At 42.3% G+C, this 60,203-nt stretch overlaps 3 protein-coding genes across 5 annotated transcripts in view; all 3 read right to left on the bottom strand.

Annotated features, from left to right (window-relative positions):
• LOC148003272 (disks large homolog 5-like) overlaps nucleotides 1–7,974 on the bottom strand; it is a 9,364-nt gene extending 1,390 nt beyond the window's left edge. The window contains exons 1-4 of one of the 2 annotated variants that reach the window (XM_087568241.1): nucleotides 7,895–7,974; nucleotides 5,179–5,338; nucleotides 3,734–3,865; nucleotides 2,891–3,074 (exon numbers count right to left, since the gene is read on the bottom strand). In XM_087568241.1, coding sequence (XP_087424367.1) covers nucleotides 2,891–3,074; nucleotides 3,734–3,865; nucleotides 5,179–5,338; nucleotides 7,895–7,958 — 540 coding nt within the window. In that variant the 5' untranslated portion in view covers nucleotides 7,959–7,974. Of the gene's footprint in view, nucleotides 1–2,890; nucleotides 3,075–3,733; nucleotides 3,866–5,178; nucleotides 5,339–6,056; nucleotides 6,258–7,894 lie in introns of those variants that run through there. The other variant, XM_087568240.1, reaches the window with a different exon arrangement.
• A 20,679-nt stretch (nucleotides 7,975–28,653) lies between these two features.
• LOC148003271 (disks large homolog 5-like) lies at nucleotides 28,654–37,324 on the bottom strand. Its single transcript, XM_087568238.1, has 5 exons — nucleotides 37,138–37,324; nucleotides 36,260–36,419; nucleotides 34,805–34,936; nucleotides 33,949–34,132; nucleotides 28,654–29,442 (listed from the first exon to the last, which is right to left on the bottom strand). The coding sequence occupies exons 1-5, from the start codon at nucleotides 37,265–37,267 to the stop codon at nucleotides 29,437–29,439; spliced, it is 612 nt and encodes a 203-aa protein (XP_087424364.1). The 5' UTR covers nucleotides 37,268–37,324; the 3' UTR covers nucleotides 28,654–29,436.
• Nucleotides 37,325–45,186: 7,862 nt separating this feature from the next.
• On the bottom strand, nucleotides 45,187–54,691 carry LOC148003270 (disks large homolog 5-like). Of its 2 annotated transcripts, XM_087568248.1 has the most exons (5): nucleotides 52,780–52,989; nucleotides 51,903–52,062; nucleotides 50,450–50,581; nucleotides 49,605–49,788; nucleotides 45,187–45,969 (listed from the first exon to the last, which is right to left on the bottom strand). In XM_087568248.1, exons 1-5 carry the CDS (start codon nucleotides 52,907–52,909, stop codon nucleotides 45,964–45,966), a joined length of 612 nt encoding a protein of 203 aa, XP_087424374.1. In that variant the 5' UTR covers nucleotides 52,910–52,989; the 3' UTR covers nucleotides 45,187–45,963. The 2 variants fall into 2 exon arrangements, 1 of the variants encoding a protein (XP_087424374.1); XR_015629304.1 differs by lacking the exons at nucleotides 45,187–45,969; nucleotides 49,605–49,788; nucleotides 50,450–50,581; nucleotides 52,780–52,989 and adding an exon at nucleotides 54,604–54,691 and having other exon boundaries at nucleotides 51,974–52,062.
• Nucleotides 54,692–60,203: the final 5,512 nt, after the last annotated feature.

Genomic DNA, 60,203 nt, shown 5'->3' with positions numbered 1-60,203 from the left:
ACGACAGAAGAGAAAATGTCCTCAGATCTTATCAGAGAGTTAACAGGAAGAAAGAAGTACAAAATACAAAGAAATCCTGAGGATTATACATATTGTGTCATGGACAAAATTCACATAAACTGTACCAGAACAATACTCTGGGTAGTTCTTTAGGTGACTGATGGGGAAAACCTTGTCAGTGGTCAGCCATCCAAAAAGGATAGTTATATAGGGATAGGAAATCCAATTGGCTTCTGCAAGTGTGTGTTCCTGCCTGATCTCAAAAATATCAGAATGCTTCTACAATGTTCCTCCCAAGCCTTTCCTGGTTGATCGGTTCTTTCTGCTTCAGAATGTCCTGCATTCTTTCCTCTAATCCTTCCTTATTCTGGTCATTAGGTGAGTGTACTGTCAATGGAAGCATGCATGCATGTGTGCACACAAAAATGCACACACATACACACAGACACACTAATACGAACTCGCAAACACACAAGTCATTTGTGTTTACACAATATAAACATAGTACATTGCAGTGTTTACTTTCCCTTTTAATGCTTAATATAATGATTCCCCAGGATATTCTGCAGGCATAAAAACAAATGTTGAGTCGGATATGTACATAGTGGTCATACCTATAGACAGCTCAGTCAGTGATGTGCTGCCCTCCCATTTACTGACATAGAGTCAGGGTTCTTTCCCTATTACCAATCTGGCTTAGCAACTTCCCAAGGCTGAGTAGAGCAGTCTTGTTTCCCAGCAAAGGATCATATGTTGGTGGTGGACTAGACTCTTGTTCTTGTTCACTGTTTCAGACTTTCCCCATAGTGTGCAGCTTCTTCTAATAGGAGCTCTCTTTACCATAGCCTGAGTGACTTCATGTCCAAAGCTATGCCCCCAGAATCATAGGAAATCTCCACAACCAGGATCCATATGAACAATTTTTCTACCTATTATGTGATTGTGTCACAGACATTTGGAGTAAATAAATAAATGCTTACATGGATTATCTCACACTGAGTCATAATCCATTGAAGGGCTCCAACCTCTCATACAGTTTCCCTCCTTGGACCACTACAACCCAGATGTGCTCTAGTTGCTCTAGTTGGACACCTATTCTTTTCTCTGCGATCTCCGGGTCAACTAAAACTTTTGTTCCACTTAAAGAACATGGCTTCTCACAGGCCTTTCTGATCGTCCACTAACAGACCCGTCTGAATTTCAGCATTTCTCCTGACTCCATTGAGGCTGAAATTAACTGAGAGAAAATGATGTTGATTGACAGCACTTGCAGAATGCTACACAGATAACATAGGGGAGCGCTTTAGATTATCTGTGCACCTAAAGGGGCTCCTGAAACTGCCCTGTTCTTGCACCACAGCATAGCTATGGAACTTTTGCTGGATGACAATACAACTCCAGCAACTCAAATTCTCAATGAATAAAATCCAAGCCAAACTCCCAGGGGAAGTTGTAGTGTGCCAAGGTAGCTGGAAAGAAATGGTAGCAGGCAATGTGGAAAGCAACCTTGGAGAAGACACAGTATGTGACACAACCTTCCAGTGGGCTTTCACAATTTACAAAGAACAGAGAAGCAGCATAAACTCATGGATTTTATAGAGAAGCCTTGTCCTTACCTCCATGTACTCCATTCCTTTGATGTGTTCCAAAGGATTTTGATGCAGTCCAGTCATTTTTCCCTAATCACTTGAAAATCTAACTTTACAAGTGTTTTGGGTTCTTTCCTGTACAAGTGATTGGGGTGCTATATTTGATATTCATGGAGGCAAAGTGAACTCTTAGATTCTTTTTCTCATGAAACATGGCAATAGAGAATCACCTCTGCAATTATGCACAGGGAAACACACACACAGAGACACACACAGACACACACACAGAGACACACTGGCACACACAGAGTCACATATACACACACTCACTAACACACACTCACACACACACTCACACACACATACACACAGAAACACACACATACTCTATGACACACACATACAGACACACACACAAACAAGCACAAACAGACACACACACACACACACACACACACACACACACACACACACACCAAAATCGAAAGTGGGCAGAAAACAATGAAGATCCCATCATGCTGGAGGAACAACATAATATAGACTATTCAAAACAAGTATTTTAAGAGAGAATCACTACTCAGCCATTTTTCCCGAGAGGAATAAAAAGGCCTAGATAGCACTCTTCTTGATGAGAATGGGGGTAGATAACTCTGTTCGTGGAGTCTCAAATCTCTCATGCCAATTGTCAGGTATTGAGAACCCCTTCCACATCCCTGCTTTTCCAAGCATCTCCAGCAACACTCGAACAAAACAGGACTGACATGCTGCTACTCATTCTCTGTCAGGTACCCATGATTCGAGAAGCATGAAGAGATGGTCTTGATATACAGGAAAAATGGGGGAGAAAGAACAAATCCACCAAAAGGTGACAAGGAGAACCATTTCTTTGGCATTTCCACCAGGCTCTCCTCCTTCTAAACTACTTGTTCCTGGAATCTCACATGACCCTGTAAAGAAAATGGGCTCTGGGCTTTTGCTTCATCCCTCAAAGCCCTGCTCTAGTCTAAGGAGGGGCTTGCACATAGCACCCTCCACACATAATGGCATGTAGTGCTGTGATGTGTGATCAACCTATCTCCCTTAATAAACTGCACAATCTAGAAGAGCAGGACCATTTGCTTTGAAAACATGCAGTTTCCTGAGAGAGGCTATCTCCACAGAAAGCCTTGTAAACCATCACATGAATGAACACTTGGATGAGACCTAGGTCAGGACATGGATCAGTCAATAGACAGTTACATTGGTTTGTCTATGGTTATGGTAAGACATGAGGAGACCCTGACCCTGAGGCCTAACCCTACCTGCTGTTGCTTGGCTCTGGGGTCACAGATGTTCATTCCGGCCTCTTCACAGAACCTCTTTGCCTCCACAGAGGATGCTGGCAGTTCAGTCTGCTCCACCAGCAGTTCTCTCTTCTCATTCAGCAAAATCTGTATATTGTTCTCCAATTGAGTTTGTTCACGCAGGAGCTGGGAGTGCCTGATGCTGAAGCACAAACAAAAAATGGTAAATCCCAGCCAGCTTCTATTTGCCTGTCACTCCTGCAAGTCCAATCATCCCTTCATGGGTCCTCATCGCCAGACATCCCCAGAATAGAGCCACACTATACAAGTTAGCACCAATTAGAAGAGGTCAAATCCAGAATCCTCATTCCACATGAATCAAAGTACTTCTGAAAATCCTGACACAAAGACAGTTTATATAAATCAAGGAAGAAGAAATGGTCCATAAGGGAGCTCATATGTCCATAGTATGCTGAAATCATCTGCAAGTAGGGGTCAAATGCCCTCTGAGGGAGGATAGAAGATCCAATAGCTGTACAATCTTTCCATGTGTTTCTCATGGATCATAGACATCCTGTCAGTCCGAGAGATTCAGAGTTGATTGATATTCCCATCATGGTGCAAACCTTTTCTATCTAGAGGATCTTTAATGGGGAAAATAACAATTGGAGGGTCTTCTACATCCTTCACATGTAGGACAACTGAGTCCAAGAGCTACAAATCTAAGACCCTTGCCACGAGGCGGGCTTCTTGTTAAGAGTCAGACACCATGGAACCAGAGCCCTGACTTTGGTTCAAAGTCATACAGGACAGAAGCATTCCCTGCCTAGTGCTGGGCTCTCATCTCTGTCAGCGACTCACCAGTAGGAACTGTTCACTTGTATGAGCTCCTTGTACCTCTCCATGGCATCACTTATTGAATTGGTCATCATTTGCATAGCCATCATTCTCCTCTCATGTTCAGATTGAAGTATTGGCAATTCGACATCCAGCCTGGGTTAGGTCATGGCCAAAGGAGCAAATAACGTTTTGAACTCATGATTTCAGAATTAGGTGAAATGTAAATAAAAAATATATAATAAAAAAGTTCAAATTCAAGGAATGGTGAAAGGGAAGAAAGTGTCAAACTCAAAAACCAGACCAAAACCCAACAGTGAGACTCAATCCACAGAAAATATTTCCATGTAAATAAGCAAACATTTGGAATCCTGGGGAGATATTGTTCTGCAAAGACTCAGTATATAGGAGTGGGCAGAGCCCGAGAGCTGCCTGTTTGGGAATAACAATGGTCAAGACCACAGTGACCATTTCTAGGTCACAATAAACAATCCCTGAATAGTTAAAAAAAATAAAAAAGTAAAGATCAAAGCAGGTGAAACAAATTAGGTGAAATCAGACTGTTCTCTCGATTATTTAAACTCAGTATGTACCACATACTTGCTCCTTCAAAGTATTTGTACTGGTTAAGTTTATTATCCTGTGCACAGGACAACAGAGCCACGGTACTAATTGGAGGGACCTGACCTTCAAGAGCTGGCCAGGTGAGCATGATGGAATTGACTAGTTCAGGAAGAAGATTCCTCCAGTCTGTGCCACAGCTTTGGGCCCAAGAGAAAGCTGTGATGACATTTCTCTTGTTTTAAAAGCAGGTATACTCAATCCTTGGTTTCTATGGTTACATGAATTCTCAGAGGGCATAACTCAGTTTGACAGGGAAGAGAATTTATAGCACCTCCTCCCCTCAGGAGAGTCCTGTGTGCCACCAAGGTATACAGAAGGAGCAAAGTGCTCTGTTGATCAATGTGGACCTCCACATACTCATCACTATCATGACCTGCAAACTGTTGATCAAACAAATCCTCAGACCCCATCGAAGGTCCCAGATGTCCTGATCCTGAGTAAAACACCAACAAATACATCCACATATATACATACCAACCCATATCCAAACACATTTAGAATGCCAACTACATGCACGAGGTGCCATAGAATCAGTGTATAATGAACAAATTCAGAGGAAAAGAGTGATGACCTGCAGGCATTTCATTCACACACACAGTTGCAGCAAGTGTGACCAGGTCCTTCCAGCTGCTGACAGAACCAATGCCTCTCCAACCACCTCAGGCTAAACTACAAAAAAGTTTAACCCTAAACACACAGCACCTAGCTTATCTCACAAGCCAATGCATGCCAAGTCTCCTTAAAATCCAGGATGAGAGGTGAAACTCTCTCGTGCTATGAGGAAATCTTGGGTTAGCAGAGAGAGAGCACAAGACAGTGAACAGGTTACTGGGCATAATGATTACCTGTGGTCCCAATCATCATAGATATAAAGGTCCAGGATTTGATAAAGTTCATCCCTCTCGAATTGACACTTCTGGATTTCAAATTTGAGTTCCTCCAGTTCCTTTAGACACTCCTCTTGCTGACTGATGACAGTTTGGGATGATGCCTTCCTACCAAAACCTGTAGATAGATAAACCCAAGTGAATTTGCATATTTGATGGCCCATGGGAGGAAAAGACCATTCTGAATCCCAAAAGGCACTTGAGGAAGAGGAAATGTTAGAGACTGGGTGAATCCCTGAAAGAGCAGAAAAGGTATTTTCAAGCTGGACTTTGAGCTATGACCCTCTTCCTATCCTCTAATGCCATACATGTGCCACAATCACTGTTATAGGACCCCTGGCACTGAAAATTATAACCTGACTGAGACATAAAGATATGGGACATTGTTATCTCATATCAGCTGTGGTGCAGATAATCCTGGAGTTCATAATGCTTAGCACCATCAAGCTCTAATCATGTGTGTTGCAGCCCAAAGTGTCTGAGAACTCAATTCATGAGTAGGGGTGCATCCTTCCTTGTTCTCGCCATCAGACACTTATGTAACCTACAGTAATCTAGAGGATGAAGTGCTTCAACTCCCAACCATGGATGGTCACATTGTTAATCTCACAGTGCCTCCTCCTGCCATTCATTGACACTCACATTTAAAAAGCTTCAAGAAAAGAACCTGAAGGCTTACCACTTTATGGCTTTCTCTCAAATTAAAGATTAGGAACTCCTGACTCTTAGTTTGCCTTTGAGAAATCCCAAGGTTCCTGCTTGTACGGCCTAGTCTTAGAAGGTACATCTCAAACCTACCTCCTTGAGGATGTTCCCCAACTCTGCCCAGGACTCACCAAGCCTTCCCCAGAATGATTTCCTCCTTCCTGTTCCATTAGAGAGGGGGTCAGCTTCCCTCTGACCTGGTGTGGTCTCTCCTTGATCTCCCCTTTCCTTCCGAAATAGCCTAATCAGCTGGCGAAACATGCCTGTTTGTGAACCCAAAGGGAACTGAAGGAATATCCCAAAGGCAGTTGGTGTCACCACAACACTGGTGACATCACAGAAGATTCTAGGGATCTCTTAGATACAATAGATTGTCCAGTGAAGGGCTTACCGATGATGTCACTGGAAAGTTCTATGGCCTACCTACTAACCAGCTCTCCCCAAACTGATGATTTTCTGTGGGAGCCCTTTCCTCTAGTCTCTCATGTGTCACTGGGAATACCATTTGGCAACCTCTATTTCAAAGCTAGATATTTCTCTCTGCTTCATTAGAAGTCAACAATGCTTTTGCTGGGGAGAGTTGCTTACAACCCTGAATTGGAGAACAGATTTTTCTTAGCACCCAAATCTCTAGGGACCAAGGAGGAGGGAGACTTTTCTTAAAAGTAAATCTACTACTCGAGACAATGCATGGGACACACATTTCGATTCCTAACGTTTTCCCTTTTTCTGAAGGGCAATATATTTCTTCTATACCTCTGAGTGTATAAAACCTGGAAATATTTGCTTACTGTGCAGTCCTTGACAGCCGACATTGTTTCCATTTACATATCCATGTATTTCACAAAATCAATGGTCTATAATCCTATTTTTTGCAATAAAAACTGCTTTTCCTTGGGGGCATAGGGATCAACTACAGGGCATATATAAAATAATAAATTTCTGTCCGTTTTATATATTAAGTAGGACATCCTCCCTTTCTCAAATATAACAAGACAATTAAATTGGACATCAGTGAGCAAATGTCAACGTGGACCTTGTGTTACTACATTTTAACCACATTCTCCATTATCATTCTTCCTGTATAGTCATGTCTAGGCATGAGAATATTGGGGACTGCACCATGATCTTTTCCTTCTAGCAAACATAAGAATCAGGAGAATGGGAAGGGAGTGGAATGGCCTGAGGTCAGGTTGAAGCTCAATTTTAATGGGTCCATACGTTCAGGAGGGAGTCTATTTGGCATTGTGATATATGGATTCTGTCTTCTTATCCTAGGTGTTATAATTCCACCTGAATGTGAGCTATACTGCCACCCTACCTCACAGATGTAAGGGTGAAAATCATGTTTGACGTTTCTGGGAAGAGCTCTGCCTTTTACTCCCATCTGGAGTTATACAACATCACTATACAAAGCTCAGAAGAGAGGGGTGCAGATGTGCACGCCTTAGAAGTTGAGGATCTTTTCTTCTGATTAAGGCACTTATTTGTCCTATGTAATTATTCAATTGCTCTTTTACTAATGGTGGCTGACTTCTTTCCTGGCCTGAGGTAAACTGGAGTCCAATCTTTTGGATTACTGAACCTTCTATTTTTGAGATGACAGTCCCACCAAGGGTCCTACTGCATACAGAAGGTATGAATAAGTATCATGGGCTGGAGTAAGTTAAAAACGTCTGTGACAACAAAGAACTGATTAAGAAAACAAGAGCCCAGCTGCTCATCAAGCTCACAGTTGTATGATAGTAAGAAAATGTGAATAGGGCATCAGGTGAAAAGATAAATTAATTAGGAGGTCATAGGCCTAGAAGGGGTAGCCTTTGCTCTCAGTGGAGCTGCCATTCTTTCTGCCATTGCTCGCCCTCTGCCACAGAACCAGAGACTTCCCCAAACAACTGGCTGGCCTTGCCAAAGACCTGGCAGGGCTTCTCCCTGTAGAATAGGACATGTAGAGTCCATGAGGACTCACCAAGAGGTCTCCTCCACACAGGTTCCTTGTTGTCAAAGGGAAATTTCCTGCAGAATCCTGCCATGGCTGCAGGAATTTCAATCTGGCTGCTCTTGGTCCAGCTCACTGGGTGCAGTCCTGAGGCCCCGGGGTATCTGGGGAAAGAAGCAGCAGACACTACCTCACAGCTCTCTCTTTGTTGGATGCAACTGCTAGGACTGTGATGGGATTTTTGTTTCTTTGTGTGTTTATTAGAAATACCTACAAAGCTGATTAATGTTGTAACATGCCTTCACACCCAGCATGCAGAATGTTTTTAAATCGTTGTTGTGCCTGTTTTATGTTTGGATTTTGTTTTTTTAATCCCCTCAGGAAATTTCCCTGTGCTTAGACTGTTAAGCACATGCTCGGGAGGGATCAATTATTCAAGTTAGGCAAACTTTCGTTCTCACCATCCACTCCACAGATTACTTACTTACTTTCAAATAAGAAAACAGTCATAGAGAAGTAAATTAACCTGTAAGCTATCACACAAGAAACACATCATGATTATGGAATGGCACCCCAGTATTTTGTATTTCCTAAATTATTTTTATTTTAAACTTTTTTATTGGATTTTTTGGGTACATTTCATTTTTTTTAAATCCTTAAAGGTATCTTTTATTCCTCTCCTCCCATTTACAAGGTGGAATTTCACCTGTGATTGTTAGTCCAGATAGTTTGGTCAATGGCTTAGACATCACCCTGGCCTAGTTTCCTTGGCATAAGCTGAGTTAGAAGCAGGCTCAAAGGTTCAGGACTCAACAAATAATAAATTCCACTACATCTGGATACCTAGCCTCACACCCAGGAAGGGACTGGATTTCCATTCACTATTTAAAATAAAAAGATGCAGTTCAGTAACATGTAAAAAAATTTCTCACGTATATTAAAGTGTTTACCATGGTCATACAGTTTTTCAAATACCTGGCATTCATCTTTTTCCAAGTCCTAAAATTTCTTTCTTATTCACATTTTCTTTTTTTGATTATTTCTTAGTATTATTATCATTTTTTAAAATTTTAGTTTTTTTAATAGATATATATTTTTTTCATTCAAACGTTATTCCCTTTCCCAGCTTTTGGTCCATAAGCCATCCTGCCGTGCCCTCTCCCATATGTATGGTCCCCCAATCCATGCCACTTAGAAACCCCTTCCTGGACATTCCCCTGCACTGAGTGTCCAACCTTGTTAAGAACAAGGGCTACCCCTTCCACAGGTGCCCCAAAACGGCTATTCTCTCCTACATATGCAGTTGGACCCCTGGATCAGTCCATGTATAGTCTTTAGCTAGTGGTTTATTTGGTTGGCATTGCTGTTCTTATGGGGTTGCAAGTCCTTCAGCTCTTTGAATCTTTCCTCTAATTCCCATAAAGGGCGTCCTGTTCTCAGTTCAGTAGTTTGCTGCCAGCACTGACCTCTTTATTTGACATGCTCTGGATGTGTCTCTCAGGGGAGATCTATATCCAGTCCCTTTCAGTAAACACTTTTTAGCTTCATCAATCTTACCTAGTTTTGGTGGTTGTATATATATGGGCCACATGTGGGGCAAGGCTCTGAATGGCTGTTCCTTCAGTCTCTGCTTTAGATTTGGCCTCCATATCCCCTCCTATGGATATTTTTGTTCCCCATTTTAAGAAGGAGTGGGAGCATCTGCACTTTGGTCATCCTTCTTCTTGAGTTACCTGAGATCTGTAGATTGCATCTTGGGTAATTCGAGGTTTTGATCAATATCCACTTATCAATGAGTGCATACTGTCAATGAGGGGTGCTGAGAATCTGGAAGAAAATGGGGGACAAGAGAGGTGAAGAAGGACTCCACGACAAGAGTCTGATCAAGGCGACAATTTTATTTTTTCCCCAAGGCTGAATTTGTACCATAAAATGGGTAACAGAGAGAGGAGAGAAGTAAGAAATATTTACCCACGCCAAGGACACAATATTCATGTGGTCAGGGAATCGGCTGATGTTGACAGGTTGACAGAAAGGTCACAGGTTTGTCATATCTATTAGTCAGCAGGATGTTGGTTTTTCAGAAAGGTTACAGGTCATGACATTGGGTATCTTAACGTCAGACGTTATCATATGATTATTCATCTTGACCACCACATTTGTATTAGTCTTCTGCAGCTGACTGGGGATTTTCCATGAACCCAGTCATACTTAATGTTAACCATAATAATAACATCAATAATGGAGGGCTTCAAGCCCTCGCTCCCAACAGCATACCAAGTGTGTTTTTTTGTGATTGGATTACCTCACTGTGTATGATATTTTCTAGTTCTTTCCATTTGCCTATGAATTGAACTTAGTCATTGTTTTTGATAGCTGAGTGGTACGCCATTGTGTAGATGTACCACATTTTTCGAATCCATTCCTCTTTTGAAGGGCATCTAGGTTCATTCCAGCTTCTGGCTATTATGAATAAGGCTGCTATGAACTTAGTGGAGCATGTGTGTTGTTGTATGTTGGAGTATCTTTTGGGTATATGCCCAGGACAGGTATAGCTTGGTCCTCAGGTAGTGGAATATTCAATTTTCTGAGGATCCTTCAGACTGATTTCCAGAGTGCTTGTACCAGTTTGCCATCCCAGCAACAATGGACGAGTGTTCCTCTTTCTCTACATCCTTGCCAGCATCTGCTGTCACCCGAGTTTTTGATCTTAGCCATCCTGACTGGTGTGAGGTGGATTCTTAGGGTTGTTTTGATTTGCATTTCTCTGATGACTAAGGATATTGAGCATTTCTTTAGGTGCTTTTCAGCTATTCTATATTCCTCAGCTGAGAATGTTTTCTTTAGCTGTGAACCCCATTTATTAACAGGGTTGTTTGGCCCACTGTAATCTAACTTCTTGTGTTTTGTGTATACTTTGGATATTAGCCCTCCATCAGATGCAGGAATGGTAAAGATTCTTTCCCAATCTGTTGGTTGCCTTTTTGTCTGAATGACACTGTCCTTTGCCTTACAGAAGCTTTTCAGTTTTATGAGGTTCCCCCATTTGTCGATTCTTGATCTTAAAGCATAAGCCATTGGTATTTTGTTTAGGAAATTTTCCTTAGTCCTCATGTCTTCGAGACTCTTCCCTACATTTTTTCTATTAATTTTAGTGTATCTGGTTTGATGTGGAGGTCCTTGATCCACTTGGACTTAAGCTTTGTCCAGGGTAATAAGAATGGGTCAACTTGCATGCTTCTACCTGTTGACCTCCAGTTGAACTATTTGTTAAAACTGCTATCTTTCTTCCATTGGATGTTTTAACTCCTTTGTCAAAGATCAAATGACCATAGGGGTTGGTGTTCATTTCTGTGTCTTCAATTATGTTCCCCTGATCTGCCTGTCTGTATGCTAATACCATACACACTATTGCTCTGTAATACTGCTTGAGGTCAGAGATGGTGATTCCCCCAGAAGGTCTTTTATTGTTGAGTATAGTTTTGCTATCCTGTGTTTTATGTTATACCAAATGACGGCAAATTGCACTTTCTACCTTTATAAAGAATTGAGTAGGAATACTGATGGTGGTGGCATTGAATCTGTAGATTGCTTTTTGCAAAATGGCCATTTTTTACCATATTCATCCTGCCAATCTATGAACATGGGAGATCTTTCCATCTTCTGAGATCTTCTTCAATTTCTTCAGAGATTTGAAGTTCTTGTCATACAGTTTTTTTACTTGCTTGGTTCAAGTAACAGCAAGTTATTTTATATTATTTGGGACTGTTGTGAAGGGTGTCATTTCCTTAATTTCTTTCTCAGCCTGTTTACCCTTTGAGTAGAGGAAGGCTACTGAATTGTTTGGGTTAATTTTATACTCGTCTAGTTTGCTGAAGTTGTTGATCAGGTTAAGTAGTTCTCTGGTGGAATTTTGGTGTTGCTTAAGTAGACTATCATATCATCTTCCAATATTACTATTTTGACTTCAACCCTTCTAATTTTTATCCCTTTGACCTACTTTCATTGTTTGATTGCTATGGCTAGGACCTTAAGGACCATATTGAAAAAGTAGGGAAAGAGTGGGAAGCCTTGTCTAGTCCCTGATTTTAGTGGGATTCCTTCAATTTTCTCAGTTTAGTTTGATGTTAGCTACTGGTTTGATGTATTTTGCATTTTCTTATATTTAGATATGGGCCTTGAATTCCTGATATTTCCAGGACTTTATTAATGAAAGGGTATTGAATTTTGTCAAATGATTTCTCAGCATCTAATGAAGTGATCATGTTTTTTTTTCCTTTGAGTTTGTTTATATGGTGAATTTCGTTGATGGATTTCTGTATATTAAACCATCCCTGCATCCTTGCCATGAATCCTACTTGATCATGATGGATGATTGTTTGGATGTGTTCTTGGATTCAGTTTGCAAGAATTTTATTGAACATTTTTGCATCAATATTCATAAATCAAATAGGTCTGAATTACTCTATCTTTGTTGTATCTTTGTGTGGTTTAGGTATAAGAGTAATTGTGGCTTCATAGAAGGAATTTGGTACTGCTCTGTCTGTTTCTATAACTGGTAAGCCTAAAACCCCCTGTTCCTGAAAGTAACAGAACTTACAGAAAATACATACTTTCTTATCATTCCTCCTCCCCGATGGTCAGTGATTTATTGAGCACCTACTACGATCCTAGCACTGTGCATCTAAGGGTGTAATGGTGAATAAAAAACTTAATAAAAAGCTTCATTAAGGAATAAAGAAAAATGAAATATAATATTGAAACTCAGAGTTAAATATAAGCAATACCACCATTTCTTTAACTGGTGATTTCTGAAAAACTCATCATTTTTCCATGGGCTCCTACAGAAATGACACTAATCCTTGATTTTGTAAGACACAAATAGGCAACTCACACTTCATTCTTGGCTCTCAAAACTGTCAAAGGGAACAACACTGTTGCTGTCCATTGTGCTTCCCTATCAATCCTGCTATGGATGGTAATACATTCCAGTCTTTTTAATGTGTAAACAGGCCACCATTTGAGGGGAAAGGTTATTACAATTACCCAAACTGGTATATTCTCTAAAATTTTCACATAGCATTTTACTGATATCACAATGCAAATTCACCACAAATATTTAACCAATGAAAACAGAAATATTGAATAGCTCTGCAAATAGGATCAATGATCATATACACTTGAAAACAACTATCATGGAAACAAATGATGTTATAGGAGAAAAGATACATCATTAAAAGGTACAGAAGCAGCAAAAAAGACACTACATTTCTTGGTTTAAAAGTTAGGTGATACACTTGATCTTTAAAGACAGGCAATGTATTTGATCTTAAAGCCCTTAAACTGTGCCCTGTCCACATAGAAACTGCAGTAGATGACAATCTTTTGTAAGATTTATTTATTTATATGTGAGACAATGCATCTGTCTTCAGACACACCAGAAGAGGGCATCAGTACTCATTACAGATGGTTATGAGCCACCATGTGGTTGCTGGGATTTGAACTCAGGACCTCTGGAAGAACACTTGGTGCTCTTATCCACTGAGCCATCTCTCCAGCCCTCACAAGGGCCTCTTACACAGCATCACTTGGTCTATTTCACTAGATGGCTCCAGGATGATAACAGAGAAACTTTCACAGTTCCTGAGCACTTCTGAGTTCAAATACCACCAGTGCCAACTCTGTGCTGTTGGCACATTCTGACCTGTCTCCTAAGGGTTGTCAGCCACAAAAGGGACAGGTTAGCTCCAGACAGTATTCACTGCCCTATCCTAAAAACCCCATCGATTCTGAAAAAGCCACATTCCATGCTTGCTCCATATTTGAGGAAGCCAAATGGTCACCTTTGGAATCCCCGCTGCTGTCATAGCGCGCCCTCCCGTGGCCGAGGTGACCCCCAACGCCGTTACCGCCCCCTTCTCTGTCAGCTTCTTCTGATTTTTCTTTTCTTTTTTTTTCTTTTCTCTTTTTGTTCGCGACCTGGCGCCTGCGAAGAGCTCGTCTCCAGGAAGGAGGACGTCGTGCAGGCAGAATCACCTCTGGGCCCTGCCGGGGTCGGAGAGGGAGAGAGAGGAGTCAGCTTGGGCGGCGGCGCCCCGGCTGCCCGCACCCGCGGAAGGAAAACTCGCCCAGGCACATGCGCTGCTGCGGGCGCCAAATATAACGCGCGCGCCCGGTCCCCTCAGGCCCCGCGCTCACCCACGAGCTCCGCGTGCCCTGAAGCCCGGCTCCGGCGCGGTCGAGCGGCGGGGTGGGAAGGACACGTGTGCCCACTCCGCGGTGCAGGCAACACGCGGAGGTGCGACACCGGCCCGTCAGTCCCCTCTCAGGTCTCGTGGGAGGCCGGGGCGGCTTCTTCGGGCCTCCAGGCCCACCGTGACAAACCCGCGGCCATCGCCTCCGGAGCTTCCAGCTGCCCCAGGCTGGAGGCTTGGGCATGGCGATTGTGGTTGCCACTCTCCTAGGCCGGCTCAGCAGGGCACAAGCCACCACCTCTGTCCTCGCCTGAAGGCATCTTGATGGGGCTGAGAGCCCACATCCAGCAGGCGAGCCTCAGGGCATGGGGCCACGGTCTTGGGTCTGCACCTTGTTGCCAGCCCCTCACACATATGGCAGCATCACACATATGGCTCCTTCTACCAACCGCCACTAATTACCATTTGGACATTCCATCACAGTGTTCTCAAGAAGAAAGATTGCAACAAACACGAAAAGAATGAAATTTAAAATCTTTTTTATCAGGCTGGAGAGATGGCTTGGTGGTTAAGAGCGCTTCTTCTCCATTGCTCCCAAGTTCAATTCGCAGCAACCACATTGTGACCTACAACTATCTGTAGTGGGATCCAATGCCCTCTTCTGTCTGAAGCTCTCTTCTGACATGCAGGCACACTCCAAACAGAGTGCTCATGTACATACATAAATAAATCTTTAAAAATAAAACCTTCTAATCAGTTAATGTATCTACATCTAGAAGCTAGAAAAGGGTCACAGCAATATTAAAAATAATTCAGAAATGGTAAAGGGATGAAAGAGAGTCACAAAATTCACTGGGCAACATGGTGTATGCCTGGAATCCCAACACTCACAAGGCTGAGGTAGGTGGATTGCCTTGATTTCAAGACTAAAGTGTGAGACCTTATATTAGAAAACAAAACAGTTGTGGAGGGCATGGAGAGAGAGACAGAGAGACAGAAGAGACAGAGAGGGAGAGAGAGACAGAGAGACAGAGATAGAGAGAGACAGAAACAGAGAGAGAGAGAGACCTCGATGTCATTTTCTGCACTGATGACAAGCTACTGAAGAATGTGAATGTCTCCTACCAAACACTGAGAAAATCCTAATGACAGAATGGGTTTCTTATTAAGATATCATAAAGTATAGATGGAAAAGTAAAGGAATGTATAATAATTAAAAGAGAAATTAGACATTGGAAATTCTAAATTTAGAAGATTGTATATGTTGAAGTCATAGGGGAGGGGATGAGACGATGTCGGGGAGAAAATAATCAGAATAAATTATATATGCGTATAAAAATGTTAACTAAGAGCAACCAATTAAAAGAGAAAAGCAGGTTTATTTTACAATGAAATTGAGTTCCCATATGACACTATGTAACATTTTGTAAATTGATTATATGAATTATCTGCATTAAAAAGTCAATTGTTATTAAAGATGTGGTTGTGTTCATATTAATTAGAAATGTTTTAAATTCTTTTTATTTATTTGCTTATTTATTGATTGATTTTTTTTAAGATAGGGTTTTCCTATATAGACCAGGTTGACCTCAAAAACAGATCCACCTGCTTATGCCTTCAAAGTGTTAGGATCAAAAGTGTATACTCACACATGAAAGTTACATTCTTAAAGTGATAAAAAAGAAAGTACAGTTATCAACTTGGTACAATTATTGAACAGTGATCAAGTGAATGGAAATATCAGAAACACATTTAAGGCATTAGGTCACTGTTGTTAAAAGGATCTTGAGCAGCATATATAACACATTTCAAAAAAACCAAGAAACTGGGTAAAGATGATTTAAATTTTTTAATCTATTAAAAATTTTAAAGTGCATTCGATATGAAAGTGTAAGTGATATACTTCACATTTTTGCTTATATACCATCTTCAATTTTATGTGCATTCTGCAAATATTGTCCATGTTTACTCAGGCTCTTAATATTTCCCCATGACTGATAACATTCACAGAAATCATATTGAGCAAAATGTATATGTTGACGTATAATAGAATTGTATTCTACACAGTGTAGCATAGAAATATGTATATATAACTTCCCATATATGTGTGTATATACATATGTAAATGGCTCAAGAAAATGAGTATCACTTTATCATTGTAGTATTATTTTCATCAAAATCCTGAGAACATTGAAATGGCATCAAATACTGACCAGATTGGCAAAAAACAAAAAAACAAAAAACAAAAAGAAAAAAAAACTCCAAAAAATAAAACTCTTATAAAGAATCTAACGATACTAGCAAAAGATGCAAAAATATTAAAGTCTCAATTAAAAAAACAGCCCAGATGAAATACTGTATATTTTCTCAACTCTAGGATAATGTATTTTTGTACAACTATCAATAAAAGGCCTGAATTTTGAAGAATTCAAAAGTAGTGCAGTATAATTATGCAGTGGTCAATACTGTTGCATACCTTTTTACATAACTGCATACACTCTCCTTCTTTTGTTCCATGGTCTAGCGATGAACTCGGGTAGATTTATGGGGAACTCGGGTAGATTTATGGGGAACCATTGCACTGTAGACTTAAACTGGATTAATTTGGGGATGAGTAAGTCTTATTTTGTTAAAATCGCTTTAAAAATAAACCTTTGGATATTAGTACGGCAAGTAATTCTCCCCGAAGGAAAAACTAGACACCAAGAACCTAGACCACTGCTGTCCAGGAGAAATTTCTAGATAATAGACATATTCTATATCTGCTGTGTTTCTGGCTATGGATTCTGGCTGGCTGTTTGCCTCCTAGTTTGCCTGCTGTGACTAAAGAGGCAGATTTTAGTTCTAAGTTCAGTTCATCTCAAATAGCCATGTGTGACCACTGGGTGCTATTTGGACAGTGTAGCCACAGAAAACTGAAGCAGTGTAACCAAAGACTCACCTAGGAGTCAGTTGACCTCCTAGAAGGTGACTTGGGAAAACGTTGGCAATGATAGCCTCTTTGGGAGCTTACCTTCACCAAAATCAAACTGTGAATCCTTTACTCTTCTGCAATAGTCAGAATGCAACTGGTCTCACACCCACCCCAACCCTCACCAAAGACACTTGAGAGGGAGCTGAACCCACTGTGTGCTTTAGATTTCAGTTTAGAAAGCAGTTCCTTCAAAGTGGAGCAGACTGAGATTGCCAAATCCTTTTTGTGGCTCCAGGGACTTGGGCCTGACCAGGGGTGAGGAGGAAATGAAGAATGACATTGGACACACATACATGGGGAAGGCTGGGTCCATGAGCTGGAGAAAATGCAGCATCCCAGAAGCTCAGCATGTTTATTATATAGAACTGGCCAGGAAGCAGGGCTGTGGCACAGGGCAGCAAGGAGGTGGGCATTACATGCAGATAAACAAGGAGGGGAGGACTATGCATATGTAACTGACAAGGGGCAGATTTAGCTAATCTCAGTAGGAGCAGTCTCTGCAGGGAGCAGTCTTCAGGATGTAAATATCCAAATGGGGCCAGGGAGAAAGATAGAGTAGACTTTTTCTGCACACACTATCAATGCCATCCTGAGAAGGCTTTGTCATGTCTCTGAGGCATGGGGCATTTCTCAAGGGGCATGGGGGCCTTTGCCATTTCCCCATGGATAAATGGCTTTGGTTCCATGGCATGGTCATATTGAAAGACCCATCCCATGAGTCTTAACTCAGACCTGCAACAGGCTTGAACGAGCCCAGGCACGCCCAGATACCTAGGGGCCGAGTCACCATTAAAACTAACAGACCATAAAAGGAAAGGAATACAGAACAGACTAGGAGTACCGGATCTGGCAGGAAGGGATAAGTCCCTAGCCCCCCCGACATTCAGGACGTCCCAGCCCGCACGTACTCTTACCATGTTACAACCTCATTCGAATATGATTTAAACCTGCCAATGTGTGTAGCTATACCTTATTACCTCATCTTGTGAAATAACCAATCATATGTGAACATGTCTATATGCCTCATTTAAATCCACCAATCCCCATAACTATGCATCTGCTTCTGTACGCCGACTTCTGCTTCCCCAAACCCTATAAAAGCCCCATGCTGGAGCTGCTGGGCGCGCAAGTCCTCCGAAGAGACTGTGTGCCCGCAGGGACCTGTGTTTTCCAATAAACCCTCTTGCTGATTGCATCCGAGTGGCCTCCGCTCGGTCATTGGGCGCTTGGGGGTCTCCTCCTGAGGGAAAGGTCCTCTCCGGAGGTCTTTTCAATATCATGTTAACAACACACATCCACTTAGGGCTGCAGTTCCTCAGGACTTCCTCTGTTCCCACAGTGAGATCTCAAAAGAAAAACAGAAACCAAACAAACAAAAAATGTGCTCAGTGAACTGGCTAATTCCCTAAAGTATATGGATCCAGTGTCCTAAGTCTAGGACTTCCTCAAAGGCTACAGAAAATCCTGTGGACCTAAAATAAGCAAGAAAAAAAAAAAAGAAAAAAAGAAAAAAAACAAAAAAACAAAGACCCTTGTCCCCAACACAAAAAATGAATGGGAGAAAAAATTATTAAAGGTTTTCATAGAAAATTGTTTAAGAAAAACACACGGGAATTGTACTTAATAGAATTAGTGTGCTGAGATGTGAGGCCCACTCACAGCATGCAGCATTTGGAAGTCTCAGACAACTTAACAGAAGAGTACTCCTAAATATTCTTTGTGACCACTCTCCACATACTACTCACAGCTTAATACTAACCTTCATAATTGAGTTGGGGACAGTATTCACCATAGCAGATAATTGAAGCATTAGTGCACACAGACACACACACACACACACACACACATACACACACACACAAACACACATGCACACAAAACACACACTCACACACATACACACAGACACACATACATGCTTACAAAACACACACACTCACACACATACACACAGACACACACACATGCACACAAAACACACACACTCACACACACATTCACACACATACACACAGACATACACACATGCACACAAAACACACACACTCACACACACACATACACACACACTCACACATACACACACACAAAACACACACAAAACACAAACAAAACACACACACTCAGGAGCACTCACAAGAGAAATGCATATTCTATGAAGTTTCTTGGCATATTTTTATTTGTAAGCCTCAATGCTGGAGTATTCTTGGTTTTGCATAAAGTGGGGGGAAAAGTGTGGCTTCATTTTCCCCCTTTTGAAATGACAGATATCTGTGTTGTAGAACTAGAGTTTCATAAAGGTTACTCATTGTCAGAGCCCGAATGTGCAGAACTAGAGTTTCATAAAGGTTGCTCATTGTCAGAGTCCGATGTGCAGGGCTGGCCGTGCCTGAGGGAGAGCCAGAGATAGGACTTGCCAAACCAGCTATCAGCCCCAAGGACACTGACCATCCTTCCTTCCCCAAGGACACCCTCCCCTTCCTCCACCCCCCTGAGTGAGATGAGCCACCCTACCTGCCTGCCGAGCTGCTAGATAACACATACTCCTTGCTGATGTCATTTTGCGCCGAAAGTAACCGTGCACCTTTTGAATTGACCAATCATGTGTAACCGCGTGAATGCCCCTTACCTCCCCTATAAAAACCCCCGAGTTTGGAAGCTCGGGGTCGATTCCTCTGTCTCCTGTGTGAGATACGTGTCGACCCGGGATCCCGCTAAGACCTGGGATCTCGTTAATAAAAGCTACCTCTTGCTGTTACATCAAGAATGGCTACTCATGATTTCTGGGGGCACCCCACCCCGCGATCGGAGCGAGAAACGCGGCTCCCAGTTTAGGGGTACGCTCTTTCATTTGGGGGCTCGTCTGGGATCGGAGCGTGACCCCCCGGAACCCCGAATGCCCCTTGGAGGTACGTTGGTGTGAGTGTTGAAAGCGGCCGCTGTGTATGTGTATGTATGTGTGTGTGTGTGTACGTTGTGCTTCTCGTACTGTGTATTGTGCCATGGTCTAAGGTTTAAGTTGGGTGTGCTTGGGTGGAAGGGCTTCCCACCCCGAATTTGAGTGCACCCCGTTTTCGAGTACATCTGGGCAGATGGGTTTCCTGCCCTGTATTTGAGTGCACTCGGGCGGAAGGGTTTCCCGCCCCGGACAGACAGTACACTTGGGCAGATGGGTTTCCTGTCCTGTATTTGAGTGTACTTGAGTGGAAGGGTTTCCCGCCCCGGACAGACAGTACACTTGGGCAGATGGGTTTCCTGTTCTGTATTTGAGTGTACTTGAGTGGAAGGGTTTCCCGCTCCGGACAGGCACCTGTGAGTAGAAGGGTTTCCTACTCCGAATAGTCTTTTTCTTTCTTTTTTTCCTTTTTAGAAAGCGCACCGGGGGACGCCCCAATCGCGCAGGCTCTGGGACGCGTGAGAGACGTTCCTTGAGCCAGCCTTTGTTGGGTCCTGGCTCTGGGACTCGTGAGAGACGTTCCACGAGCCGAATTTTGTCGGGAGGACCCAGCAACGGACAGTCAAAAAGATCTGACTGTGACTTGACTTCGGAGGTCGAGTTCGGCTGCCTATTTAAGTATAGGCACGGACAAGTGTGCTTAGATGTGTTAGTGTCTATTGTCTGTATTCTGTTCCTGTGTTTGGTACCCCAGAAGCAGCTAAGGTTAAGCTGCAGTTTGGGCCAGGTACTGAAGGTACCAGGCATCTGTGGAAATTGGTTAGAGGATGCTTTGTCTTGGTCTTGTTTGTCTGGATTGTTTTCTGTGGTATTGTAAAATAGTGTTTTATCTGTGCTTGTGCTCGCAGCCAGCTGTGATAAGCTGGGGAAGAGTTAAATTTTGCCTGGGAGTAAGGAATCTTAAAGGCGGAGTTTCAGCCGGTTTGACACTTAGTGCATAGCTGCCTAAAAGATCAGAAGTGCTGTCAACAGGCTATAAAAAAAAAAAAAAAAGGGACAGGCTGTGTTAGAAATGCTACAGGAAGAATGATCAATGATCTAAAAAGGCTGAGAGCTAGGTGGGGCTATAAGGAATTTCTGACTTTTGCTCACAGTAGGAGAGAGCTCATTTAGAGAAGTTCTTTAAGGAAGCCTGCCTTATCTGCTGTCTTTATTCCAAGGGAGGAGTCAGTCTCCAGCACTAAATTACTTTCCTCGCTGGTCATCATTAACATGGAGAGTGCCTTTGGTCCTATCCCCACAGCAGCTTGTTCCTGCCCCTATGGTTAAAATGCCCCAGGTTGGGGGACAAAAAAGAGCCCCTAAAATAGTTTCAAAGAATATTCAACAAGCTGTAAAGAACTTTGTTTTGTTTTGCCAGTCAAGATTTAGAAATCAGGCTTTGGCGGTGGCCAAGGTCAGGATTAATGTTTTCTTTTCCATGGGCCTTTAAACCCAGTGAGACAGTTTGGTAAAGGGCTACTACTGAGGTCCTGATAGCCCCAGGTGAGCTGGTTACGATTCTTTTGTCAGCCACCTGGCATCTAGCAACCAGGTTCTAACCATCTCTCCATCTTTTTGTTATTAGTTGTTACTAAAAGCCTAGTGTCATTTGGAGGCTGGTTCTCTTGAGAGGCAAAGCAACGGAGCTGACACTGAAGAGAGATAAATGCTGTTTGGCCTCTTCAGTAGACCTCTATTCTCAAGATTCTCTTGTTTTCTCACCATCCCATTTGAGATGCTTGTTAGTAACTGTTACAGGTCTTCTTTACCACCAAGGAAAGACAGAATCCTACTAGAGGCCAGAAAGAATGTTCCAGACATGGATAGAAGGCCCTCACTTCTGCCTGCTCTCATTGTCAGAGTCCGGATGTGCAGGGCCAGACGTGCCTGAGGGAGAGCCAGAGATAGGACTTGCCAAACCAGCTATTAGCCCCAAGGACACTGACCATCCTTCCTTCCCCAAGGACACCCTCCCCTTCCTTCACCCCCCCTTAGTGAGATGAGCCACCCTACCTGCCTGCCAAGCTGCTAGAGAGCACGTACTCCTTGCTGATGTAATTTCGCGCCGAAAGTACTGTGCACCATTTGAAATGACCAATCATGTGTAACCGCGCGAATGCCCCTAACCTCCCCTATATAAACCCCCGAGTCTGGAGGCTCGGGGTCGATTCCTCTGTCTCCTGTGTGAGATACGTGTCGACCCGGGATCCCGCTAAGACCTGGGATCTCGTTAATAAAGCTACCTCTTGCTGTTACATCAAGAATGGCTTCTCATGATTCCTGGGGGCGCCCCAACCCGCGATCAGAGCGAGAGACGCAGTTCCCCATTTTGGGGTATGGCTTTCCAGGCTGCCTCGGCCTATTTGATAGCATCCAGGTCACCTTGGTCAGGACAGTGGTTGCTCTTCTTCTTGGCAACTGGTTTGCATCACAAGAGTTTTTCACATCCTTACCAATATTAGAAGTTTGGTGACACAAGCAGCTTGACTAACAGTAAAATTATTGTGGTTTTGCCTATCTGGAGGACACTAAAATTTACATGTTTTGCATATGGCTTTTTTTCTTAGCATTAAGTCCTGCTTTAGTGCTGTTCAAATGTGGCCATGCAGCCAGCATCCCTTTGCTCCAGGCTCTCAGCACCCCATTCCCGTCACTGATCTGATGCATACTTGGTCCCAGAGATGGACAGCAGGGGGACTTGACACACAGCGTCCACTCTGCTCCACTGCTTTGCTTTTTGTAAATTCTTTTCAATGGCTATTTCTTGATTTATTATTACTATGAACCTGACTTGTCTTGATATTTTGAGGTAGGATCTTATTACGCAGCCCAGGGTGGCCTTGATTTCCCAATTCTCTGGCCTTAGTCTTCCACCATTCCCTGATTCTCAATTTGTTATTAGATGTAGTTGTGTGGCCCCATTTCCAAATCAAATGTTCTTCTGGCTTTATGACTTTGCCCTTTCCACAGACTTTTATTAATTATGCAAAGTAGATGGTGTTTAATGTTTAAATACTAGATATATTAACTCGTCAGTCCCCAAGACAACTCTGTGAATTAACACTCCTTATCATCCTCACTGTGCAGATAAGGGAATTGAGTCACACAAAGGTAAAATAACTTCTCCACGGTTGAACATCCAATGGGTATGAGATCCAAGCTTTGAGTTCAACTACAAAGTAGATCGGCCTATAATGTGTCTGCTGCTGCTGTATATTCAAATGGTAAATTCTGTACCCTAAGGTCTGGTTGCTGCAAGACAAGGAGATCCTCATGAATACCAGATTTTTTTTTTTGCCTCCTAAGTTATCCCTGATTGGTTAATAAAATCCCTACAACATGGGCTGGGCAGAAGAGAGGATACAGAGCAAAGTTTCCCTGGGCCTGGGGGCTCAGGCAGGGTCCACAAGGAGAGGGAAAAGACATGGAGGAGAAGGAAGGAGACACCACCCCATAGGGTAGGTGGATCGTGAGTGTATTACCATGAGGGGCAGCCTGTCAGAACAGGAGTGACCCAGGCAGAGGATGGCAAGCAATACCTCGGGTTATGGACAGGGAAGCAGAAAAAATAGCACAGAGGGTTGATGTCTGCCCAGCTCTAGTACTTTAAGGCTTATTATAAATCTATAAGTTTTGTGTCTTTTATTTGGGAACTAAATGATCTACGGTGGGGGAGAAACCCCCTAATAATATTTACTGTAGCAATGGTCACTCAATTATTGTGGTATTTTAAATATAACACACATTGAATTTCACAATTCAGATGCAAGGCTTTTTATATTTCCAATGTGACTGTACACCTGAGGTCATGTCTAGGTATAGAGACAGAACATGGCAGAAATACCTAGAACATTATAATGTCACCACACTGACCACATGAAAGCCACAGGCTATACAGACTATGATGGATGAGGAGAAGGCTTAGTGCTCTCTGGGAGTCCCCTTCCCTAGTCTTGGGATAAGAATTCCAGTAAGCCAAGACCATATTCCTCTTCCATTTCTCACGGAGCCAGGGGTAGACCCACATATATGATTTCCCTGCAGTGTTTTTTTCCAAGCGCTGCCCTGTTTGAGGACTTGTCAAGGGTAAGCACCATCAGAGGAAGGCCAGCATATGAATTCTATGTAACTCTGCTCTGACAGCATGTAGTACAATCCTATCAAGTACTGGAAGCCTTGCTGGAAAGATTAATCAACCTCTAGGATCAAAAGGCAGCAACCCGAGGGCCACATGGCTGTAAATCCAGTCTGAAACCATAGCCCAGTATGGAAGTTCATCCTTGGATCTTACATCAAACAGCGATAGCATCCAAAAGAAACACAAACCTGAAATGGCAAGGTGACGGGTAATGACCCCATGGCGAGGATATCCAAGTCATGTGGAAAGATCCCAGTGCAAAGACATCTAGCAAACATACGTGTCCATGAAGCTTTCACCAAGAATCCCCATTCTGTGTTCTACAATACTATACACACACACACACACACACACACACACACACACACACACACACACACACACACAGTGAATCCTCATTTATGGTCAGCTATGGGGATAGATTCTCTGGGAACCTGACTTTGAGATTGAGATAGATGTATAAAGGTGTTTGACAAGTGCTCTTGGGGACCATGGCTGTGACAAAGAGGAGAGAAGGGGATTGGGCAGAGAGCACTCTGGCTTTAATGCAGTCACAAGGGTATGCAGACATCCCTGTGTGGGGCTCAGGAGCTGGCCTGACACTGAAGACTTAGCCTGCACTGGAACAAGCAGGAGGCCCAGCCTTAAAGTCCCCATTGGCTAAGGTCGAGATTCCTGGTCAGAAACTAGTTACCACATTGTAACCACATAGCCATCCCTTCTCCAATATCATTCTTCCTGAATTTCCAAGTCCAATCATGAGGATATTTGGGGCTACACTCTGATCTTTTACTCAGAGCAAATATAAAAATCAGGCAGATGGGCAGGGAGTGGAATGGCCTAAGATTAGGCTAAACCTCAATTTTAATGGGTCCATAGGTTCAGGAGAGAGTCCATTTGGCATTGCCATCTGTGGCTTCTGTGTTCTCATCCCGGGTGTGCTGACTCTGTGATACGATGCCACCTAACCTCACATATGTCAGGGTGAAAATCATGTATTACCTTTCTGGGAAGAACTCTGCCTTTTCCGACCATCTGGAGTTATACAACATCACTATGCCAAGCTCAGAAGAGAGAGGTAGAGATTGTGGAGGCCTTAGAAGTTGAGGATCTTTTCTGATTAAGGCCCATATTTTTTCCTATGTAATTTTTCCCTTGCTCTTTCATTAATGATGGTTGACTTCATTCCTGGCCTGAAGTAAACTGGATTCCAAGGTTTGGATTAGGAAAGCCTCTGTTTTTGAGATGACAGGCCCATAAGGGATCCCACTGCATACAGGTTCCTATACCCAAGGAAGTTGCTGCTACAGAATCACAGCATGGGGGCAGCAGCACAGGATATGTCCCAGCTTTCTCTCCTGCACCTGCTGCAACTGTAATAAGCCTGTTTGTTTGTTTGTTTGTTTGTTTGTTTTTTATTTGAAATTCTTACAAAGCTGGTCAGAGTTAATACATGCCTTTAATACCAGCACCCACAAGGCATTTTTGTTTTTGCTTTTGTTTTTGTTTTATTTTTTTCATTATTTCTGTAACTGTTGTTAGGACTCTTATTGTTTTCTTTGGTAATTCCCTCTAGCTCTTCACTCTATCCCTAGAATGCGAAGCACATGCTCTGTGTGGTCCTGTTATTCATGTTAAGGATTTTATTCTTACCACTAACACCACAGATGATCACATTATTTACTTTCAAATCAGGAGAACAGGAAGAAAGAAGATAGCTATGTTGTTTGGTCTCAGGTAACCAGCCAATCAGGAGTGTAGGATGGCTTCCCAATGTTTTGGATTAGGTAAGCTTCTGTTATTGAGATGAAAGGCCTCTGGGGAAGCATCCAGTAGAGTAACAGAGACCCTGGAAAGACTGAAAGAGTGGTTGCACCTTGAAGGTGAAGGCTGGCTCTTCAGTGCCTCTGCAGCCTGAGGCAGAGTTCTTTTGTGAACACAAGAGCACTTGGCCAGAGATCATAGGGGACTGCATTTTGGTTGAGCCCTGAGACCTGGATGAGCAGAGGCCTCAACAGTCCTGATAAAGGGAAGCAGAGCCACATAGATGTGAGGGAACAATGGATCTTTGAACTGCAGGTTATCCACTTCATTTATCTTTGCTGTATACAGAGTATATGTAAACGACAAGGGCATCCTACTTTATCACATCTAGTCTCTCTATATGTTGAAACATGTGGAAGTTTAAACACAGTAGTTAGTTCAGCAATACATTGTGTCCCATTTTGTTAAAGACCTTTATTTTATTTCTATTTATATATTTTTTCTTTTTCACTTTGTGTTCTGCTCACTGATTACTGATACCTAATTACTCTCTCCCACAATCCTTCCCCAATTCTCCTGGCACAGTCTTCTCTGAGTGTATGAGGGCCAACTGTCTCAGTACCTCCCTCCTTTTACCAAAGCCTTTCCTGGTCGCATTGGTGAGGATGCTGGTTTTGAATGCCTTGGACTTGGCTTTCTTCATGCTCCAATTTGCTGGCTTTGGGAAATTTGTGAAGAACTGTCTGTGAACTTGGTACTTCATCCAGATGGTACACAAGAGGCAATGGTTTTGTTAATATTTCTGAGAGTATATTTCAATCAAACCTATCCTACTAATATCCTAACAATGACAAAGGTAATGGGAGGCTACACATCTATTCCATTAGTTTTCAGTTCTTCTCAGAGCAGCAGTGTAGAAGCCCACAAAGCTGGCAAAGTGAAGTGAGGTCAGGCAGGGGTCGTAAGAGCACAGTCCTACTTCCTTAGAGTAACTCCTAGGGACTTACCATATGCATACACCCATAGCTGCATATGCACTGGACCCCAGGGAAGTGCTCAACATTCATTGCTTTTGTCACTCAGTTTTCCACAAATGTTAGAAATCTGAAAAGTTCAGCAGATTTGAAGGTGTGAATAAGTCCCAGTGACTGGAGTAAGCTCAAACAGTCTGTGACAACAAAGAACTGACTGAGCATCCAAGAGACAAGGCACTCACCAGGATCATAGTTTTATCCCATTAAGAAAATTTTAATATTAAGGCTTCAGGTAAAAAGATAAATTGGGAGGTCTAGGCCAAAAAGTTTATCCTCTGGCCTCAGGGTTGCAGCCATTCTTGCAGCCTTTCCTGGCCTCTCACAGGATCAGAGTTCTCAACTGGAAACAGGGTTATCTGGAAGGTGCACAATACATATCCACAGACTACTCTTTGGGTACAATCTGACAGGCAACTTCAAGGCTTAAAGTCTCGCTCTGTCTCTGTCTCTGTCTCTGTCTCTCTGTCTCTGTCTCTCTCTCTCTCTCTCTCTCTCTCTCACACACACACACACACACACATACACACACAGTTAGTTTGTGGCTACAGTCACTTTGCATTCTTTGTGCACTCTGCCTTTTTTATTGCGGTTTTCTTTTCTCAAACTCCCACTCTCATGCACATGTCTGTTCATTACCCTTTCACTCACACACACAATCTTCATACACACCTCACACATATCTCACACACACCACATGCACTCTCCTGTCACGCACACACACAGTCTTCATACACACCTCACACATATCTCACACACACCACATGCGCTCTCCTGTCACGCACACACACAGTCTTCATACACACCTCACACATATCTCACACACACCACATGCACTCTCCTGTCACGCACACACACAATCTTCATACATACCTCGTACATATCTCACACACACCACATGCACTCCCTGTCACGCACACACACAGTCTTCATACACAGTCCTGCCTAGGCTGGGAAAGTGGATGGAGGTGAAGGGAATATCTTTATAGAAGAGGGAGGGCGATGGTATTCGGACTTAATTCTGGAAAACAAGGAAGGAATAACATTTGAATTCAAAATGAAAAATATCCAATTAAAATTCAACAACAACAAAATGGTGTTGAGAGCTTCAAATCAAAAAAGCCACAATCAGGAAACAGAGGATTGTATGCCTATGGTTTTCTTTAAATGTGCTCAGAGCCTGGGTTTGTTCTGGGCCCAGGCTGGACCAAGCAGGTTCCTGCCACTGACTGCTCCTCTATTCCTGTTTCCAGAGGCAGCATGCAGATTAATATTGGGCCAGAGATGTGGGCAGAGCTGGGCAGAAGTGTCTTTCTGTCCTGTGGTCTCAGGATTATCTGCATTCCTGGGTGTTCAGCACTCTCCACACCGGGGTATTGGTGCAGGATTCCCAATTGCTTTAATCTCCCTTATACCATGTTTATATGTCCCGGGAGATATTACAGAAAAATTAATGTTTATCCTATTAATTTGTTCAACACTCTCATCCACGGAGTATAATTTAGAGGTAACTATATATTTGACAGCAAGCATACACAGTGGGTAATATATGCATGATGAAGTTGAAATTCACAGAGTTGGGAACACAGTGAACAGTGACTGTGTAACTGCCTTTGAATCTCAGTCTGACTGGGAAGTGATTTAATGCCCAGTCCCCATGAGAATGTAGAGATCCATCCCTCCCTGATAGCTGTGGGACTTCAGATGTTGACACTAATGATCAATAAAGAAGGTTCTTAAGAGTGAAGAGTTTGAGATTACTCCTTTATTGACCAGAATACATCCAATTTACTTGATAGTAACCAGATGCAGGTAGTCAATATATACAGTCTATACCCTTATCAAAATAAAAAAGCAAATGAACAAAACAACAACACATAAATAACAAAACTTCAAATGAATAGGAGGAAAACCAAATAACCAAAATAATCAAAACTCAACCAAACTTTAAATGGAGGAATTGCGCTAAGCATTCTTTAGCTGCTCCTTTTGCAGAATAGACTTATAGCCTGTGGCTTGCCTTGGAGACATAGTAGACAAGCAGTTACTGATGGTAATAATCTTTTCAAGAAGAGTGGAAGTAGGTCTGTTTTGTTGGAGTGGGGATATTAAGGAAAAAGCCATCCAATATTGAGTATAAATGATATTACAGACATTGTCTCAAAGTCTTTCCAATGTTGTGAACTGATCTCCATGAAACCCTTCTGGATGACCCATCAGGACAAGTACAAATTTAAATGTGCATAGTCTTTCTGGATGACCAGCAGCTCTTGATTGATGTGCATCAGCACTTCTCTGAGTCCCTCCAAAAGTGCACACTTGCTGGAGAGAGGCGAAGTGAAAGTACGGCCTATTCACTCCAAAGAAGTTAAACTAAAGGAGGAAAATGCAGTCCACAATTGCTATGGACATTACAGATGAGATGCAATAATGGTGTATTTGCTGTGCACACTTTGTTCTCCTCCTGTAGCTCTTCTCACCAAGGGAGATCTTGTCCTGGTCTGTGTCATGTTCGAGTTTCTGCTGGAGAATTTCAGACCTAGCAGAGCAATGGAAAAAAGGTTTAGTGAGTGGTTGTCAATTCAGCTCTCCCTCTACCATCAGCTCTATTCAGTTGTACAAACCAGAATGACCTATCAGCTGAGGTCAGTCCCTGCATCCCCACGTGTCATAAAGTACCTGGGCCTGGATTTATATCTCAGCTTTTAAAACTGCTAGAATTTGGTGTTGGGGATTTGGTCAGTTGTAGAGCGCTTGCTTAGGAAGCGCAAGGTCCTGGGTTAGGTCCCCAGCCCCTCCCCGCAAAAAAAAGAAAAAAAACTGCTAGAATTTGAACTGTGGACTATGCACTGTACTGGAATTTAGTTAAAAATGAGCATATTTTGTCAATGGTCCAGGTATATTATATTGAATAATAACATTGTAGCTGGGTCTGAATCTGAGTTCAAGAGAGGTATGAGCAACCTAGAATACCATGTGGATTCCTTCTGTAGAACATGCCCAGAATTGAGGTGAAAGTTCTGATTATGTTAGCACTGAAGGAACCTTCCTAGGTTCAATTTGTAACCACTGAATCTGCAAATACACAGAGAAGCCATCTCACTTCATATCCATGCTCACTGCACAGATCCTGTAATCACTGAGAATGTGCTCACAGCATACACACGGAACATTAAAGTTTATTGTGATGGAGATACATAACAGCACCCCTGTAAGACTATGGTTATTGTAATGCAATTTGTGAGACGACAGAAGAGAAAATGTCCTCAGATCTTATCAGAGAGTTAACAGGAAGAAAGAAGTACAAAATACAAAGAAATCCTGAGGATTATACATATTGTATCATGGACAAAATTCACATAAACTGTACCAGAACAATACTCTGGGTAGTTCTTTAGGTGACTGATGGGGAAAACCTTGTCAGTGGTCAGCCATCCAAAAAGGATAGTTATATAGGGACAGGAAATCCAATTGGCTTCTGCCAGTCTGTGTTCCTACCTGATCTCAAAAATTTCAGAATGCTTCTACAATGTTCCTCCCAAGCCACTTTCCTGGGTGATCGGTTCTTTCTGCTTCAGAATGTCCTGCATTCTTTCCTCTAATCCTTCCTTATCCTGGTCATCAGATGAGTGTACTGTCAGTGGAAGCATGCATGCTTGTGTGCACACACAAACACACACACAGACACACAGACACACTAATACAAACTCGCAAACACACAAGCCATTTGTGTTTACACAATAAAAACATAGTACATTGCAGTGTTTACTTTCCCTTTTAATGCTTAATATAATGATTCCCCAGGATACTCTGGAGGCGTAAAAACAAATGTTGAGTGGGATATGTACATATTGGTCATAGCCTATAGACAGCTCAGTCAGTGATGTGCTGCCCTCCAATAAGCCGACATAGAATCAGGGTTCTTTCCCTATTACCAATCTGGCTTAGGAAGTTCCCAAGGCTGAGTAGTGCAGTCTTGTTTCCCAGCAAAGGATTGTATATTGGTGGTGGACTAGACTCTTGTTCTTGTTCACTGTTTCAGACTTTCCCCATAGAGTGCAGCTTCTTCTAATAGGAGCTCTCTTTACCATAGCATGAGTGACTTCATGCCCAAAGCTATGCACCCAGAATCATAGGAAATCTCCATAACAAGGATCTATATGAACAATTTTTCTACCTATAATGTGATTGTGTCACAGATATTTGGAGTAAATAAATAAATGCTTACATGGATTATCTCACACTGAGTCATAATCCATTGAAGGGCTCCAAACTCTCATACAGTTTCCCTCCTTGGACCACTACAACCCAGATGTGCTCTAGTTGCTCTAGTTGGACACCTATTCTTTTCTCTGCGATCTCTGGGTCAACTAAAACTTCTGTTCCACTTAAAGAACATGGCTTCTCACAGGCCTTTCTGATCGTCCACTAACAGACTCGTCCAAATTTCATCATTTCTCCTAACTCCATTGAGGCTGAAATTAACTGAGAGAAAATTATGTTGATTAACAGCACTTGCAGAATGCTACACAGATAACATAGGGGAGGGCTTTAGATTATCTGTGCACCTAAAGGGGCTCCCGAAACTGCCCTGTTCTTGCACCACAGCATAGGTATGGGACTTTTGCTGGATGACGATACAACTCCAAGCAACTCAAAATCTCAATGAATAAAATCCAAGCCAAACTCCCAGGGGAAGCTGTAGTGTGCCAAGGTAGCTGGAAAGAAATGGTAGCAGGCCATGTGGAAAGCAACCTTGGAGAAGACACAGTGAGTGACACAACCTTCCAGTGGGCTATTACCATTCACAAAGAACAGAGAAGGACCATAAATCGATGGATTTTATAAAGCAGCCCCCCCTTACCTCCCTGTACTCCTTTCCTTTGATGTGCTCCAAAGGATTTCGATGCAGATCAGTCATTTTTCCCTAATCACTTGAAAATCTAAGTTTAAAAGTGTTTTGGGTTTTTTTGCTGTACAGAGGTAGGTGGAGATTCCAAGTGATTGGGGTGCTATATTTGATATTCATGGATGCAACGTGAACTCTTAGATTCTTTTTCTCATGAAACATGACAATAGAGACTCACCTGGCAATTATGAACAGGGAAACACACACACACACACACACACACACACACACACACACACACAAACAAACAAAAGAACCCATACTAGAAACACTTGAAAAATCTTCCAGAATCAAAATGTGAATGCTTCCCTCCTTCTTTAAAAGGTGAACAAGAATACCCTTGGCAGGGAATAGAGAGGCAAAGATTAAAACGGACACAGAAGGGACAACCATTCAGAGCCTGCCCCACATGTGGCCCATACATATACAGCCATCCAATTAGACAAGATGGATGAAGCAAAGAAGTGCAGGCTGACAGGAGCCGGATGTAGATCGCTCCTGAGAGACACAGCCAGAAAATAGCAAATACAGAGGCGAATGCCAGCAGCAAACCACTGAACTGAGAACGGGACCCCCATTGAAGGAATCAGAGAAAGAACTGGAAGAGCTTGAAGGAGCTCGAGACCCCTTATGAACAACAATGCCAAGCAACCAGAGCTTCCAGGGACTAAGCCACTACCTAAAGACTATACATGGATTGACCCTGGACTCTGACCTCATAGGTAGCAATGAATATTCTAGTAAGATCACCAGTGGAAGGGGAAGCCCTTGGTCCTGCTAAGACTGAACCCCCCAGTGAACGTGATTGTTGGGGGGAGGGCGGCAATGGGGGGAGGATGGAGAGGGGAACACCCATAAAGAAGGGGAGGGAGAGGGATTAGGGGGATGTTTGCCCTGAAACTGGGAAAGGGAATAACACTGGAAATGTAAATGAGAAATACTCAAGTTAATAAAAAAAAAAAAAACTTCCAGAATTAAACCCACAACATGAGCATAAATATGCTGAGCTACAGCTGGTACACACACACACACACACACACACACACACACACACACACACACACATATACACACTCACTCACACACACAGAGTCACATCTACACACACTCACTAACACATAAACATATACACCCACTCACACACACACTCACACACATACACCCACTCACACACACACAAATACACACATACTCTATCACACACACATACAGACACACACACAAACAAGCACAAACAGACACACACACACACACACACACACACACACACACACACACCCCAAACATTACAAGTCGGCAGAAAACAATGAAGATCCCATCATGCTGGAGGAACAACATAGTATAGACTATTCAAAGCAGGTATTTTAAGAGAGAATCACTACTCAGCCATTTTTCCCGAGAGGAACAAAAAGGCCTAGATAGCACTCTTCTTGATGAGAATGGGGGTAGATAACTTTGTTCTTGAAGTCTCAAATCTCTCGTGCCAATTGTCAGGATTTGAGAACCCCTTTCCACATCCCTGCTTTTCCAAGCATCTACAGAGTGTAAGGTCAAGATATGAACTCTCCAGCAACACTCGAACAAATCAGGACTGACATGCTGCTCCTCAGGCTCTGTCAGGTACCATGATTCAGGAAGCATGAAGAGATGGTCTCGATATACAGGGAAAATGGGGGAGAAAGAACAAATCCACCAAAGATGACAATGAGAACCATTTCTTTGGCATTTCCACCAGGCTCTCCTCCTTCTAAACTACTTGTTCCTGGAGTCTCACACGACCCCTGTAAAGAAAATGGGCTCTGGGCTTTTGCTTCATCCATCAAAGCCCTGCTCTAGTCTAAAGAGGGGCTCCCACATAGCACCCTCCACACATAATGGCATGTAGTGCTGTGCTGTGTGATCAACCTATCTCCCTTAATAAACTGCAGATTCTCAAAGAGCAGGAGAATTTGCTTTCCAAACATGCAGTTTCTTGAAAAAGGGCTCTCTCCATAGAAAGCCTTGTAAACCATCACATAAATGAACACTTGGATGAGACCTAGGACAGGACATGCATCAGTCAATAGACAGTTACATTGGTCTGTCTATGTTTATGGTAAGACATGAGGACAGCCTGACCCTAAGGCCTAACCCTACCTGCTGTTGCTTGGCTCTGGGGTCACAGATGTTCATTCCGGTCTCTTCACAGAACCTCTTTGCCTCCACTGAGGATGCTGGCAGTTCAGTCTGCTCCACCAGCAGTTCTCTCTTCTCATTCAGCAAAATCTGTATTTTGTTCTTCAATTGAGCTTGTTCACGCAGGAGCTGGGAGTGCCTGATGCTGAACCACAAACAAACAATGGTAAATCCCAGCCAGCTTCTATTTGCCTGTCACTCTTGCAAGTACAATAATCCCTTCAAGGGTCCTCATCCCTAGACATCCCCAGAATAGAGCCACACTATACAAGTTAGCACCAATTAGAGGAGGTCAAATCCAGAATCCACATTCCACATGAATCAAAGTACTTCTGAAAATCCTGACACTAAGACAGTTTATATAAATCAAGGAAGAAGAGATGGTCCATATGGGTGCTTATATGTTCATGGCATGCTAAAACCATCTTCACGTACTGGGGAAAGCCCCTCTGAGGGGTAGTTGAAGACCCAATAGCTATACAATCGTTCCATGTGTTTCTCATGGATCATACATCTTTAAATCTCCTGTCAGAGTCCTAGAGGTTCAGAGTTGATTGATATTCCCATCATGGTGCAAACCTTTTCTATCTAGAGGATCCTTAATGGGGAGAATAACAATTGGAGGGTCTTCTACACCCTTCACATGTAGGACAACTGAGTCCAAGAGCTACAAATCTAAGACCCTTGCCAGGAGGCAGGCTTCTGAATGTTAAGAGTCCGACACTATACAACCAGAGCACTGACTTTGGCTCAAAGTCATACAGGACAGAAGCATTCCCTGCCTAGTGCTGGGCTCTCATCTCTGTCAGCGACTCACCGGTAGGAACTGTTCACTTGTATGAGCTCCTTGTACCTCTCCATGGCATCACTTATTGAATTGGTCATCATTTGCATAGCCATCATTCTCATCTCATGTTCGGATTGAAGTATTGGCAATTCGACATCCAGCCTGGGTTAGTTCATGGCCAAAGGAACAAATAACGTTTTGAACTCACGATTTCAGAATTAGGTGAAATGTAAATAAAAAAATACAATAAAAAAGTTCATATTCAAGGAATGGTGGAAGGGAAGAAAGTGGCAAACTCAAAAACCAGACCAAAACCCAACAGTGAGACTCAATCCACAGAAAATATTTCCATGTAAATAAGCAAACATTTGTTTTGAAATAAGGACTCCTTGGAATCCTGGGGAGATATGGTTCTGCAAAGACTCACTATATAGGAGTGGGCAGAGCCTGAGAGCTGCCTGTTTGGGAATAACAACGGTCAAGACCACAGTGACCATTTCTAGGTCACAATAAACAATCCCTGGATAGTTAAAAACATAAAAAACTAAAGATCAAAGCAGGTAAAAGAAATTAGGTGAAATCAGACTGTTCTCTCGATTACTTAAACTCGGTATATACCACATACTTGCTCCTTCAAAGTATTTGTACTGGTTAAGTTTATTATCCTGGGCACAGGACAACAGAGTCACGCTACCAATTGGAGGAACCTGACCTTCAAGAGCTGGCCAGGTGAGCATGATGGAATTGACTAGTTCAGGAAGAAGATTCCTCCAGTCTGTGCCACAGCTTTGGGCCCAAGAGAAAGCATTTCTCTTGTTTTGAAAGCAGGTATACTCAATCCTTGGTTTCTATCGTTACATGAATTCTCAGAGGGCATAACTAAGTTTGACAGGGAAGAGGATTTATAGCACCTCCTCCCCTCAGGAGAGTCCTGGGTGCCACCAAGGTATACAGAAGGAGCAAAGTGCTCTGTTGATCAATGTGGGCCTCCACGTACTCATCACTATCATGACCTGCAAACTGATGATCAAACAAATCCTCAGACCCCATCGAAGGTTCCAGACGTCCTGATCCTGAGTAAAACACCAACAAATACATCCACATATATACATACCAACCCATATCCAAACACATGTAGAATGCCAACTACATGCATGGAGGTGCCATAGAATGAGTGTATAATGAACAAATTCAGAGGAAAGAGTGATGACGTGCAGGCATTTCATTCACACACACAGTTGCAGCAAGTGTGAGCAGGTCCTTCCAGCGGCTGACAGAACCAATGCCTCTCCAACCACCTCAGGCTAAACTACAAAACAGGTTAACCCTAAACACACAGCACCTAGCTTATCTCACAAGCCAATGCATGCCAAATCTCCTTAAAATCCAGGATGAGAGGTGAAACTCTCTCGTGCTATGAGGAAATCTCGGGTTAGCAGAGAGAAAGCACAAGACAGTGAACAGGTTACTGGGCATAATGACTACCTGTGGTCCCAATCATCATAGATATAAAGGTCCAGGATTTGGTAAAGTTCGTCCCTCTCGAATTGACACTTCTGGATTTCAAATTTGAGTTCCTCCAGTTCCTTTAGACACTCCTCTTGCTTAATGATGACATTTTGGGATGATGCCTTCCTACCAAAACCTGTGGATAGATAAACCCAAGTGAATTTGCATATTTGATGGCCCATGGGCAGAAAAGATCATTCTGAATCCCAAAAGGAGGTTGAGAAAGGGGAAACGGTAGAGACTGGGTGAATCCCTGAAAGAGCAGAAAAGCTTTCTTGAAATGGATTCTTAAGCTATGTCCCTCTTCCCAAGCTCTAATGCCATACACGTGCCACACTCACTATTACAGGACCCCTGACACTGAAAGTTATAATCTGACTGAGACATAAACATCTGGGACATTGTTATCTCATATCAGATGTGGTGCAGTTAATCCTGGAGTTCATAATGCTTAGCACCATCAAGCTATAATCATGTGTGTTGCAGTCCAAAGTGTCTGAGAACTCAATTCATTTCTAGGGATGCATCCTTCCTTGTTCTCGTCATCAGAGACTTATGTAACCTACAGTAATCTACAGGATGAAGTGCTTCAACTCTTAACCATGGATGGTCACATTGTTAATCTCACAGTGCCTCCTCCTGCCATTCATTGACACCCACAGTTAAAAAGCTTCCAGAAAAGAAACTGAAGGCTTACCACTTTCTGGCTTTCTCTCAAATTAATGAGCAGGAAGTCCTGACTCTTGGTTTGCCTTTGAGAAATCCCAAGGCTCCTGCTTGTAAGGCCTAGTCTTAGAGGGCACATCTCAAACCTACCTCCTTGAGGATATTTCCCAACTCTGCCCAGGACTCACCAAGTCTTCCCCAGAATGATTTCCTCCTTCCTGTTTCACTAGAGAGGGGGTCATCTTCCCTCTGACCTGGTGTGGTCTCTCCTTGATCTCCACTTTCCTTGCGAAATAGCCTGAGCAGCTGGCGAAACATGCCTGCTTGTGAACCCAAAGGGAACTGAAGGAATATCCCAAAGGCAGTTGGTGTCACCACAACACTGGTGACATCACAGAAGATTCTAGGGATCTCTTAGATACCAAAGATTGTCCAGCGAAGGGCTTACTGATGATGTCACTGGGAAGTTCTATGGCCTACCTGCTAACTAGCTCTCCCCAAATTGATCAATTTCTGTGGGGGCCCTTTCCTCCAGTCTCTCATATGTCACTGGGAATACCGTTTGGCAACCTCGATTTCTAAGCTACATGTTTCTCTCTGTTTCATTAGAAGTCAACAATGCTTTTGCTGGGGAGAGTTGCTTACAACCCTGAATTAGAGAACAGATCTTTCTTAGCACCCAAATCTCTAGGGACCAAAGAGGAGGGAGTTTTTTCTTAAAAGGAAATCTACTACTCGAGACAATGTATGTGACATACATTTCGATTCCTAAGGTTTTCTTTTTGTGGAGGCCAATATGTTTCTTCTATACCTCTGAGTGTATAAAACCGAGAAATATTTGCTTGCTGTGCAGTCCTTGATAGCTGACATTGTTTTTATTTACATATCCATGTGTTTCACAAAATCAATGGTCTATAATCCTATTTTTTGCAATAAAAACTCCTTTTTCTTGGAAACATAGGGATCAACTACAGGCCATATATAAAATAATAAATTTCTGTACCTTTTATATATTAAGTTAGACATCCTCCCTTTCTGAAATATAATAAGACCATTAAATTGGACATCAGTGAACAAACATCAACCTGGACCTTTTGTTACCACATTGCAACCACATAGCCATCCCTTCTCCAATATCATTCTCCTGAATTTCCAAGTCCAATCATGAGGATATTTGGGGCTCCACTCTGATCTTTTACTCAGAGCAAACATAAAAATCAGGCGGATGGGCAGGGAGTGCAATGGCCTAAGTTTGGCTAAACCTCAATTTTAATGGGTCCATAGGTTCAGGAGAGAGTCCATTTGGCATTGTCATCTGTGGCATCTGTGTTCTTATCCCAGGTGTGCTGACTCTGTGATATGATGCCACCTAACCTCACATATGTCAGGGTGAAAATCATGTATGACTTTTCTGGGAAGAACTCTGCCTTTTCCGACCATCTGGAGTTATACAACATCTCTATGCAAAGCTCAGAAGAGAGGTGTGGAGATTGTGGAGGCCTTAGAAGTTGAGGATCTTTTCTGATTAAGGCCCATATTTTTTCCTATGTAATTTTTCCCTTGCTCTTTCACTAATGATGGTTGACTTCATTCCTGGCCTGAAGTAAACTGGATTTCAAGGTTTTGGATTAGGGAAGCCCCTATTTTTGAGATGACAGGCCCATAAGGGATCCCACTGCATACAGGTTCCTATTCCCAAGGAAGTTGCTGCTACAGAATCACAGCATGGGGGCAGCAGGACAGGATATGTCCCAGCTTTCTCTCCTGCACCTGTTGCAACTGTAATAAGCCTGTTTGTTTGTTTGTTTGTTTGTTTGTTTGTTTGCTTTTTATTGGATATACCTACAAAGCTGGTCAGAGTTAATACATGCCTTTAATACCAGCACCCACAAGGCATTTTTGTTTTTGCTTTTGTTTTTGTTTTATTTAATTTCATTATGTCTGTAATTGTTGTTAGGATTCTTATTATTTTCTTTGGTAATTCCCTCTAGCTCTTCACTCTGTACCTCGAATGTGAAGCCCATGCTCTGCATGGTCCTATTATTTATGTTAAGGATTTTATTCTTACCACCAACACCACAGATGATCACATTATTTACTTTCAAATCAGGAAAACAGGAAGAAAGAAGATAGCTATGTTGTTTGGTCTCAGGTAACCAGCCAATCAGGAGTGTAGGATGGCTTCCCAATGTTTTGGATTAGGTAAGCTTCTGTTATTGAGATGAAAGGCCTCTGGGGAAGCATCCAGTAGAGTAACAGAGACCCTGGAAAGACTGAAAGAGTGGTTGCACCTTGAAGGTGAAGGCTGGCCCTTCAGTGCCTCTGCACCCTAGGCAGAGTTCTGTTGTGAACACAAGAGCACTTGGCCAAAAATCATAGGGGACTGCATTTTGGTTGAGCCCTGAGACCTGGATGAGCAGAGGCCTCAACAGTCCTGATAAAGGGAAGCAGAGCCACATAGATGTGAGGGAACAATGGATCTTTGATCTGTGTGTTCTCCACCTCCTTTCTCTTTGCTGTATACAGAGTATATGTAAATGACAAGGGCATCCTACTTTATCACATCTAGTCTCTCTATATGTTGAAACGTGTGGAAGTTTAAACACAGTAGAGTTAGTTCAGCAATACATTGTGTCCCATTTTGTTAAAGACCTTTATTTTATTTCTATTTATATATTTTTTCTTTTTCACTTTATGTTCTGCTCACTGATTACTGATACCTAATTACTCTCTTCCACAATCCTTCCCCAATTCTCCTGGCACAGTCTTCTCTGAGTGTATGAGGGCCAACTGTCTCACTACCTCCCTTTTTTACCAAAGCCTTTCCTGGTCGCATTGGTGAGGATGCTGGTTTTGAATGCCTTGGACTTGGCTTTCTTCATGCTCCAGTTTGCTGGCTTTGGGAAGTTTGTGAAAAATGTCTGTGAACTTGGTACTTCCTCCAGATGGTACACAAGAGGCAATGGTTTGTTAATATTTCTGAGAATATATTTCAATCAAACCTCTCCTACTAATATCCTAACAATGACAAAGGTGATGGGAGGCTACACATCTATTCCATTAGTTTTCAGTTCTTCTCAGAGCAGCAGTGTAGAAGCCCACAAAGCTGGCAAAGTGAAGTGAGGTCAGGCAGGGGTCCTAAGAGCACAGTCCTACTATCTTAGAATAACTCCTAGGGACTTACCATATCCATACACCCATAGCTCCATATGCACTGTGCATAGTGCTCAACATTCATTGCTTTTGTCACTCAGTTTGCCGCAAACTTTAGAAATCTGAAAAGTTCAGGAAATTTGAAGGTGTGAATAAGTCCCAGTGACTGGAGTAAGCTCAAACAGTCTGTGACAACAAAGAACTGATTGAGCATCCAAGAGACAAGATGCTCACCAGGCCCTTAGTTTTATCCCAGTAACAAAATTTGAATAATAAGACTTCAGGTAAAAAGACGAATTAGGAGTTCTAGGCCTAAAAGTTTTATCCTCTGGCCTCAGGGTGGTAGCCATTCTTTCAGCCTTTCCTGGCCCTCTGCCACAGGATCAGAGTTCTCAACTGGAAGCAGGGTTATCTGCAAGGTGCATAATACATATCCACAGACTACTCTTTGGGTACAAACTGATAGGCAATTTCAAGGCTTAACGTCATTCTCTCTCTCTCTCTCTCTCTCTCTCTCTCTCTCTCTCTCTCTCTCTCTCTCTACCTTACATACACACACACTCACACACACACACATACACACAGTTTGTGGCTACAGTCACTTTGCATTCTTTGTGCACTCTGCCTTTTTTATTGCGGTTTTCTTTTCTCAAACTCCCACTCTCATGCACACATCTGTTCATTACCCTTTCACTCACACACACAATCTTCATACACACATCACATTCTCTCTTCACTCATTTTCACATTCTCTTCTCCTGCTCTCTCCCTGGCTCTCACATTTGTTCTTATATTTGCTCTGTGATTTACTCTCTCATTCACTCGCTCATGCTCTCTTTCATTTATTCTTCATATATTTTGTAGCCTTTCTCTTGCCCCAGGCCTTTATTAATAATCCAAAAGCGGGTAGAAAAAAAGACATTCATAATCATTGCCAAATCAAATTCAAAGAATGACTATATCCCACCAAGAACTAAGAATTACACCTGTTCTCCAAAGTTTCAGGCTTCTCCTATACCCAGGCCTGTGGCCACTATAATAATAATTGTAAACTTATCATTATTTAAACTTTAACTCTTTACTTTTATACTTCAGAGACAAAGCTCCGAGGTCAGATAATTGCATTTTCCTGTGACACTCTAATGATAAATGACATAGGCAAAACTGCCAGGCAGTGGCCAGAAAGAATCAAGGTAACCCTTAGCACACTAATTCCACTAGCTTTCTGTTCCTTGCACACAATGACTCTCATAAGAGTTCCAGTAGTTTGACTTGTTTACTAGTATATTATTTTACATATTCTATACTTCCTTAACCAGCCTGTAATATTATGTAAAACTTATTTCCTAAATTCAATAACTTTTTCCTTTCTTAGGGTCCCAATGTTGGCTCTAATTCATTTTCTCTTATTTTCTTCAAGCTCTCTTTGCAAGTCAAACCTTAATGTGGAACTACAATTGTGTAGTTATTACATTTTTTCCAAGATGAGAATACACAATATGCACCTGGGCTGCTAGGGCTGTGCTGTGCTGTGCCCCTATGCATCAATTTCCAATTGTCTAAAATCATAACATCAAGGGACATCTAGTTTCACAGAACTCACCGGAGCAGAAAGAAGAAGAAGTAGGAAAGTCAGACATAATAGAAAAATTGTGCACAAAACAAGGCCAACTGATAGGCAGTCACACACAAATGAAATCTATACAGCCGTTGTCCAGGGCTAAGGTTTGGAGAAATCAAAACAACCAGTTTTTACAAAGAGCTACTGCGGGCTAGTGAGATGTCTCCATCCCGGCCTACTGCAGGCAGCCTCTTATTTCAAATGGTAGGTCCCGTGGAGGGATGTGTCTCCTGATACTCAGGGTTCCAGAAGCCACTCTACTTTACAAGGAGCTACTGCAGGCTTCTGAGATGTCTCCATCCTGGCCTACTGCTGACAGTCCCTGTCATTGTATGTTGTCCCCAGCATTAGCCAGAGCAATCAGACAACAAGAGGAGGTCAAAGCGAAACAGACTGGAAAATATCGCTATTGCAGACGATAGGATAGTATACTTGAGACACCCCAAAAGGTACACCAGAGAACTCCTAAGCCTGATAAACAACTTCAGCAAAGTGGCTGGGTATAAAATTAACTCAAACAATCATTAGCCTTCCTCTACACAAAAGATAAACAAGATGAGAAAGAAATTCAGGAAATGACAACTTTCATAATAGTCCCAAATAATATAAAAATACCTCAGTGTGACTTTTATCAAGCAAGTGAAAGATCTGTGTGACAAGAATGTCAAGTGTCTAAAGAAAGAAATTGAAGAAGATCAAGAAGATGGAAAGATCTTCCATGCTCATGGGTTGGCGGGATGAAATTAGTAAAAATGGCCATTTTTCCCAAACTGACCTACAGATTCAATGCAATCGCCATCAAAATTCCAATCCAATTGTTTATAGGGTTAGACAGAACAATTTGCAAATTCATTTGGAATAACAAGTAACCCAGGATAGCTAAAACTATCCTCAACAATAAAAGAACTTCCCTGGGAATCACCATCCCTGAACTCAAGCAGTATTACAGAGCATTAGTGATAAAAACTGCATGGTATTGGTACAGAGACAGACAGATAGACCAATGGAACAGAATTACAGACCCAGAAATGAATCCACACACCTATGGGCACTTGATTTTTGACAAAGTAGCCAAAACCATCCAATGGAAAAAAATAGCATTTTCAGCAAATGGTGCTGGTTCCAATGGAGGTCAGCATATGGAGGAGTACAAATCATCCCCTTCTTATTGCCCTGGACAAAGCTTAAGTCCAGGTGGATCAAGGACCTCTACATCAAACCAGATACACTCAAACTAATAGAGGCAAAAGTGGGGAAGAATCTTGAACACATGGACACTGGAATAATTCCTGAACAAACCATGAATGGCTTATGCTCTAAGAAGAAGAATAGAGAAATTGGACAAAGCTTCTGTAAGGCAAAGGACACTGTCGTTACGAGTAAACATCAAACAACAGATTGGGAAAAGACCGTAACCAATCCTACGACTGATAGAGGGCTAATATCCAAAATATACAAAGAACACATGAAGTAGGACTTCATGTAGGGAGACTAATAACCCTATTAAAAATTGCAGTTCTGAGCTAAACAAAGAATTCACAGCTGAGGAACATGGAATGGCTGAGAAGCACCAAAAGAAATGTACAACATCTTTAGTTATAAGGGAAATGCAAATCAAAACAACCCTGAGATTCCACCTCACACCAGTGTGAATGGCTAAGATCAAACACTCAGGCAACAGAAGATGCTGGAGGGATGTGAGAAAGAGGAACGCTCCTCCATTGTCGGTGAGATTGCAGCCTGGTACAACCATTCTGGATATCAGTCTCGAGGTTCCTCAGAAAATTAGACATTGCACTAGCTGAGGCCCAGCTATACTTCTCTTGCACATATATCCAAAAGATGCTCCAACACACAACAAGGCACACGCTCCACTATGTTCATAGCAGCCTTACTTATAATCGTCAGAAAATGAAAAGATCCCAGATGCCCTTCATCAGAGGTATGGAAACAGAAAGTGTGGTACATCTACACAATGGAGTACTACAGAGATATCAAAAACAATGACTTGATGAAATTCATGGACAAAGAGAATGAACTAGAAAATATCCTCCTGAGTGAGTTAACACAATCACTGAAACACATGGATGGTATGCACTCATTGATAAGTGGATATTAGCCCATATGCTCGAATTCCCCATGATTCACAGACCAAATCAACTTCAGGAAGGATGACCAAAGTGTTGATACTTCACTCCTTCCTTTAAAGGAGAAGAAGATTCCCAATTGAAGGGATAGGGAGGCCAAATTTAGAACAGAGCCTGGAGGAATGGCCATTCAGAGTCTACCCCACGAGTATCCTATACATATACAGCCTTCAAACTAGATAAGGGGGATGAAGCTAAGAGGTGCAGGCTGACAGGAACTGGATATAGATGTCTCCTGAGAGGCACAGCCAGATCATGTCAAATACAGTGGCTAATGCTAGCAGCAAACCATTGAACTGAGAACTGGACCTCAGTTGGAGGAATTACAGAAAGGTTGAAAGAGCTGAAGGGACTTGCAACCCCATAAGGACAACCAGGCCTGCCAAGCAGAGTTCCCAGACACTAAACCACTACCCAATCACTATACAGGGACTGTGCCATGGCCTCATCTGCATGTGTATCAGAGGATGGTCTTCTTGGGCAAAAATGGAATGAGCAGCCCTTGGTCCTGCCTAGGCTGGGAAAGTGGATGGAGGTGAAGGGAATATCTTTATAGAAGAGGGAGGGCGATGGTATTCGGACTTATTTCTGGAAAACAAGGAAGGAATAACATTTGAATTCGAAATGAAAACTATCCAATTAAAATTCGACAACAACAAAATGGTGTTGAGAGCTCAAATCAAAAAAGCCACAATCAGGAAACAAAGAATTGTATGCCTATGGTTTTCTTCAAGTATGCTCAGGGCCCAGGTAGGTTCTGGGTCCAGGCTGAACCAAGCAGGTTCCTGCCACTGACTGCTCCTCTATTCCTGTTTCCAGAGGCAGCATGCAGATTAATATTGGGCCAGAGATGTGGGCAGAGCTGGGCAGAAGTGTCTTTCTGTCCTGTGGTCTCAGGATTATCTGCATTCCTGGGTGTTCAGCACTCTCCACACCGGGATATTGGTGCAGGTTTCCCGATTGCTTTAATCTCCCTTGTACCATGTTCATATGTCCTGGGAGATATTACAGAAAAATTAATGTTTATCCTATTAATTTGTTCAACACTCTCATCCACGGAGTATAATTTAGAGGTAACTATATATTTGACAGCAAGCATACACAGTGGGTAATATATGCATGATGAAGTTGAAATTCACAGAGTTGGGAACACAGTGAACAGTGACTGTTTAACTGCCTTTGAATCTCAGTCTGACTGGGAAGTGATTTGATGCCCAGTCCCCATGAGAATGCAGAGATCCATCCTTCCCTGATAGCTGTGGGACTTCAGATGTTGACACTGATGATCAATAAAGAAGGTTCTTAAGAGTGAAGAGTTTGAGATTACTCCTTTATTGACCAGAATACATCCAATTTACTTGATAGTAACCAGATGCAGGTAGTCAATATACAGTCTATATCCTTATCAAAATAGAAAAGCAAATGAACAAAACAACAACACATAAATAACAAAACTAAAAATGAATAGAATTCCGCCAAACCAAGTAACCAAAATAATCAAAACTCAACCAAACTTTAAATAGAGGAATTGCACTAAGCATTGTTTTGCTGCTCCTTTTGCAGAATAGACTTATAGCCTGTGGCTTGCCTTGGAGACATAGTAGACAAACAGTTACTGATGGTAATAATCTTTTCAAGAAGAGTGGAAGTAGGTCTGTTTTGTTGGAGTGGAGGCATTAAGGAAAAAGCCATCCAATATTGAGTATAAATGATATTACAGACTTTGTCTCAAAGTCTTTCCAATATTGTGAACTGATCTCCATGAAACTCTTCTGGATGACCCATCAGGACAAGTACAAATTTAAATGTGCATAGTCTTTCTGGATGACCAGCAGCTCTTGATTGATGTGCATCAGCACTTCTCTGAGTCCCTCCAAAAGTGCACACTTGCTGGAGAGAGGCGAAGTGAAAGTACGGCCTATTCACTTTTAAACTAAAGGAGGAAAATGCAGTCCACAATTGCTATGGACATTACAGATGAGATGCAATAGTGGTGTATTTGCTGTGCACACTTTGTTCTCCTCCTGTAGCTCTTCTCACCAAGGGAGATCTTGTCCTGGTCTGTGTCATGTTCGAGTTTCTGCTGGAGAATTTCAGACCTAGCAGAGCAAGGGAATAAAGGTTTAGTGAGTGGTTGTCAATTCAGCTCTCCCTCTTACATCAGCTCTATTCAGTTGAACAATCCAGCATGACCTATCAGGTGAGGTCAGTCCCTGCATCCAGAAGTGTCATAGAGTACCTGCGCTTGGATTTATATCTCAGCTTTTAAAACTGCTAGAATTTGGTGTTGGGGATTTGGCTCAGTGGTAGAAGGCTTGCTTAGGAAGCGCAAGGTCCTGGGTTAGGTCCCCAGGCCCCCCCCCCAAAAAAGAAAAAAAACTGCTAGAATTTGAACTGTGGACTATGCACTGTACTGGAATTTAGAGAAAAATGAGCATATTTTGTCAATGGTCCAGGTATATTATATTGAATAATAACATTGTAGCTGGGTCTGAATCTGAGTTCAAGAGAGGTATGATCAACCTAGAATACCATGTGGATTCCTTCTGGAGAACATGCCCAGAATTGAGGTGAAAGTTCTGATTATGTTAGCACTGAAGGAACCTGCCTAGGTTCAATTTGTAACCACTGAATCTGCAAATACACAGAGAAGCCATCTCACTTCATATCCATGCTCACTGCACAGATCCTGTAATCACTGAGAATGTGCTAACAGCATACACACGGAACATTAAAGTTTATTGTGATGGAGATACATAACAGCACCCCTGTAAGACTATGGTTATTGTAATGCAATTTGTGAGACGACAGAAGAGAAAATGTCCTCAGATCTTATCAGAGAGTTAACAGGAAGAAAGAAGTACAAAATACAAAGAAATCCTGAGGATTATACATATTGTATCATGGACAAAATTCACATAAACTGTACCAGAACAATACTCTGGGTAGTTCTTTAGGTGACTGATGGGGAAAACCTTGTCAGTGGTCAGCCATCCAAAAAGGATAGTTATATAGGGACAGGAAATCCAATTGGCTTCTGCCAGTCTGTGTTCCTACCTGATCTCAAAAATATCAGAATGCTTCTACAATGTTCCTCCCAAGCCACTTTCCTGGGTGATCGGTTCTTTCTGCTTCAGAATGTCCTGCATTCTTTCCTCTAATCCTTCCTTATCCTGGTCATCAGATGAGTATACTGTCAATGGAAGCATGCATGCTTGTGTGCACACACAAACACACACACAGACACACAGACACACTAATACAAACTCGCAAACACATAAGCCATTTGTGTTTACACAATATAAACATAGTACATTGCAGTGTTTACTTTCCCTTTTAATGCTTAATATAATGATTCCCCAGGATACTCTGGAGGCATAAAAACAAATGTTGAGTGGGATATGTACATATTGGTCATAGCCTATAGACAGCTCAGTCAGTGATGTGCTGCCCTCCAATAAGCCGACATAGAATCAGGGTTCTTTCCCTATTACCAATCTGGCTTAGGAAGTTCCCAAGGCTGAGTAGTGCAGTCTTGTTTCCCAGCAAAGGATTATATATTGGTGGTGGACTAGACTCCTGTTCTTGTTCACTGTTTCAGACTTTCCCCATAGTGTGCAGCTTCTTCTAATAGGAGCTGTCTTTACCATAGCCTAAGTGACCTCATGCCCAAAGCTATGCCCCCAGAATCATAGGAAATCTCCATAACCAGGATCCCTATGAACAATTTTTCTACCTATAATGTGATTGTGTCACAGATATTTGGAGTAAATAAATAAATGCTTACATGGATTATCTCACACTGAGTCATAATCCATTGAAGGGCTCCAACCTCTCATACAGTTTCCCTCCTTGGACCACTACAACCCAGATGTGCTCTAGTTGCTCTAGTTGGACACCTATTCTTTTCTCTGGGATCTCTGGGTCAACTAAAACTTCTGTTCCACTTAAAGAACATGGCTTCTCACAGGCCTTTCTGATCGTCCACTAACAGACCCGTCTGAATTTCATCATTTCTCCTAACTCCATTGAGGCTGAAATTAACTGAGAGAAAATGATGTTGATTGACAGCACTTGCAGAATGCTACACAGATAACTTAGAGGAGCGCTTTGGATAATCTGTGCACCTAAAGGGGCTCCTGAAACTTCCCTGTTCTTGCTCCACAGCATAGCTATGGGGTTTTTGCTGGATGACGATACAACTCCAAGCAACTAAAATTCTCAATGAATAAAATCCAGGCCAAAATCCCAGCTGAAGTTGTAGTGTGCCAAGGTAGCTGGAAAGAAATGGTAGCAGGCCATGTGGAAAGAAACCTTGGAGAAGACACAGTGAGTGACACAACTTTCCAGCGGGCTTCCACCATTCACAAAGAACAGAGAAGAATCATAAATCAATGGATTTTATAAAGCCGCCCCCCCTTACCTCCATGTACTCCATTCCTTTGATGTGCTCCAAAGGATTTCGATGCAGAGCAGTCATTTTTCCCCAATCACTTGAAAATCTAAGTTTACAAGTGTTTTGGGTTCTTTTGCTGTACAGAGTTAGGTGGAGATTCCAAGTGATTGGGGTGCTATATTTGATATTCATGGATGCAACGTGAACTCTTAGATTCTTTTTCTCATGAAACATGGCAATAGAGACTCACCTGTGCAATTATGCACAGGGAAACACACACACACACTCACTCACACACACTCACACACACAGAATCACATATACACATACTCACTAACACACACACTCACACACACATACACCCACTCACACACACACATAAACACACACATACTCTATCACACACACATATAGACACACACACAAACAAGCACAGACAGACACACAAACACACACACACACACACACACACACACACACACTAAAAATCACAAGTCGGCAGAAAACAATGAAGATGCCATGATGCTGGAGGAACAACATAGTATAGACTATTCAAAGCAGGTATTTTAAGAGAGAATCACTACTCAGCCATTTTTCCCGAGAGGAACAAAAAGGCCTAGATAGCACTCTTCTTGATGAGAATGGGGGTAGATAACTTTGTTCTTGAAGTCTCAAATCTCTCGTGCCAATTGTCAGGATTTGAGAACCCCTTTCCACATCCCTGCTTTTCCATGCATCTACAGAGTGTAAGGTCAAGATATGAACTCTCCAGCAACACTCGAACAAATCAGGACTGACATGCTGCTCCTCAGGCTCTGTCAGGTACCCATGATTCAGGAAGCATGAAGAGACGGTCTCGATATACAGGGAAAATGGGGAGAAAGAACAAATCCACCAAAAATGACAATGAGAACCATTTCTTTGGCATTTCCACCAGGCTCTCCTCCTTCTAAACTACTTGTTCCTGGAGTCTCACACGACCCCTGTAAAGAAAATGGGCTCTGGGCTTTTGCTTCATCCATCAAAGCCCTGTTCTAGTCTAAAGAGGGGCTCCCACATAGCACCCTCCACACATATGGCATGTAGTGCTGTGCTGTGTGATCAACCTATCTCCCTTAATAAACTGCAGATTCTCAAAGAGCAGGAGCATTTGCTTTCCAAACATGCAGTTTCTTGAAAAAGGGGCTCTCTCCATAGAAAGCCTTGTAAACCATCACATAAATGAACACTTGGATGAGACCTAGGACAGGACATGCATCAGTCAATAGACAGTTACATTGGTCTGTCTATGTTTATGGTAAGACATGAGGACAGCCTGATCCTAAGGCCTAACCCTACTTGCTGTTGCTTGGCTCTGGGGTCACAGATGTTCATTCCGGCCTCTTCACAGAACCTCTTTGCCTCCACTGAGGATGCTGGCAGTTCAGTCTGCTCCACCAGCAGTTCTCTCTTCTCATTCAGCAAAATCTGTATATTGTTCTTCAATTGAGCTCGTTCATGCAAGAGCTGGGAGTGCCTGATGCTGAACCACAAACAAAAAATGGTAAATCCCAGCCAGCTTCTATTTCCCTGTCACTCTTGCAAGTACAGTCATCCCTTCAAGGGCCCTCATTCCCAGACATCCCCAGAATAGAGCCACACTATACAAGTTAGCACCAATTAAAGGAGGTCAAATCCAGAGGACACATTCCACATGAATCAAAGTACTTCTGCAAATCCTGACACTAAGACGGTTTATATAAATCAAGGTAGAAGAAATGGTCCATAAGGGAGTTCATATGTCCATAGTATGCTGAAATCATCTGCAAGTAGAGGTCAAATGCCCTCTGAGGGAGGATAGAAGACCCAATAGCTATACAAGCTTTCCATGTGTTTCTCATGGATCATAGACATCCTGTCAGAGTCCTAGAGGTTCAGAGTTGATTGATATTCCCATCATGGTGCAAACCTTTTCTATCTAGAGGATCCTTAATAGGGAAAATAACAATTGGAGGGTCTTCTACACCCTTCACATGTAGGACAACTGAGTCCAAGAGCTACAAATCCGAGACCCTTGCCACAAGGCAGGCTTCTTGTTAAGAGTCAGACACTACAGAACCAGAGCTCGGATTTTGGTTCAAAGTCATACAAGACAGAAGCATTCCCTGCCTAGTGCTGGGTTCTCTTCTCTGTCAGCGACTCACCGGTAGGAACTGTTCACTTGTATGAGCTCCTTGTACCTCTCCATGGCATCACTTATTAAGTTGGTCATCATTTGCATAGCCATCATTCTCCTCTCATGTTCGGATTGAAGTATTGGCAATTCGACATCCAGCCTGGGTTAGGTCATGGCCAAAGGAACAAATAATGTTTTGAACTCACGATTTCAGAATTAGGTGAAATGTAAATAAAAAATATATAATAAAAAAGTTCATATTCAAGGAATGGTGGAAGGGAAGAAAGTGGCAACCTCAAAAACCAGACCAAAACCCAACAGTGAGACTCAATCCACAGAAAATATTTCCATGTAAATAAGCAAACATTTGTTTTGAAATAAGGACTCCTTGGAATCCTGGGAGATATGGTTCTGCAAAGACTCACTATATAGGAGTGGGCAGAGCCTGAGAGCTGCCTTTTGGGAATAACAATGGTCAAGACCACAGGGACGATTTCTAGGTCACAATAAACAATCCCTGGATAGTTAAAAAAAAAGGTCAAAGCGGTAAAACAAATTAGATGAAATCAGACTGTTCTCTCAATTACTTAAACTCGGTATATACCACATACTTGCTCCTTTGAAGTAGTTGTACTGATTAAACTTATTATCCTGGGCACAGGACAACAGAGTCACGGTACCAGTTGGAGGGACCTGACCTTTAAGAGCTGGCCAGGTGAGCATGATGGAATTGACTAGTTCAGGAAGAAGATTCCTCCAGTCTGTGCCACAGCTTTGGGCCCAAGAGAAAGTTGTGATGACATTTCTCTTGTATTGAAAGCAGGTATACTCAATCCTTGGTTTCTATCGTTACATGAATTCTCAGAGGGCATAACTAAGTTTGACAGGGAAGAGGATTTATAGCACCTCCTCCCCTCAGGAGAGTCCTGGGTGCCACCAAGGTATACAGAAGGAGCAAAGTGCTCTGTTGATCAATGTGGGCCTCCACGTACTCATCACTATCATGACCTGCAAACTGATGATCAAACAAATCCTCAGACCCCATTAAAGGTCCCAGACGTCCTGATCCTGAGTAAAACACCAACAAATACATCCACATATATACATACCAACCCATATCCAAACACATTTAGAATGCCAACTACATGCATGGAGGTGCCATAGAATCAGTGTATAATGAACAAATTCAGAGGAAAGAGTGATGACGTGCAGGCATTTCATTCACACACACAGTTGCAGCAAGTGTGAGCAGGTCCTTCCAGCTGCTGACAGAACCAATGCCTCTCCAACCACCTCAGGCTAAACTACAAAAAGGTTAACCCTAAACACACACAGCACCTAGCTTATCTCACAAGCCAATGCATGCCAAATCTCCTTAAAATCCAGGATGAGAGGTGAAACTCTCTCGTGCTATGAGGAAATCTCGGGTTAGCAGAGAGAAAGCACAAGACAGTGAACAGGTTACTGGGCATAATGACTACCTGTGGTCCCAATCATCATAGATATAAAGGTCCAGGATTTGGTAAAGTTCATCCCTCTCGAATTGACACTTCTGGATTTCAAATTTGAGTTCCTCCAGTTCCTTTAGACACTCCTCTTGCTTACTGATGACAGTTTGGGATGATGCCTTCCTACCAAAACCTGTAGATAGATAAACCCAAGTTAATTTGCATATTTGATGGCCCATGGGCAGAAAAGATCATTCTGAATCCCAAAAGGAGATTGAGAAAGGGGAAATGGTAGAGACTGGGTGAATCCCTGAAAGAGCAGAAAAGATTTCTTGAAGGTGGATTCTTAAGCTATGTCCCTCTTTCCAACCTCTAATGCCATACACGTGCCACACTCACTATTACAGGACCCCTCACCCTGAACAGTATAACCTGACTGATACATAAACATCTGGGACATTGTTATCTCATATCAGATGTGGTGCAGTTAATCCTGGAGTTCATAATGCTTAGCACCATCAAGCTATAATAATGTGTGTTGCAGCCCAAAGTGTCTGAGAACTCAATTCATGACTAGGGGTGCATCCTTCCTTGTTCTCACCATCAGACACTTATGTAACCTACAGTAATCTAGAGGATGAAGTGCTTCAACTCCCAACCATGGATGGTCACATTGTTAATCTCACAGTGCCTCCTCCTGCCCTTCATTGACATTCACATTTAAAAAGCTTCAAGAAAAGACACTGAAAGCTTACCACTTTATGGCTTTCTCTCAAATTAAATATTAGGAACTCCTGACTCTTGGTTTGTCTTTGAGAAATCCCAAGGTTCCTGCTTGTAAGGCCTAGTTGTAGAAGGCACATCTCAAACCTACCCCCTGAGGATATTCCTCCCTCTGCCCAGGACTCACCAAGCCTTCCCCAGAATGATTTCCTCCTTCCTGTTTCACTAGAGAGGGGGTCATCTTCCTTCTGCTTTGGTGTGGTCTCTCCTTGATCTCCACTTTCCTTGCGAAATAGCCTGAGCAGCTGGCGAAACATGCCTGCTTGTGAACCCAAAGGGAACTGAAGGAATATCCCAAAGGCAGTTGGTGTCACCACAACACTGGTGACATCACAGAAGATTCTAGGGATCTCTTAGATACAATAGATTATCCAGTGAAGGGCTTACTGATGATGTTACTGGAAAGTTCTATGGCCTACCTACTAACCAGCTTTCCCCACACTGATGAATTTCTGTGGGGACTCTTTCCTCCAGTCTCTCATGTGTCACTGGGAATACCATTTGGCAACCTGTATTTCAAAGCTAGATATTTCTCTCTGTTTCATTAGAAGTCAACAATGCTTTTGCTGGGGAGAGTTGCTTACAACCCTGAATTGGAGAACAGATTTTCCTTAGCACCCAAATCTCTAGGGACCAAGGAGGAGGGAGATTTTTCTTAAAAGTAAATCTACTACTCGAGACAATGCATGTGACACCATTTCGATTCCTAAGCTTTTCCCTTTTTCTGGAGGCCAATATATTTCTTCTAGACCTCTGAGTGTATAAAACCTGGAAATATTTGCTTACTGTGCAGTCCTTGACAGCCGACATTGTTTCCATTTACATATCCATGTATTTCACAAAATCAATGGTCTATAATCCTATTTTTTGCAATAAAAACTCCTTTTCCTTGGGAACATAGGGATCAACTACAGGGCATATATAAAATAATAAATTTCTGTTCCTTTTATATATTATGTAGGACATCCTCCTTTTCTCAAATATAACAAGACAATTAAATTGGACATCAGTGAGCAAATGTCAACTTGGACCTTATGTTACTACATTGTAACTACATAGCCATCACTTGTCCAATATCATTCTTCCTGAATAGCCAAGTCTAGGCATGAGAATATTGGGGGCTGCACCATGATCTTTTCCTTCTAGCAAACATAAGAATCAGGAGGAGGGAAGGGAGTGGAATGGCCTGAGTTCAGGTTGAACTTCAATTTTAATGGGTCCATAAGTTCAGGAGGGAGTCCATTTGTCAGTGTGATATATGGATTCTGTCTTCTTATCCTAGGTGTTATAATTCCACCTGAATGTGTGCTATAATGCCACCCAACCCCACAGATGTAAGAGTAAAAATCATGTAGGACCTCTCTGGGAAGAACTCTGCCTTTTCCTACCATCTGGAGTTATACAACATCACTATACAAAGCTCAGAAGAGAGGGGTGCAGATGTACGCGCCTTAGAAGTTGAGGATCTTTTCTTCTGATTAAGGCACTTATTTGTCCTATGTAATTTTTCCCTTGCTCTTTTACTAATGGTGGCTGACTTCTTTCCTGGCCTGAGGTAAACTGGAGTCCAATCTTTTGGATTATCGAACCTTCTATTTTTGAGATGACAGGCCCACCAAGGATCCTACTGCATACAGAAGGTATGAATAAGTCCCATGGGCTGGAGTAAGTTAAAAACGTCTGTGACAACAAAGAACTGATTAAGAAAACAAGAGACCAGCTGCTCATCAAGCTCACAGTTGTATGATAGTAAGAAAATGTGAATAGGGCATCAGGTGAAAAGATAAATTAATTAGGAGGTCATAGGCCTAGAAGGGTTATCCTTTGCTCTCAGTGGAGCTGCCCTCTGCCACAGAACCAGAGACTTCCCCAAACAACTGGCTGGCCTTGCCAAAGACCTGGCAGGGCTTCTCCCTGTAGAATAGGACATGTAGAGTCCATGAGGACTCACCAAGAGGTCTCCTCCACACAGGTTCCTTGCTGTCAAAGGGAAATGTTCCTGCAGAATCCTGCCATGGCAGCAGGAATTTCAACCTGGCTGCTCTTGGTCCAGCTCACTGGGTGCAGGCCTGAGGCCCCGGGGTATCTGGGGAAAGAAGCAGCAGGCACTACCTCACAGCTCTCTCGCAACTGCTAGGACTGTGATGGGATTTTTGTTTCTTTGTGTGTTTATCAGAAATACCTACAAAGCTGATTAAAGTTGTAACATGCCTTCATACCCAGCATGCAGAATGTTTTTAAATCATTGTTGTTCCTGTTTTATGTTTGGATTTTGTTTTTTCATCCCCTCAGGAAATTTCCCTGTGCTTAGAATTTTAAGCACATGGTCGGGAGGGATCGATTATTCAAGTTAGGCAAAGCTTTTGTTCTCACCATCCACTCCACAGATGATGCCATTACTTACTTTGAAATAAGAAAACAGTCATAGAGAAGTAAATTAACCTGTAAGCTATCACAGAAGAAACACATCATGATTGTGGAATGGCACCCCAGTATTTTGTATTTCCTAAGTTATTTTTATTTTAAACTTTTTTATTGGATTTTTTGGGTACAGTTCATTTTTTTAAATCCTTAAAGGTATATTTTATTCCTCTCGTCCCATTTACAAGGTGGAATTTCACATGTAATTATTAGTCCAGATAGTTTGGTCAATGGCTTAGACATCACCTTGGCCTAGTTTCCTTGGCATAAGCTGTGTTAGAAGCAGACTCAAAGATTCAGGACTCAACAAATAATGAATTCCACTACATCTGGATCCCTAGCCTCACAGCCAGGAAGGGACTGTATTTCCATTCACTATTTTAAAAAAAAAGATGCAGTTCATTAACATGTAAAAAAATTTCTCACGTATATTAAAGTGTTTACCATAGTCATACAGTTCTTCAAATACCTGGCATTCATCTTTTTCCAAATCCTAAAATTTCTTTCTTATTCACATTTCTTTTTTTGATTATTTCTTAGTATTATTATCATTTTTTAAAATTTTAGTTTTTTAATAGATGTATATTTTTTATTCAAACGCTATTCCCTTTCCCCGCTTTTGGTCCATAAGCCACCCTGCTGTGCCCTCTCCCATATGTATCGTCTTCCAATACACGCCACTTAGAAACCCCTTCCTGGACATTCCCCTGCACTGAGGGTCCCACCTTGTTAAGAACAAGGGCTTCCCCTTCCACAGGTTCCCCAACAAGGCTATTCTCTCCTACATATGCAGTTGGACCCCTGGGTCAGTCCATGTGTAGTCTTTTGCTAGTGGTTTATTTGGTTGGCATTGCTGTTCTTATGGAGTTGCAAGCCCTTCAGCTCTTTGAATCCTTCCTCTAATTCCCATAAACGGCGTCCTGTTCTCAGTTCAGTAGTTTACTGCTAGCACTGACCTCTTTATTTAACATGCCCTGGATGCGTCTCTCAGGGGAGATGTATATCTGGTCCCTTTCAGTAAGCACTTTTTAGCTTCATCAATCTTACCTAGTTTTGGTGGCTGTATATATATGGGCCACATGTGGGGCAGGCTCTGAATGGCTGTTCCTTCAGTCTCTGCTTTAGATTTGGCCTCCATATCCCCTCCTATGGATATTTTTGTTCCCCATTTTAAGAAGGAGTGGGAGCATCTGCACTTTGGTCATCCTTCTTCTTGAGTTTCCTGAGATCTGTAGATTGCATCCTGGGTAATTCGAGGTTTTGGTCAATATCCACTTATCAATGAGTGCATACTGTCAACGACGGGTGCTGAGTACCTGGAAGAGAATGGGGGACAAGAGACGCGAAGAAGGACTCCAAGACAAGTGTCTGATCAAGGTGACAATGTTATTTTTCCCAAAGGCTGAATTTGTACCATAAAATGGGTAACAGAGAGAGGGGGGGAAGTAGAAACATTTACCCACGCCAAGGACACAATATTCCTGTGGTCAGGGAATCGGCTGATGTTGACAGGTTGACAGAAAGGTTACAGGTTTGTCATATCTATTAGTCAGCAGGATGTTGGTTTTTCAGAAAGGTTACAGGTCATGACATTGGGTATCTTAACATCACACGTTATCATTTGATTATTCATCTTGACCACCACATTTGTATTAGTCTTCTGCAGCTGGCTGGGGATTTTCCATGAACCCACTGATACTTAATGTTAACCATAATAATAACATCAATAATGGAGGGCTTCAAGGCCATCGCTCCCAACAGCATACCAAGTGTGTTTTTCTGTGATTGGATTACCTCGCTGTGGATGATATTTTCTAGTTCTTTCTATTTGCCTATGAATTGAACGTAGTCATTGTTTTTGATAGCTGAGTGGTACTCCATTGTGTAGATGTACCACATATTTCGAATCCACACCTCATACATATCTCACACACACCACATGCACTCTCCTGTCACGCACACACACAGTCTTCACACACACCTCATACATATCTCACACACACCACATGCACTCTCCTGTCACGCACACACACACTCTTCATACACACCTCATACATATCTCACACACACCACATGCACTCTCCTGTCACGCACACACACACTCTTTATACACACCTCATACATATCTCACACACACCACATGCACTCTCCTGTCACGCACACACACAGTCTTCACACACACCTCACGTTCTCTCCTCACTCATTCTCACATGCTCTCTTCATGCTCTCTCCCTGGCTCTCACATTTGTTCTCAGACTCGCTCTCTCATTAGCTCCCTCATTCACTATCACATTCTCTCTCCACTCACTCTTCACGTGCTCTTCTCATGCTCTCTCATTTGCACTCACATTTGTTCTTACATTAGCTTTGTCATTTACTCTCTCATTCACTCCCTCATGCTCTCTCTCATTTACTCTTCACATGTTCTGTAGCCTTTCTCTTGCCCCAGTTCTTTATTAATAATTCAAAAGGGGGTAGAAAAAAGACATTTTCTAATCATTGCCAAATCAAATTGAAAGAATGACTGCATCCCACCAAGATCTAAGACTTACAACTGTTTCCCAAAGTCTCAGGCTTTCCCTATACCTAGGCCTGTGGGCAATATAATAATAATTGTAAACTTATCATGATTTAAACTTTAACTCTTTACTTTTATACTTCAGAGTCCAAATCTCTGAGGTCAGTTACTTGCATTTTCCCGTGAAGCTCTAATGATAAATGACGTAGGCAAAGATGCCAGGCAGTGGCCAGAAAGAATCAAGTTAACCCTTAGCACACTAATTCCACTAGCTTTCTGTTCCTTGCACACAATGACTCTCATAAGAGTTCCAGTAGTTTGACTTAGTTTACTAGTATATTATTTTATATATTCTATACTCCCTTATCCAGTAACCAGTCTGAAATATTATGTAAAACTTATTTCCTAACTTCAATAACTTTTTCCTTTCTTAGGGTCTCAATGCTGGTTCTAATTCTTTTTCTAATCATTTCTTCAAGCTTTCTTTGCCAGTCAAACCTTAATGGAACTACAATTTTGCAATTATTACATTTTTTCCAAGATGAGAATACACAATATGCACCTGGGCTGCTAGGGCTGTGCTGTGCTGTGCCCCTATGCATCAGTTTCCAATTGTCTAAAATCATAACATCAAGGGACATCTAGTTTCACAGAACTCACCGGAGCAGAAAGAAGAAGAAGTAGGAAAGTCAGACATAATAGAAAAATTGTGCACAAAACAAGGCCAACTGATAGGCAGTCACACACAAATGAAATCTATACAGCCGTTGTCCAGGGCTAAGGTTTGGAGAAATCAAAACAACCAGTTTTTACAAAGAGCTACTGCGGGCTAGTGAGATGTCTCCATCCCGGCCTACTGCAGGCAGCCTCTTATTTCAAATGGTAGGTCCCGTGGAGGGATGTGTCTCCTGATACTCAGGGTTCCAGAAGCCACTCTACTTTACAAGGAGCTACTGCAGGCTTCTGAGATGTCTCCATCCTGGCCTACTGCTGACAGTCCCTGTCATTGTATGTTGTCCCCAGCATTAGCCAGAGCAATCAGACAACAAGAGGAGGTCAAAGGGATACAGATTAGAAAGGAAGAAGTCAAAATATCAGTATTGCCAAAGATATGATAGTATACTTGAGACACCCCGAAAGTTAAACCAGAGAACTCCTAAGCCTGATGAACAACTTCAGCAAAGTGGTTGGGTATAAAATTAACTCAAACAAGTCAGTAGCCTTCTTCTACACAAAAGATAAACAAGCTGAGAAAGAAATTAGGGAAATGACACCTTTCATAATAGTCCCAAATAATATAAAAATACCTCAGTGTGACTTTCATCAAGCAAGTGAAAGATCTGTGTCACAAGAACGTCAAGTGTCTGAAGGAAGAAATTGAAGAAGAACTCAGAAGATGGAAAGATCTCCCATGCTCATGGGTTTGCAGGATGAACGGAGTAAAAATGGCCATTTTTCTACAGATTCAATGCAATCCCCATCAAAATTCCAATCCAATTCTTCATAGGGTTAGACAGAACAATTTGCAAATTCATTTGGAATAACAAAAACCCAGGATAGCTAAAACTATCCTCAACGATAAAGGACTTCCCTGGGAATCACCATCCCTGAACTCAAGCAGTTTACAGAGCAATAGTGATAAAAACTGTATGGTGTTGGTACAGAGACAGGAAGATAGACCAGTGGAATAGAACTGCAGACCCAGAAATGAACCCACAAACCTATGGGCACTTGATTTTTGACAAAGGAGACAAAACCATCCAGTGGAGAAAAGATAGCATTTTCAGCAAATGGTGCTGGTTCCACTGGAGGTCAGCATATGGAAGAGGACAAATCATCCCCTTCTTATTGCCCTGGACAAAGCATAAGTCCAGGTGGATCAAGGACCTCCACATCAAACCAGATACCCTCAAAGTAATAGAAGCAAAAGTGGGGAAGAATCTTGAACACATGGACACTGGACAAAATTTCCTGAACAAAACACGAATTGCTTATGTTCTGAGATCAAGAGTAGACAAATGGGACCTCATGAAGCTAGAAAGCTTCTGTAAGGCAAAGGACACTTTGTTTAGGACAAAACAGCAACCAACACCTTGTGAAAAGACCTTTACCAATCCTACAACTTATAAAAGGCTAATATTCAAAATATACAAAGAATAAGTGAAGTTGGACTGTAGGGAGTCTAATAACACTATTAAAAATTGCGGTTCAGAGCTAAACAAAGAATTCACAGCTGAGGAATATGGAGTGGCTGAGAGGCACCCAAGGAAATGTTCAACATCTTTATTTATATGGGAAATGCAAATCAAAAAACCCTGAGATTCCCTATCACACCAGTCTGAATGGCTAAGATCAAACACTCAGGCGACAGAGATGCTGGAGCAATGTGAGAAAGACGAACACTCCTCCATTGTTGGTGAGATTGTAGACTGCTACAACCATTCTGGATATCAGTCTGGAGGTTCCTCAGAAAATTAGACATTGCACTAGCTGAGGCCCAGCTATACCTCTCTTGCACACATACCCAAAAGATGCTCTAACATACAACAAGGCACATGCACCACTATGTTCATACCAGACTTATTTATAATCGTCAGAAAATGAAAACATCC

The sequence above is a fragment of the Rattus norvegicus genome, chromosome 9 (assembly GCF_021556685.1).
Source record: "Rattus norvegicus strain SHRSP/BbbUtx chromosome 9, alternate assembly SHRSP_T2T, whole genome shotgun sequence".
In the NCBI taxonomy this organism is placed as follows: Eukaryota; Metazoa; Chordata; class Mammalia; order Rodentia; family Muridae; genus Rattus; species Rattus norvegicus.
This window is presented reverse-complemented; position numbering and strand designations above follow the sequence as displayed.

Coding starts and splice junctions, on each gene's coding strand:
- LOC148003270 (XM_087568248.1), bottom strand. CDS start 52,909: ATGTTTCGCCAGCTGCTCAGGCTATTTCGCAAGGAAAGTGGAGATCAA. Junction 52,063..52,779: donor ATCATTCTGGGGAAGGCTTG/GTGAGTCCTGGG, acceptor ATCTATCTACAG/GTTTTGGTAGGAAGGCATCA. Junction 49,789..50,449: donor CAAGTGAACAGTTCCTACCG/GTGAGTCGCTGA, acceptor TTTGTGGTTCAG/CATCAGGCACTCCCAGCTCT.
- LOC148003271 (XM_087568238.1), bottom strand. CDS start 37,267: ATGTTTCGCCAGCTGCTCAGGCTATTTCGCAAGGAAAGTGGAGATCAA. Junction 36,420..37,137: donor ATCATTCTGGGGAAGACTTG/GTGAGTCCTGGG, acceptor ATCTATCCACAG/GTTTTGGTAGGAAGGCATCA. Junction 34,937..36,259: donor TATGATGATTGGGACCACAG/GTAGTCATTATG, acceptor GAACTAACCCAG/GCTGGATGTCGAATTGCCAA.